At 41.0% G+C, this 60948-nt stretch overlaps 1 protein-coding gene across 1 annotated transcript; it reads right to left on the bottom strand.

Annotated features, from left to right (window-relative positions):
* Nucleotides 1-827: 827 nt before the first annotated feature.
* grm3 (glutamate receptor, metabotropic 3) lies at nucleotides 828-51595 on the bottom strand. The gene is made up of 14 exons (XM_034684698.1): nucleotides 51177-51595; nucleotides 46604-46667; nucleotides 40158-40217; nucleotides 31442-32008; nucleotides 26777-26920; nucleotides 22479-22748; nucleotides 21422-22028; nucleotides 12866-13108; nucleotides 12573-12762; nucleotides 9498-9807; nucleotides 9180-9373; nucleotides 8906-9038; nucleotides 5298-5475; nucleotides 828-4694 (listed from the first exon to the last, which is right to left on the bottom strand). Exons 4-14 carry the CDS (start codon nucleotides 31760-31762, stop codon nucleotides 4618-4620), a joined length of 2667 nt encoding a protein of 888 aa, XP_034540589.1. The 5' UTR covers nucleotides 31763-32008; nucleotides 40158-40217; nucleotides 46604-46667; nucleotides 51177-51595; the 3' UTR covers nucleotides 828-4617.
* Nucleotides 51596-60948: the final 9353 nt, after the last annotated feature.

The raw sequence follows: 60948 nt of genomic DNA, 5'->3' as shown, positions 1-60948 counted from the left end.
ATTTCCAACCTTGTTTTTCTTGTGTGAACACAGGGTTCAAGGACTTCCTGTTTTAGATGTGAGAGGGTTCGCAGCACAATTTCCAGTTAACCTATCTGTACAACTTCTATTCATTAAGGTGTACGTTTGAAATATTCCAATCCATAGCAAGTCAGATAAAAGATGAAGGATTGTGTTGCACTACCTAGTGAGTTGTCCTTTGACCCTTCAGATAACTTGTAACTTCTTTTTTTTTTTTTGCTCAAGGTCTTTTTATTAATGTATTACAAGAAAAGTAAACATACAGTAATTTTTATTGTACAAACTTTTTTCTCCCCTCCCCCCATGTCTCATTATAACTTGTAACTTCCTAATGTGCATTTTTAAATATTGAATATTTTTCTGTTTTTCAATGCTCAACTCTTAGTTGCAATGGTATATTTATAATTTGAAACATCTACTTCAAATCCCCGCATTGTACATCACTTGTCAATAAAACATAAACATGGTTGCTGTTCAACAAAGTGATCGAGGATGAAAGTTCCTGGATGTTGACACTACAAGTGAACTATTCGTGTAATGACCAGAGCCTACCACCAGAGGGCAGTCATTGCCTGCTTATATGATGATAATGAAAACGTAGTACTCAAAAGGTAGAAACTGTTAGCAGTATGATGTTCCAAGAAATAAGAAACAGGACACACTTGGTTCCTGCAATGTCTGGAGTATTAAATAAGCTGAGAGAAAAACCTTGCTCCTTCTTTTTTTCCTTGAAAAATCACTTCAACGGGCACTTTGTCTATAATTATGACAACAGACTGTCATTTTTCCTTTCTTTCCTTTATTTTAGAGTATTTTCTTCCACTCTTTCTTGTCTGAGACGAACAAGTCTACACACTGGATTTCATTGTCCTAAGGCAGGGAGCACTTCAGTAAATGGTTTAATTGGAGTGCCATCACTTAGGGAACAGATTAGGCAGGAGTGTTAGAGGCATCTTTCAACATTTGCCAGCACACACTATGAATAGAGCCTGTGTGTGTGGTTGGTTGAGTGTGTGTGTGTGTGTGTGTGTGTGTGTGTGTGTTTGTGTGTGTGTGTTTGTTTGTGTGTGTGTGTGCTTGTGCGTGTGTGGGTAAAAGCGGTGGCAAGAGGCTGGTAATATGACTGAAGAGACATATCTATCCACACCAGCAATGATCTTTGAGATTTTATAGACTCGCTGACACACACACGCAGACACACTGAAATAGTTTTTAGAGTAAACACAGAGGATCACAGACACTAGCTGCTTGCTCGTTGTTATTTATTATGATGTCATCACAGCCTTGTTATTGCACCTATCAGAAACGCCAAACTATTGCTCTGCTATTGACAAGCTCCAGGGATCACCTTGACCTAGGCTTTATTTCCTCACAGAGCTCCTGTCTTGTTTCAAAACCTACAGAGGCTGAAGACTCATTCTGCAGTCTAGAAAGGGGCTACAGCAGCACAGAGAACATTGTAGAGCACATGGCATTTGGCAGAGGCTGAATAGAGGAACAATGTCAGTAGTTTGCTCTTTGAAAGGGATATTCTTGAATGAAGCCAATTAAGAAAGCCACAGTGAAAGTTAGCATGTACATGGGACGACAAGCTGAGGGTTTCATGTTCTCATACACTCCCTAACCCTTTTTTATCCATCTCCATCAGCCTCCTTAAAGTCTCCCAGTTGGCATGTTCTGCAGTGCGCATCCACATCTTGCTGCCTCAGTTGAAGGGTGCCAAACCAACCTGTTTGTCTGGCTAAGGTGGTCTTGGCTGAGAGCGACTCAGCCGCCAGTTTCACACATACAGTTGAGACCAGGCGAGGGAGAGGTTGGAGAGGTGGACTAAGAGAGAGAGGGTCGGAAGAAGGGGTGTGAGACTTTTGTCTGAGACTAGTCCCTGAACTAAATGAGACCAGAATCAAGGTTAAGTGCTCTATTTGTGTGAGCATTAAAAAGCTGGGAGTAGAGCACTGAGCCTTCCAAATCTCATCAATCAGTGCCAATTTGAATCCTAACCAGCAACCCGTTCTTCTTCTTTCTATCCCTCCTCTTCTTCATCACCACTCCTTCCTCCCTCTTCACCAACCCCCCCCCTCCTCTCCTCTCCATGCAGACAAACAGACATTCCGGCAGCGGATGTGCCAGTGGTTGTCCATAGCAACCTGCCATGCGGGGTGTATCTTGTGGGAGCAGGACCACAGAGTGAATGGCTAAGCCTTCTGCTAACAAAGACTGCGAATCTCAGAAATGCTTTTGAGCTTTTCGTAGCGGCGCTGCGACTTCTGGGCTGTGGGAGTGCTTTACATAATCCAGCAGTAGCATCAGCTCCCCTCTGCTCTGCCACACCGCTCACTCCTGCTCCCTGCACCTAACACACACACACCTCGATGTAGGTCGGCTCGTCTTGGCTCATCCTCTAAAAATTCCTTCAATCTCATATTCAGTGTGATTACCATGGGGTTCTGCTGGAGAGGTGTGAATCGGTTCCCACTGTATGACCCTTAACAAAAAGAAAGTCGATTTAAAAGGCTTGTCTGGGGTAGAAATAAAGGATTCTGCTCACATATTTTGTCCAAAATATTGCTTGACAGTGACACTTTATTTGATACAGCATATAAAACCATTTAAGATCAGTTTATTAATGATTTAATACCCCTCTGTTTGTATTGCATGGCAGGCCTCTCTCTTTAAAATCTGCTGTAATATTCTAAATTAGTTGACAAAATAAGTCTATTTAGATTGTCTTATAAAAACTTTCATTCATATGCTTTTTCTGTCATTTGTCCTCCCACTTTAGTAGAGGTTGTCATTTTTTTTCCAACCACAAACAGAACTTTGATATTTTGCTAAATGTTATGTATGTTATGCATATTAGTTTTACTGCCAACAGCCTGTTTTGAGATGGGATCTGCCAGCCGCTGACATTGTGTACTCTGCCTCCTCTCGTGAGCCTCTCTGGGACTGACAGCCAAAGCCAGCTGCTCCACTTTGCCTCTCCACGTCAACACATTTAACACAGACATGTAAACTGCACACTTCAATAAGCTGACGAATCAATAACTCTATCATTATAGTATATGAGCTTCTCTTCCCCTTCCTTCTTTTATTAGTGCCACCTAGCTGTAAAAAAACATAAAGTTGAATGAGTATGATGGATGTTTGTTTCTTCACAAACTAAAGAAAGAAGGGGGATGGAGAAAGTTCTTTCAGTGTAAGGACTGCTCTGACTGTTGGAACACTTCTGATACACAATCAATGGCAGAAGGCTTGTAGGGATTAACAATGGTAGACACTGTTTTTGCCCTGAAACATGTACTCTATACTGGGCTCACTTTGACATTTACCAGCTGGTATTAACAAAAAAAAAACACCTCTTACAGTCTCTTCCTGCAGCACTACCAAACATACGTTAAGGCACATAGCCATATTCAAAACTTCACCACATGCTGTAACACCGGGGAACAAAAACAGAAGCTACCTCTCCCCTGTAGTTGGAAAAAATCAACATGTGTCCAGACAAGCAGACAGTTTCCCTCCATTAGTGTCCTTGTCGTTCATGATTACTGTTTAGTTTTGTGTACTGACGGTTTTGAGGCAAAGGAAGTTTGTTGTACTTTTTTTCCACTGTGCTATTACGTATCATCAGCTATTTTTCACAACACTCCTCTAAATGAACAACAGTTTGAGAGTGGGAGTGAACATACTGGTGTTTTTCTGAACACATGTCTGGAACTATGGCCATTTAGATAAAGGGATTCAATACTCAGAAATAGAAACATAGCCATTTGTATCAAAAGCAAAAAACATTTTCCTGCGAGAACAGCCACAAAAGGTTCTTTATATGGATCTAGGGTGCAAAGCATAACTTTTTAAAGAGATGAGTTCTTCCCAAGCTGGAAACTGCGCTCTGGCACCGTGTCGCTGCAAGTTGATGAGTTTCATTGATTTCTGTACATGTCCGTTCCAGCCATCTCGTACTGTCCATTTTGATCCCTTTGTCCACATTCACTCTCGGGTTACATGACTGTCAACATTGTGCTCTTTGAACCATCAGTAGTAGAATATACAAATGTACAGATACACAATAGAAATGCATACATAATTGGTTATTACAATGAGATCTACAAAAAAGCTTGAGAATAAAAAGTCTGTGAGATATTGCAGGTGAGGTAAGCAGAGCCACAAATGTGCATCCAGACTGAGGGATACACACCCTCCTACCATGATTAAGCGCATGTCTATTTACATGGCATCATAACAAAGCTATCAAAAACAAAGGCTCCAAAAATTCCTCCTAAAAACTTTTTTTGTTCTTTTGTTTCTCTACTTACAACAATGTCGATTCCATGTATGTACATCCCTAGAAAATAATTTAATTTTAGTTACACACTTTCTACATTTATGAAACAATACAGTTCTAGTCCACAAGAAAGATTGTTTGTTTGTTTGTTTGTTTGTTTGTGCGTGTATTTGTGTGTACATGTGTAAATGTGTGTGCGTGTATACAGTATTTGTATAAGGAAGAGAAGGATGGTTGGCACAGGAGGGGGGGAATGTTCATGGATTGGCTAACAGTCGCAGGGGCAGATTCAGAGGATGGACAAGATGTGGTCACAGGGAAGACGTGGTGGAGTCAACGATTTCTCTCCCGTTACACACAGTTGGGACGTGTTGGGCACTGACCGAAGCTACATACAGAAGAGGGAAGAAATGAGGGAACATTTACTCACAATGTCTAAATAATTAGACACTACAGATTTTTCTGATAAGGAGACAAAAATAGTTTCATAAAGCAAGTTATGAAGAAACCTCTTTGAAGTATTACACATGTGCAATCATAGAAATAGTTAGGAAAAACAATATATGTGGAAAATAAAAGACGGTGATAGCTGCATATATATTTTTATGAATAAAAATGTCACTATATATTAAATGTGTCACTTTTTAGGGGCCCTGCTTCTATTTTGCATCTCACTGCACTCTACCTTTAAGCCTTGTGAGCAGGGTGCAGGATCATTAACTACAAAGTATCTCCTGATTGAACCTGTCAGTCATGCATTATTTTTAAAAAGATAACCCCTTTGGAGTGACAGCAGACCATATCTCACCTTCCAAAGTGTTCTATTGCCGTTCTATATAACCAAAACACCAACAAACACTAAGATATTTCAAGATGTCCTCTCCTTTGTCCTTGCAACACACTCATTTGACAGAGGTGTTAAAAAAAAGACCAAAAGAGTGCTGCTCTAAACCCTGTCTCTTTAAAAATGAGGTAACAGCATGTAACCCACCGTGGGATGCGTACGACGTGGCAGCCCCACTGACACTGAAACGATTGAGGTTAAGCCTGTGGCTTGTCACATTCTTCTGCGGCTGAAACATGATGATATGGACCTTCGGAGCAAACATACAGCCCAGAACCACAAAGCCACTCAGGCTGACAGAGATACACATGGTAGTTGTTTGAACCTGCAGAGAAAAGAGGAGGAGACAGTGAGAAGTCCGACTTTGATGAATAAATCTGATGGTTATGCTGTTCAAAGTTATTGCTGTGTAGAGCTAATTTGATGATGAAAATCTATTGTAATGAATGTATGTCAAAGGCACCTTTTAAAGGAGTAGAAAATGTGCTTGATAGGGAGTAAAACAATAATAAATCAAAGACAAATTCAATAACCAGAGGATAAATACAGAGCATAAAAACACCTCAGGTAATTAACCAATCTGTTAAAGAACACAGAGCCAATGAGGCCAACAAAGTGAGTATGTAACTCTTTATCGGCAGACCCTTTTCTTTTTGTACCCTGCAACAGTCTAGTGGATAACAATTACAGGATGGATCAATGAAAGACTTAATCAACAGGGACCACAGGCCAAACTTACAGCATCTCAGTGGTAAATGTAACTCTATTATCTGAGATTTGTCAGATCAAAATCAATACTATGAACACTATTGGTCCCTTTTCAGGCTGGCATATCACTGCTGTGTCTTACTTTGAGTGGCTGAGAGATGTTTACAGGGTTGATTAACAGCAACTCGCAGAGAAATCACAGTGGTGCGCGGGGAAGCACATCCGTTCTTACCCTTCAACATCTCCTACGCGTGTATGTATGTAAATGTGCGTGCATGTGTGTGTGTGTGTGTGTGAGAGAGAGAGAGAGAGAGAGTGGGTGGTTGTGCAGGTTGGGGATCTAATGCCTCCACCTGTCTAATCTGAAAGTCAGATTACAAGGCCAAAGAAATGCTTGTTTTCGCAAAGAGAGAGAGAGAGAGAGAGAGAGAGAGAGAGAGAGAGAGAGAGAGAGAGAAAGAGAGAGAGAGAGAGAGAGAGAGAGAGAGAGAGAGAGAGAGATAGAAAGAGAGAGAGAGAGAGAGAGAGAGAGAGAGAGAGAGAGAGAGAGAGAGAGAGAGAGAGAGAGAGATAGAAAGAGAGAGGGGATCAAATGAGCAGCCCTGGCATCAGCACTCCTCTCATATGCCCTTTGATACAGTGCACTATGTGTGTGTTTGTGGAAGTGTGTGCTTAAGGTGTGTGTGTGTACAGCATGCTTATGATTTGTATGTACCAGGTGAACACTCACTCCCCTTCGCTGTTAAATCTGGACATGTGTCAGCAGTTTGACTGAGCCTGTCTGCTTGTCATCCTGATACTGCAGCGCTCGTTTTTTTGACAGCAGGATTAGAAATTGTTTAAGTTGCCACTAGACCTGTGTTGTCATGGTTACATTATTGGGTCTCTGTTCTTGTGTAAGGACTAAAAAAAACAACTCCCCGGATGAAAAATTATTACATTTTGGGAATATCATTTTTGCTTTGAGTTATACAAGAAGATCTGTCTGTATGCAAAGTATGAAGCTAAAGCACAAAGCCATCTTCCTCTCTCAAAGTGAAGCCCAAGAAAAACACCTTCTTGTCATTTGTGGACTTCTTTCTTGTATGAATCAAGCAAACAAGATGCAGTGTATTTACATATGTGACGCTCAGAGGTAGGGATGGGAATCCCAAGGTAAGTGACAGTACAATACCCAGTACAGGGCCCATGATAATGCGACAATCACGATTCAGTGATTCTACAATAATTGATAAATTGCAAGACAATCATATAATGAGACCTCATGATATATGATTAACTGAGGAATAAAAAATACCCATGAAAAGTTAAATGAAGGATTAACATCATTAGTCCCACAGTGAGGAGTCATGAAGTAGCAATGTGGTGAGTCAAATTGAAAGGGAAATCTGTTTAGAGCGTTACTATTTTTAATGAAATCATATTTGATGCCACAGATCTGATAGATGTATTACACAACTCAGGGTGACGATATATTGCTGTTCCTATATATTGTCTCACACCTATTCAGAGATATACATGAGAGCTTTTTAATCTTTTGACAAACTAATGAATCTGATTCCCCTAGGTTCCAGTCTTGAGAGTGGTATTAATCTTTCTAGCTTAAGCCCTATTTGCACAGGATAAGTATCACCTAGGGGGCTCTGACAATTTGTAATAATAGTAGATTTGAATCCAATGTGAATCAGTGATATTTGTAATTTTTCAGGTAAAAATTCCGGGGCAACTCACCCACTGTATTTCAGGACACACAAAGGTCCTCTGATTGTATCAATCCAGTCCAAATTGGCATCTCAGTCATTGGGGGTCGTCATTTTTTGTTAAAAAGGCGTCTGTTTGCTTTTTGCTGCCTTTTCTGGTCAAAAATAATGAAGACTGCATTGTATGCTGCCTTGGTTATGACAGCATTGTGGGTGAAAATTCATGCTTTGCAGCATGCCATAGGAAACATCTTCTTTCTTTCAAATGGGTTAATTGCCTTTGTGATGCAAACAGTAAGTGAACATTGAGGCAATGTCGCCTGGTGCACCATGTTACCTTTTTTGCATGGAATTAATAAAACACTGCAGCACTTTATTAACCCTCCTGTTATGTTGCGGGTCAAATTTACCCTTTTAAAAGTCTATTTTAGGAAATATATGCCTTCCAAACCAGTTAAATACAGCATAAAAATCAGGGTAGCATGTGACAGAAGAGGTGTTGTGTTATCAACATCACTTCATAAAAAATCAAATAAACACAAATCTATGTCATGTAAAACTATTGTATTTATATTTAGGGCTTTCCAATGTACATTAAAAAAAAAGATTTTACATTAATTTTAATGAAAAACGAGTGAGTTATCCTCATTGAACCATGATCTGTGAGAATTAAAGAACACCAGTGGACTAAATCTTGATTTAAACGATTAGTAATGGAGTTAAAAAATACATTTTTAGATTGGGATTTTTTTTGGGTTCTGACACTTTTGGATTGCCCCAGGTCAAATTGACCCAGGAACATTATTGCTGTTCCATGGAAATGAACATAACAGGAGGGTTAATTGGTGCAAAGGGCTCAATACAAGCCGATTCATAGCTTGGAAGCTTATACACTTTAAATGACGTGTTTTAATGTATGGTCTCTGTGGTACTTTATCAGGTGTGGATGTCTTCTTTCAATACATTTCCAGCAGGCTGTAAGCCGCACAGTGACACTACCCCAAGAGAGGACGAGGTGGATGTCATTCAGCACTGCTGCATTTTTCAATCAGAAATGTAAGAAAACACAAGTAAACGCAGACTTCAAAAATGATCATAGTTACCCAATTAATAATAATGTAATGGGAATAGTGCTTTACTCTTGGCACGTATGCAAAAAAACTGTTCAAGTCAATATGTTGAACTTTTTGGGTTAAATTGGGTTCCATTCACTTGGATTGGAGTTAGACATGTTGCAGTAGTTGAAGAATCTTGGCAGGAAAATCAATGTAGATCAATGTGTTACTCTTGAAAGGTACAGACAAGTATGTGTGTATTTGTGTGAGTGTGTGCTCAAGAAGATTATACCCTGTAGTCACTGGATGTGACATAGAAGATGGGAAGAAATGCCAGCCAAATGATACAGGTGGTGTACATGGTGAATCCGATAAACTTGGCCTCGTTGAAGTTCTCAGGGCACTTTCTGGTCTTGAAGGCATACCTTAAAAGCAGAATGGTTTCAGATTAGATTGACTGGAATATAGAAATATACCTAGTCTTACTGAATATTGCTGCAATTGAGAAAACTGATGAGTCATTTTTTAAATCAATGGAAGGTAAATTCCAACTATGACACACTTACACAGTACACAGGATGACCAGGAGCACGTCATATCCCAGGGATAAGAGCATGCTGGAGTCTCGCACGTTGCACTTAAGAATGACAGTCTGTCGCCGCTCTGGCAAGGTGAAGCGCCGTGTCCCGGGAACTTCCAGAAGCAGCCACACGGACACCATTACCAACTGGACTGAAATCAAACTTAGACAGATAAACACCTGGAAAAGAAGAGGAGAAGAGGTAGGTAAGGTCATCAACATTCTCTGTGTGTCCATCCATCCATCCATCCATCCATCCATCTGACTGATGCAGATGGATGGACATTATGCTACAATCACTCACCTGAGAGGATGGGCTAATGAAGCGTGGCCTGACTGCTCCCGCTCCATCTTTTACGCCATTAAATATCCTGGCGATTCTGTTAGTTTTGGTAAGGAGGGCGGAGTAGCAGACAGCAAATGATGTGCCCAGACCGAGGCGCCGAAGGGCACAGATGGCAGGAGAGGGCTTAGCCAAGAAAAGGAAAGTCATGGCGTAGGACATGAAGACTCCCGAGAGAAGGATGTAACATAGTTCTCTACCAGACGCTTTCACCAGCGGTGTGTGGTTGTGTCTGATAAACACCCAGAACACCAGGCCAGTGCACATGAACCTGTAATTAGCAGCAGACAAAAAAGTTAATGATGTCAAAGTTTTAATTGGTGCAGAGTACAGAATGTATCAACATATTCCACAATACTAGGAAAATGATCTAACATCAACATAGTCATACATATTTTAGGTAGGAGAGGCACAAGTAAAATGGCCTAGTAGTAAAAATAGTATGTATAGAATTCAGCCTGTAGACTGTAAAAACATGGATGATACAACAGCTCTCTAAAAGTGAAGCCAAAACTTTGAAGAGCTTATATCAACAAAAAGAACATTGGTGAAACTAGTAGCTAGTTCTTATTGTGCTAAAGCAAGTACTAATTTTTTGAAAAAGTAAATTAGTTATTTGATGTTTAGAAGAGATGTGTTATGCGTTGAGTTAATTTCTTGTTTCGTTCTTGTCTCTTTTAGCTATGAATTATCATTATGTCTTCCTTGTGTTGTTTATTAGTGATCCATGACTTGTGTTGTTCCTTGTGTACGTGTTAGAGTGTGTGTGTGTATTGTCACGTGTTTCTTACTCAAGTCTAACGTCTTTCCTGTTTTATCTTTGTGGTTCTTGAGCCCTGCATATCTGGTTTTTACTTCCTGCTCTTGTGTGTTTCCCTTCACTTCGATTACCCTCATGAGTTTCACCTGTGCCTCGTTGTCACACCTGTCTCTGATTACCTTGCACAAGTCTTGGCATTTTCTGTCTTGGTCCATTACATTGGCTGTTTTCATAACGGCCTGCTACATACTACCTACTAATGTAGTATACAGTAGGTACTGCCTACTACATACTGCGTTTGAATTTAGTATGTAGTATGACTGTTTTGTTCAATCTGTGTTGCAGTACGCTGGGTCAGACGTCACTGAATTTCCGGTTTTGGAATGCGGAAGTAAACAACGGCCAAGCTGATAGAGAAACTGCTTCTTTAGCATCACTTATGATTTAAAAAGTTAGGAAGTGGTTTATATGGAATTTAAAACAGAGTTCCCTCCGTCAAAAAAATAAGAGAAAAGAAAAAGCGGAGCGCGTCGAATCTGATGCATACTGTGAAATTTTTCCAAATCAGTAGACACCCGGGGAGTTTTGGCATACTGCAGATTTTGCTCTTGTTCTCATACTACATACTGAATTTTGGCCAAATCAGTACGTACCGCTAGTATAGTAGGCCGTTTCGAAAACAGCCATTGTCTCCTGTGTTCCCTTCTTCCTGCTTTCAGTATATTACCTGTGATTCCCTCGCATTTTTAGTTAGACCTTCCTGGACTTTTGAAGTCTTTGTTTGACCTTTTGCTTTTGTTATTTTGTGAATAAACCTTCTAGTCTGCACCTGGGTCCTCACTCCTTTGTTTTTACCCAATGTGACAGGATGTAACGTTGTGACTGACAGTTATGTTTACAAATGCGTGTTCCTTCAACATTCTTAACCAAGTTATCAGAGTAGAGGAGGAATAGCTAGAGAAACATAACAAACCCAACAAAAGAGTCATTGAACTTTCCATAGCCATAAATGTGCCATTTAAATCAAGACAAGAATCTGCTGTAGACTCTACCAACTTAAGGGATCTTTGCTATTTTATCAGAAAGGTAAATATATGTATATATGTATATATAAGCCCACAGCTCCACCAGCCAGGTGGCTTTTGCACAAGCCTTGGCTCCAAAATGCGTTACTACTAACACAGTATGTCAAAGCTCATCAAGCAGTATTTTGGCCTCACTGTTTAACAATGGGAAGAGACAGAGGTGCGTCGCCATACTAACATACAGTCAACGATTCAGCATCAATTGGCCCTTTTGCTATGCCTTATATTCCCCTTAGATACAGTTCTCTAATCTTACATCGCACACATGCATTATGATGGTGGCAGGTTTACAACTCATACAGCTTGAGTAAATTGAAAAACAATAGGTGCTTTCGACCGCAGGAACTTTCCCCAGTAACTATGGACTTTTTGAGGAACTATGTGTTTGGGTTAAAAAATGACTTTCTAGAGTTTTCAGATGATTCATTTTATCGTCATAGGGGGGTTTAAATACACACACGATGACAATGTCTCAGAATAGACCTGTTCCAGGCAACTAGTCAAATTTTTCACCAGTAGATAGAGAAGAAATAATGTTCTTAGTTTGCTTTGTGGAGCTGTATGAGCTTAATGTTGAACAAGAAAAATAACAACAGTAGAAAAACTTTTGGGTATGAGGACTATTTTAGGTGAGAGTGGCTTTGATTGCTCGAGTGAAGCATTCCCAAATCCAACAGAGAGCATACCAGAGCGTCTTACATTACCCAAACTCTTATGGCTCCCTGAGCCAGCTTACACAGACTGAAGAATGGTTATTTGGTGCCAGACGTGAAAAGTGGTTTGAAAAAGAATGCCTTCAATGCCACAGACTTTTTTAAGCTATAATGTTTTTATTGGCCTTGGAAATAGTCTGTCACTTTAGGTTATAAGAAAGTTTACTGGACAGAATTGCAGCCTACTGTACTACTCTTGCAGTTCTGGTTTCAGAGAATCGGTTTAAAAAACTGCAAGCCTTCTGGTTCTTCAGCTGTTGAGCATTGCTCTTATAAGAGACTCATGCACACTGCTTCAGCATGCTGAAAAATCAAAACTTGACAGGTGGAGCATTACGTTTACTAAGCTATGATCTGACAACCACTGTACGGCTGGAGAGGTTTAGCTACAGTCAATTGCAAACAGACACACACAGATACACCTCTCAGGAGGACCAGTCAGAAACTGATATCATGGTGACAACTCTTAATCACTCACCCTACACACGCAATGGTTATTGGACCAATGGCCCAGGCATCTTCCCACATTATGTAGTCCTCAGGAAGGTCATAACAGGACGTCAGATCGTCAGTGGGCCACTGACCAGGAGCGCAGGGCGAGCAGGTGAACTCATCTGCCAGGTATTCATGAGGCTCACAGGCTGTGCAGATCCAGCAGCAGTACTCGCCTGGGAGACAGGAATATGAGCAGCAGAGTGTGACAGTCTGAAAATTTTCAAAAGGCTTGCTGTGGTGTGTTTCAATAATAAAAAAAGGAACATTGCCTCCCACCTGCCTGCATTTTCTTCATCTCATTGCGTTCACAGGGGTCGCTGCACTGCGAGGTGGGTACCACTTCTCTGGGCCAATGAATCAGATCGTTGCTCAGGCTTAGACTCTCTGCCCATTCTCCTACTGGCACGTAACCGTAACGATCAGCAGAGCGCTGGTAGCTGAAGATATTGTATCGGCCAATGCCGTCCCCCTGGGAATCAAACTTCACCAGTGTCTCAACGCCTGGAGGAGCGAAAGGTGCTGGAGAAGTAGAAAGAACAGTAAAAACATGAGTAGAATGAGGAGATAAAAGCTTTACAAATCACAAACAATCATGCCATTGATGTCTCATTGATGTCTCTTTAAAGCAGCAGTGAGGAAAGAGCCAATAAGCTGTGGTCAGTTAAGCCTCTGGGGAACAGAAAAGATAGTGGAGGGGATTACAATAGTGTTTTCATTACTGAAGACCAGCCAGTCACAAAAGTATTTGCTAAGAGGCTATAAATGCCTGCAATGCCTGGTAATATCTGTGTGTATCAATGGCCTCCAATCCTTCCCTGGGGTCACATAGGGACAAAACACTGCTCTAAATTCTGATCTGACAAACTTTATTACCAAATGCATCATTGACGAACTGTCCATAGAGTCATATAGACATAAAGACAGGCGACTGATTCCCTGGGTAGCGCTATAGCTACCCACACAGAGAAAGAATCAGCCTCTGGGTCTCTTATGTGAGGGAGCTACACTGCTGAAACTGCCAAATTGGTTTGTATACAAGTTGTTATGAAAGGATTACCATCTACCCCGAGGATGTGGGAACAGAAGACATTGTGAAATTGGCAGGAAGCTGAAACCATTAAAAAAACTCAAGGAGAAAGGCATCTATGGGCTGGGAAAAAAAAAAGTAAGTTCTTGATGTGATGCAGGCAGTGTTGGACCTGACAGTGCTGACACTCGGTTGTTTTGACATAGACAAACTGCATGTCACTCCTACAGAGCCACTTCTTTCCTTACAGCGGAGCAATCAACTCTGTGCTGCCGACACACTGTACATGACCAACTGCGATACGCTGCTGCCTTTCCTGTCAAATAATGATGTGGCTTGGTGATAGTGCAGCGTACACTGGGCTTACGGAGCATCACTCTTTAATGTTAACAAGGCACTCCGCAACATTGATAATATTGTACTGCCTCTCTCATATCTCTGTGACATCGGGTAAATGAAGAAATCACGTGATAACACTCAGTCTTCAAACTCTAAATCGGTGAAATGAATCAGAATATATGGAATATGCTGTTGGGTAGAACAGTGTGTGTGGATGCGCGAGCACACACACACACACACATGCCTGTGGACGCTCCATTAGGTTTTACTTTACAGTGTGATGGTTAAGGTATTGCTCTGAGCGCTGTGGGAGGCTGTGCTGACAGAACCAAAGCTCTGACCCTGCTGTTAGTGTGCGTGTGCGATGGTGGATGTATATGTGTGTGTGTGTATGTGCGTGCAACACTGACAAGGGCTAAAGCTGTGCTATTGTTGTTAAAGCTCAGAGTGTTCAGAGAAGAATGGTATGTCAGACGGCAGCAGGGGGGGGTTAGGGTTTATGAAATCCATAAATCACAGAGACAGCACAACCCTCTCCCTCTCTCTTTCTCTCTCTCACTCTAACTCTCTCTCTTTCTCCCTTGCTGTCACAGGAAATTCTAACTGTCAAGTCTTCTTTGGATTTGGGGCTAAATGTTTAGGTGACAGCTAAATGAAAATTATTTCAATAAGAAAGGACTGATAATATCTTCAGACTAAGACGAGTTATGAAGCCATTAGACTGCAAGTTGGCAGATAATAAAGTCTGCTAATAATGCTGTGCTATAAGACAGGCTGGGCCTCCTCCTCTTAGATATCTATACACATTCACAGAAACACTTTGCCACTAGCTAATTATCACAACAGCACCTTATTAGGACCTTAGATGTGTGCTGAAGCCTAATGAGCTGTATTTGGTAATTACTTGTAATACAGGCTAAAGAGATAACAGCATTAGCCTCCAGATCCATCTGAAGGCGCTGTATTGTCCTTGACTCCCCTCTTTGAGATCGCATTCCGAAAGCGATTGCCTCAGAGGATGGGTGATTCCTCCCTCCAACCAACATCAGCGACCTTGCTGACGTGACAGAGCGGCTTATCAGAAAAGTGTATGAGGTTGCAAGTTCGAGCCAGTGAAGGCCACCGAGGCTCCTCTGGTGACTGCAGAGAGCTGAGACAGGCAGCTCAGGTCCTTGACTGATGGATGGCCATCTCTCTCCCTCTGACACTGATTTGAAAAGTCTGGGATGGCCAGAGTCGGACTGGGAGACAAAGCAAGACAAAGAGTCTTCAGCTTTGTGTAAATCTGAACTTATTAATTAAGTATTTTAACCAGCATCAATGATCTCTACTTTAAAATAAATTATATTGCTGTAGCAATGTGTGATAGTCAACTTTTGCGTGTGTTATCAAATTTTATTCTTTTACTCAGTGGTTCCAAAACATTTTATCCCCTTGGAGGGTGAAAAAGTAAGTGCCTTTGTAACAAAAAGAGCCATGTCGATCTTATTGAAGATACCAATAAAATCTAGCATAAGCAATATTTGTGCAAAAGGAGCAACTTACATTGTATCAACCAATTTTTTTCACATTGTCAGATTCCAACAACACCCTTTTGTATTTTCCCAAAGGACACAAAACCAAAATATAATTTACTATCACTTTTCCAGAGTTAGTTTGTGGTGTCTTACACCGGACAATCCTGTTTGTACTTGGTATAAAGCAATTAGTGCTTTGTGGTTCACTGACGCAGCCTGCACAAAAGGATATGCCAGCTGGCGGTATTCACAGTGTTCTATGAAAAACTTGAGTAGTTTATTGACGTGACTTGGGTGTAATATTTCCAAGTGTGTTCTTAATTTGTTGGGTCTCATACTGCCAGTTGCCAATGTTTTCAGACACAAAGCACAATCTAGTGTTTTGGTTTAACTTGTGACCCTGTTAACTGGAGACTTTCAGCGTCTGTCGCATAGACTGTATAAACTATGGACGTAGTATCCGTGACGTCACCCATCTGTTCCTGAGTGCTGTTTTGAAGCCAATCGACATCGGCAGCCATATTGGAAATGTGGAACTCAACCAGGCATAGTGTGACGTAAAGAGGAGTTTGAGCCTCCTAGCCAACAGCTATGTGTTCCCGTCTGGGAGTCAAGTCAGTCATGTCCTTATTTGGGCAAAAACTCGTAATCTTAATATCATCTAAACTGTCGAGTTAGAAAAAAATCCCCCCCCCCCCCTTACAGTGTGTGCCGATAGAGAGATTAGCTACGTAGAGCCAAGTAGAGTTTTTTGAACCAGGCTATAAACATGTTTATTAATGCTTTTTCCCATTCATGTCCATGTGGTTTCCGTTGTTTCTGCAGCCAGCCTCCGCATGGGCTTCATAGTTTAAGACCGGAGGTTGCTGCTTGGTCTGTGGTTAATATAGTTACTTGCAGAAAGAGAATATGCTGTCCTTGTGAATTTCTCTTTGTTTATTTTTGTATTACTATGTGAAAATATGCTTATAAGACATGTCTTTAAAGTCTTACATGTGAAAACGTGTGATGAAAATTGCTTCTACTTCAACATCTAACTGCAATAACCAGGAATGCATCCAGCCGACAGTCGCCAGTTAACAAGGTCACTATTAGAACCGAAACACCGGTCTCCCCTCATCTCCCACCACATTCCCTGTTAATCCAAGAGTAAATTAGGCTTGGTTACCTGTCTGATAAGTTTTGGCAGTTGTTTTTTTTTCGTCCCTATCAGATATCTCTACCTGCTGTCCAGGAAAATTTAAAGATGAAATAGGTTGGCCACTTGGTGAGGGAACCAAGATAATTTTAAGTATGATTGATAAATTGTATCAGTTAGTGGCACTGTAGATATTTAAAGCCAGCAGGGTTTGTCCCCTGGCCTACGGCAGTGGATGTCTAAATAAAAGGCTCTTGACCATCCATCCAAAAGATGTCGAGGTGTTTCAGATGGAATGGCTTAAAAGAATATGTACTTTGGCAGAATCACAGCTGTCAAGTTGTTGGTAGAGCAGCTGAAGGGACGTTTGTCCCTGAGCTACCCTCCTCCTGCATGTCTCTGAGTAATGTAACCTTGATGAACCATGAACTGAATCATTTTGATTATTTGATGAACTGAATATGGTGACTGCTCTTTAACAGTGGTGTGGGCTGTCCTGCAGTGTCGAAACACATACTTCAACACAGGACTGAAACAGCAATGATTGACGATTCTGCGTGACCTCATCCATACTATACTTCCCGCTGGAACAGATGAGACCAGCTGAGACCACAGAAGGATTTTGCTCTCAGCACTTCATGCAGCTTTCACTGACTTTTCATGCTTCTGAGTTTTCACCAGCATCCAAGTATGAAGCATGCCTTCTTTGTCACATTCTTCTTCAATCTTTCATTTTGTGCAGCTGTGGTGGAACTGCAAATCTTCTGCTGTGAACAAATTTACTGCATTGTCAACCAAATCTGCTCCTCTTGTGATTACAGTTATCAAAACAGCTTCGGTTTGGAGAATAAGCACAATGCACCAGACAAAAAGCAGATTTTGGGTGAGAAGTTGAGTGTGACTTTAAATCAGCGGGACAAACTCCTGATTTAAAGCAACAAGATCCAACATTTTTGTGAGACACTGGCATTTCTGCTAACTGGAGTAACACCTTATTATTCTAGCCTAATTAGAAGCATGGTGAAAACAGGCTTTTCATTCAGAAGCTGTGAAATTAATTATGTTCTCGGCCATGTCGGGCTAAAGCGAAGCCCAAGGGGGATTGTGGGTATTAAAGATGGTGAGAGAAGAAAAAAAGGGAAAGGGGCTTGGGAGAAATAAGTAGGAATAAGTAATATGAAAGTGAGAGAGAGAGAGAGAGAGAGAGAGAGAGAGAGAGAGGAGAGAGAGAGAGAGAGAGGGGGGGGGGGGGGGGGGGGGGGGGTATACAGACTCAGAGAGAGAGGAGGAGTCTTTTCTTTCTGAGTGTATGACTGAAAATTCGAAAGCTGGCTGTTGATTAGTTCTTGGCTTGGGAATAAAGAATTGTATTTCTAAGCATCAATTCTTTTGAATCCCTGACTTAATCCCGGTTTAAGCTTGACAAAGTAAACACTGCATGTTGGTTCATGCAAAAATGCACATCTGTTTCAGGTGATATATAAATACTCAACATCACTGGGTGATGACAATGAAATCAACCTTTCTTGACCTATTTTTGTTCCGCGATGACCTTATACATCTGTGCCCCACAAAGACACACACATATAGAGGATGGGGATGCACTCACATGTCACTAATGCACACACAGATCTCATCGGCTATATTTGTTCTCCTGGCAGATTTGCTCCCTAGGGAGAGAGGGGCTGCCTGTGCCACGGACCAACAGGCCACAAGGGAACAGAGGACAGAAAAAGCAGAAGAAGAGGAATTTGAGAACAAGGGAGAGAAATGTATAGGAGGAAATGTGCAGTAGCGGCAGAGAGCTGAGGCTTGACAAAAAGAAAGGTGTTGAGATAGAGAAGACAAAAGGGAGAAACGGCAGGCCAGAAGCAAGGAGGTGCTGGGAGAAAGGATGAGCCAGGAGACGAGATAAGGAGCAAAGAAAGGAGAGAAGTGACAAGGGAGAAGGGGGAGAAGATTGCAAAGAAAAAAGGAGAGGAGATAGCACAAGAGAGAAGAAGGAGACTAATGTGACGCTAGTGGAGATACAGGTGGATGGAGGAAGGCCTTTAGACGGAGGGATCAATAGAGAGAAGGTGAAGGATGGAAGCAAAAGGAAAGGAGTGGAGGAACAGACCGACGCAGAGAGGCAGCGGAGGCAGAAGAGCAACCTTGTGAAGTCTGAGTGGGATGTGCTGTTTTTGAATGTAGAGAGAGAGAGTAGGACACTTTCTGGGTGAGAAAGAGAAGAGAGACGGAAAGAAATAGGGTGATGGACTGACGAAGAGTGAGAGAAAGAGAGGAAGAAAGACAGCAATAAAGAGAGGGAGAGAGAGAGAGAGAGAGAGAGAGAGAGAGAGAGAGAGAGAGAGAGAGAAGAGTATTGGGGAGAGAGAGGAAGAGTGAGAAGGTGATAAAAAAATGAGGAAGAGAAGGAGTGAAGGTTGTTCTCTAGCATCTAAACGTTGCAGTAAGCTCCCTGCTCAATATGGCCCTGAAGGCACACCGCCTCTGCTAACACAGACGTATCACTCAAACACACACACTCATACACACAAAACACACACACACACATTTGCACGCACACTCAAAAGCGCAGAGAAGAGGGAATATCACATCTATCACCACTATTTCAACAGAAGAGTGTGTGCGTGTGTGTGTATATACTGATATGTTTGCTGCAGATCGGGGCGGTGGGTGGGTGGGAGTTGAATGATGGCTTTGAGAAGTGTGTGGGCTGGGGGTGTCTGCAATTTCTTACTGGTGAAAAAACAAGCATTTCAAGCTGCCTCTTTGTAAAGAAGCTGACTGTGTTTGTGTAGTAGTCCTTTGTCTGTTTTGAACGTGTGTGTTTTGTGATCATCAGGAAAGGCTAAAAACGTGCCCCTGTGTGTGTGTTACTGGTTGGTAGAGAGCAGTTCCCATGATCTACCGGATCACTTCAACAATTGGCAATGGTGTCGGCTTCATTACCATAGCAACTAGCGAGATGAGGCTAGATGAAGAGAGCAGCATATGAAAACACTCCTAACTGCACAACATAATGCTTCTGTGCATCGCATAGGCTGTTAGAAACACACAGCAGAGTCTGCCTTATTGCAGCTAAAACACTGTTGCTCTTATATAAGGAAAGTTCAAGGCAGTATGGCAGGTTTAAAGATACTTGTGGGATCAACTTTGCTCTAATGTGAGGTCTGTAAAATGAACATGCATATGTGTGTGTAAGAGAGGGAGATTTTAGAGAGAAAGAGAGCGCACAACAGTGTTGGTTTTGCGTCTGCTACAGTTCAGACTGAGAGCACTGCGGATGGTGATGCTGCAGTATTTATACCCCATATTCAACCTCAACTCACCTCAGCTCCTTTCTAATGTACTGTAGACAGAGGGACTTCTATGTACAGCAGTGTGAGTGCGTCACATAGGGCTAACCAGCAACTCAGAACAAATGCTTCCGCAGCTTTTCCTTTACTGATACAGCTGTTTGCCAATCTGTCACTGTTGAGCTATGCTGTGAGAAAAAAAACAACCTTTCGACTATATCTCTCTGTTCTTACTGCAGTATAAGACAAGTGCCTCATGGACATACATCACTGGTGAAAAGAAGGGAGGCATGGAGGGGACTGGAGTGGAGGGGGGAAAAAGATCAACAGACATAGAGATGCAGGGAAGCCACAGAGGGATTCACACCTCATCTCCAACTTACTCCTCAGCGCTCTTAAACTTTCCATGTGTGAATCTGCATATCTGTTCCATCCTTCTTTGTAAGCATCCTAAAAGGGAGTGGCTATCCTGCATCTGCCTCGACTGTTTCCTCTCTCTTCCTCTCTCTCTCTCTCGCTCTCAATCCTACTTACATTCTCCCTCTCTCTTTCCTTCTTTCTGTCTCCCTCCTCTCAGGCAGAAATGCTCCAAGTCCTTTGATTTGTAGCAAAAATGAAGATGGGGAATTTCAAAGAGAAGCCTCATCTTCTGCTGACGCACGCTGTCCCACTCCAGCATTGCCTCACTGCTCCCTTGTTCCTTCTCTCCTTCCCTCCCTATCTCTTATTCTGCCTTACTCCCGTTTACTTTACCCTAAACTCTCTTTTTTCATTCCGGTCTGCCTGCCACTCTTATCTGTAAGCTTCCTTCCCCCTCCCTTCTTTGGTGATGCCATTCTTTCGTCCTCCATCCATCCCTAGCGTACAAAGCTGCAAAGCTGCCGTGTAAGTGCTGTTTGTCTGGCGGTTTTGATGTCTGCTCTTGGTCACGGTTGGTGGAGGAATAAGCACCTCTAAACCTGTGTCAGTCCCCAAGACACAGCAGTTTATTTATAACGCTTCCTTTGTACGCCATCTGTCAGTCAAGCCAATCCTCTGTCTCTTCTCTACCAACTCTACAGAGACTGACAGACAGACTGGCAGCCTGTTATAGGAGCTATTATAACACACACAATCTCATTAGTGAGAGAGAGAGAAGAATATGGCTGACGGATTAACTGCAGCCCTCTTCCCTCAAAGCAACTTTGTAGTGTCGTATCAATTAGGTATGGGTAATAGGTGTCAATGGCAAGCTGGCTCTGACAATACATAGCAATTAAGTGGATTTGTCTCGGCACTTTTTATGTTCTTTAGCTTGGTTGCTTTGGCTTCGGAAAAGGACAACATTCCTGTGTTCTTCATAAGAGGACTTTTAACTAGGCACATAACTCACCTTCCTGTCTATTCCTTACTATCTTCCCCCACCCTCCCAACTTCCTCTTCAACATTTGCTTCTGTTTCCATTTTCATTCCCCACTAACACCTTTTCTAGGACTCTTCACTCTCTTTATAACGCTCCACTTCTCTCACCTGTGAAGCTGACATTAAGGATGTAATCCCTGTAGAGTCTGCGCCCATCTAATGCCTTCATGCTGTCGCAAAATGTGGTAGGGTTGATGCACACGCTCTGCTGCATATGATGGAGGGCAATGGCAATGGCGTACACTGCATTCACCACGAACATGATCTTGGACTCTGGTTCGAAGTTGCTCTTGTCCATTGACAAGTCTTTGTCGCACGGTGGGAGAGGCATCTCTCCTCCTTCACCACTTGCTCCCCCACCTCCCAAAGAGCACTGGAATCGTTGCTCCCAGAATTCCCGGTACCAAGGATTACGATGGTTTTTGACAGGGTTCAGGCCGAGGAAGTACTGATTGAATTCTGGCACTGGATTGGCTGACAATTCAAGTGTGATGGCTCCTTCAGCAGTGACCTCGTTTCCCTTGACAATGCTTTCCTGTGCACCCCAGCCATCGCTTGCCACCCAGATGAAGGAGGTGTTAAGCCTGGCAGCAGCTGCCAGCAGCTCTCTGGCATCATCGCTTCGCAGGAAGAGGACAGCCACACGGGCATTTGGCTTCTGGAGAAGCTGACGGATAACAGCTTCATAGGATTTCTTAGCATTAGAACGGCCCACCTGAATTGAGAGAGAACATTCATGTATCAACAGATGTATTATAAGTTTCTTCTACTCCTACATTTGTGTCTCAGCCCCTATTTAGGATTATTTATCTCCACCATTCATATGAAAAACACAAGCTAAAAATCTCTTCAGTCCTGTATTCTTAGTCCATCATGCGCCTTCAGAGCAAACAAGATGAAAAATGTGGCTAAGAGAAGATAAGCTTTCATTTTCTGGTACACAACTGATAACACCAGTGTAATATAAACCCTATTTGTGTGTAAGACAACAAGAAGAAGAATTGTGTTCAAACTTATATAACCTCACAAATTCAGCCCCTTGCTCACTGTTACTGTTGCAGCTTTAGGCCATACACCAGTGTGACACAAGTTTGGGTTTTGGGTATCTCGCTTTAAACACTGATGAAGTTTTAAATGCATTATTTTGTGCCCACTCGTGCCTTACCTTCTCTGAAGTAGCAATGCAGATGTTCCTCATGCGGGCCTCTTGTTCAAAGGCCTCTATACCGGTTTCACCGTAGTCACCCTCTGACGCAACAGTGGACACGTATGTCCAATTGAAGAAGCGGAGGATCTCTGCCATGGCTTTGGCTTGGTAGAAGTCAGGGGGCACTGTGCGGGCAAAGTAATCGTAGCGTGTCTTATCACTTAATTTGGCACTGGTTGAAGCATAGCTTATTTGAGGAATCTGGAAGAGCCTGAGAAGATTGGCAACCTGATGGGAACGAGAGAATAAAAGTTAAACATAATTTATGTGATTAATTCCAAACATACAGACTCTTTCAACTTTTATGACAACTTTACTCTAAATCACTATAAAGTATTCTCCCCAAGCAAAAAAGGATTACCAATTACTGCAGTGGAAAGCAAATGTCATGGTGTACTGTGTAGAGGAGAGTTAGAGTGAAGACTAAGCAGCTGCTTGTATAATTCAAATGTTCTGAGAGGTGGCAGCAACAGTGCAGATTACTTTAATTAAATGGGGCACTTGAAGGAGGCGTACAAGTACAGACTGAGAAGGCCAAAGAAAAGGTAAAGTATCTCAAAAACAAAAAAGACTATTTGTGTGTAACATAGAGGGCAAACATATCAGTGTGAGTGAATAAATGGTAACAGGAGCTAAGGTAATTAGAGCTATTTGAACAGCAGACAGTTCTGCAAAGGAATATGCTAACACCCTGAACTGTTTTGAGTGAGCCATTTTTAGTTTCATGACAGATACTCTTGATCTTTTCCAATCTTGTCTACCCTCAAAGGTTTCTATTCCACATAACCACCGGGTCACTATTAGGGATGTTGGTTTAACCGGTTTCACTATTAACCGCGCTTAAAAGTGTCACGGTTAATCTAATCGTGAAGGCTCCGCTACACCAAGTTTTTTCTAATGTCCATCCATCCATCCATTATCTTGACTGCTTATCCCGTTAGGGGTCACGGGGGCTGGAGCCTATCCCAGCTGGCTTCGGGCGGAAGGCAGGGTACACCCTGGACAGGTTGCCAACCTATCACAGGGCTAACACAGAGAGACAGACAGCCATTCATGCACACACTCACACCTACGGGCAATTTAGAGTGATCAATCAACCTAGTAAGCATGTTTTTGGACTGTGGGAGGAAGCCGGAGTACCCGGAGAGAACCCACGCATGCATGGGGAGAACATGCAAACTCCACACAGAAAGGCACTGCCCGCCCGGATTCGAACCAGGAACCTTCTAGCTGTGAGGCAAAAGCACTACCCACTGCACCACCTTGCATCCCAATGTCTCTGTCAAAAAAGGGGCTGGTACATTATGTTTGGCGTAACTTGTAAATGAAGTGCGAGGCATCGTCCTCCACTTATTTCCGTAACGCTCCTGATCCTCACAGAGTCGGATGGTGTTTTCATGAAGAACACTGTTTTCAGTTTTAACCGCAACATTAAAACAACTTGTTGGCGGCGTTTTATTAAAATCTGTCCAGTGCAGCAGAAAAGGCGCTGCCAAAACGGCACAAGAAGACAAAGGGACTAAATAAACACTCTGCAGAGTGCGTCTCTTTTATTCTCTACAGGTGAGGTCGTCCCTATGACACCTGTGTTTGAAAAATAAAACATTACGCATAATTATCGGGATAATCGTGAAATCGTGATTATTTCTTGCACAATAATTGTACCACCAACATCTCTAATCGTTGCATCCCAGTCACTATACATGACTCCCAGCTTCCACCATTTGCTGCATGTCTGTCCCTGCTCTCTACTCCCCTAAAAATGTGATCTTAGGTGCCAGACTCTCCTGTATTTATTTTGTTTTTCTAACCTATTGAAGCACTCAGCATCAAGGGCCATGCATCATTTTATTCCAAAGGAATTTTTGTCACTATCAAACCTTTACTAAACAAGTTACAGCCATTTATTATAGTATTATCTAAGGTGCTTTTTAGTAGAAAAAGCAGGTATATTCTTATGTATCATTTACTGACCCGGTAGATGTGTCCAAAAAAGGTCTGAGAGTAAAGAGCTATTTCTGGACGCCGGCGGCCATCTAGGTTTTTGAGGGTTAATAGATAGTTGCAAATGGTCTGCACATCTTTTTAGACCACTTAGCACTCAAAATGTTTCATACTACAGGTGCAGCTCCATCCAAAAATGTTAATCCATTCTTTCTTCCAAATTGAGATCTCATTTAACTTATTTGTGATAAGCACTTACAATACGTTGGCTGTGAGAGGTTTTGGGGTATTCAATATTTTGCCTAGCCACACTTCGACAGGTGCTCTGTGAAAGCCAGAGATTGAGCCACCAATCTTCCCCTTAATGGATGAACTGCTCTACCTTCTAAGTCACAGCTGCCAGTGTTGCTTCATGCATAATGGGATCTAAAGAAAATGCAGCATACAGTATATGCACATGGAAAAACACAGAATAGCACACGCAGAAAGGTTCAATAACACACTGACTCATGCATTAGTGATGGCTCTACTGATGTCCATATGATATTCCCTTTTAATGATGATTGGTCATGTTCTCTTCATTACATCTTTCGTCACAGATGCCAACTCAAACATAAAGCATGTTTAAGTGGTACGCATTCTTGTGCACATGTAAACAAACACAAGAAAATAGGCACACACAAATAAACACAAAATTACAGTCATTCTGTTCTAGCTTCAGTTTAATCCTTTTAGAGCGCATCACTCTGGGCTTTTCTATATTTCATTCACAGCTCAGTTGATGAGCTGTTTTGACAACATGTCAGAATCTCATTAGACTAATAATGTAGAAGATTAGGATGTGCACTCATATACATGAACTCGTGTGCGGAGAGGCAAGTTGACACACACACAAACACCTGCATGGATACATTCACCCTGACGCACACACACACACACACACACACACACACACACACACACACACACACACACACACACACACACACACACACACACAGGCTGCTTATAGTACTTGCCGCAGGTTTTATGGTTTAAAGATGGCAGTTGACTTAAATGTCAGGGAAGGTCATGCTGCAAAATGTAACTGCATTGCTCCATTACCTGCCAGTGAACAATGACTATGGCTAGCTAAGAGGCCTGTCTGTAGGGACACCGAGAGTTTACTCTGATAGTGAAAGCTGCTACCTTCCTGTGAGAGAGAGGGAAAGGAGATGTACTGTAGGAATGGGTTGAATATGAGGGACAAGTAGAAAAAAATGAAAGGAAAGGAGGAAAAAATTGGTGCAGTGGAGGGCTGCTGTGTGTTTTCTGCTTGGAATGCAAGTCACACACTCGCACGTAGACACACCGTGACACATACACACATGTGTTGGAGGGGAGGGGAGGAAAGATGCATGGTATGTTAATGCCTTCAAAAGACCTGAGTCAAGTTTTGCATGGTCAAAAGTAAAATTAACTCCTATTATTTAGTTTGGAAGCAATAGACTGATGGGCAAAGTAGTGAGGAATATGGTGAGGTTAGTGTTTTAGCATCATTGGCAAGAGATCAGATGGGAGATCACACTCTGGATTTAGTACACAGTGCTGCCCCATGGAAAAGATAGGTAAAACAACAGCATCATCAACAAAGGGCAACAAGGGTGAGCCGCAAAAAACAAGGGATAATTATGTGTGATGAAGGACAAGAGATGTGTTAACAACGGCTGCCCCAGGAAGAAGGAGGAGGAGAAGAAGAAGAAGAAGGGGGCTGAGGTCAGCATACACTGAGCTCTTCCTAAATAGCTGCAAGGAGTGCCTCTGAATGCATATAAAGACAGAAAAAAAAGAGAAGGCTGTGATGAGAAGGAACAGAGCAGAGATTTCAGGGATGTTGAAAAAATTAAAGAAAATAAAATGAGAAAGAGAGAAAAAGAAAGGATGAGAAGAAGACGCGAATACAGGAAGACGCTGCAGAGATTAGGGATTTAAGGACTGATAGGAAGATGCTTTTGTGCAGCCACAGAGGGGTAAAGGAGAAGGAGGTTTTATGCTAAACTATGCAAATTATCCAGCTCTGTGACAAGAGCTACAGGAGCTGGGAAGACACACAAGAACACACAAATGGAACTTGATTCAAAAATAAGTGTACACACACACACACACACACACACACACACACACACACACACACATATATGCAATGACACAAATATGCTAAGTCACTAGAAGGCAGCACGTGCACACTTATGGGTAAAGATGAGTAAAAGATGAGAAAATAAGACACAGTGATAATGAAATGTGTTGTGTAATACAGTTGTGAAATACATTACCTGTATAGAAACACTGCTGAAGGAACCACCTATGACTCCAGCAATTGCAAGCGGGCTGTCTTCTTGCAGAGCGTAAGATCCGTCTGGACAGATGAACTCTGTGTCGTCTACTTTGGTGAGGGAGGCTCTTACAAACTCCAGAGCCTGGGAAACACAAAAACAGAGATATTTCAAATTAAAAGCTATGCAACCTACAGGAGACCATAAGGTTGGTAGTTATCCCCCACCCTGTGAAACACTATGGAAGTACTTTGAAAGACATTTGAGGCATAATCAAAGTTAGATTGATAGTTTTTGTCTTCCTGAAGGGACTATAAAACATACTGCTTTACATGAGGGGCTCTTAATTGCTTCAAGTTCAAGGTCCTATTAGCAAATACATTCCTCTGAGACCAGGGCTCATTTTATCATATTGCTGCTCTGTTGATAAACAGCAAACGAACGTGCGATGCATTCAACATCAAAAATCCTTAGCTCATACAAAAGTCAGTGCATTCCCTAAATAAGATCATCACATGATACATCCCTTAATAGCTCAGTAATGATAAACAATATGTAGTTTTTGGAGCTAACAACCCCTAAGAGCAACCTGTCGTATTTTTAATATTAAGCTCATTTACCTTGTTGCAAATTACTCCAATGCCTATTTCTCCCGGGGGATTTTCTGCTATCATTTGAGCCAAGTTCTGATCTATCCAGATAAGATACAAAAGTACTTTAAGAGATGTTTACTTAATTTGTTTAATATCTCCTAATAAGTTTCACTAGATTTAGAATAAAATAACTGCACATTTTTCAAGGACTTACCTTGGGAGCATTTTTAATACAAAAATGTAGTAAAAGTTTGAGTTGCCCAGCAGCAGAAGAGAAAATAGAGCTAATTAAACTATCAAAAAGAGTTGTGTCAGCATTCACAGGTAAAAGCAGGTACAAGTAAACACTGTCCAAAAACACAGACTCTCAACTCCGAGCCTGTCAGGGAACCACATCTAATGCCAACAGGAATACAAAACCAAGTCTCCAAAGGGTGATGATGCTGCAATATTCTGTCTGCAGTACCAGGTGATCACAGGTGGCGGCTGAATACATCTATGCCAGAGAAGTTCTTTTCAGCTGTGCCAAGGAAGTCCAGATTCCAAATACTATGCAGTGAGGACAGAACCATCCTCAGACATTTTGTGCTCCCAAATACCAACCTATACGTTTAAGTTGGTACCATAAATGGGTACCAGATAAGCAAGATACGCCACTATTTTTTGTGGGGGGGGGCGGGGGGCACCCAGAAGGCCTGGTGTCAGTATCACACAGAGAGAAGAACAGGGAGCGATGTGTTGACTCCCTGGAGTAGATCAGAACAGAACTACTGCTGTTGATCCAGAGCAGTCTCATATCTCTGTCACAATCTGCGAGTGCAGTCTCCATTCTCCCTGGCTTGAGCCTCCTCTGGAGCAGCAGCCTTATTCTTTTGGAAGATCTGATCCACTGTATGTGGCAGGCCCAGAAGGCTGCTACTATCAGGAAACAGGTCCAAAGTCAAGGCCCCTGGGGAAAAGGGTTACATGGCATCCCTTGGATCTGGTATCCTGCTTATCAGTTGTGGGATGCCAGAGAACCAGATCATAACAAGCTAGTTTGGGGCCATCAGAACAAGCCACACTTCCTCTGTCCAACCCCTCTGCAGGAAGAGAGGAAGAAGAGGACAGGGGGGGAACACATCCAGAAGGCCTAGGGGCAACTGATGGGCCAAAACATCTGTACCAAGGGGAGGGTTGTCCTTCCTTAGTGAGAAGAATAGGGATCAGTGTGTTGACTCCTTGGAGGCAAACAGATCTGTCACTGCTGTTTAAAAGCGGGCTCTGATTTCTGCAACCATCTTTGGGTGAAGCCTCCATTCTTCCAGGCTTGGTCATTTTCTAAATTGCAGTCTACTGTCTAATTCTGCAGCCCTAGCACATGCCCTCAAGAGCAGGAAATGTAGAAACACCTACAGACATGGCTTGTCTAGAGGCTTGGAGAGCCAAGACCTCCTTGCCTGTTGATAAAAGCTGCCATGACTGTACATTCTCAGCTGCACATTGCAACACTAAAGGTGTTACAGGCATTTTCGCCAACAGTGTGGGCCACCCTTATTCTTCCAAGACTCTCTGACAATGTAGTACCGTAAATCTTTTATATCATCTCCCATTTTTTATTTTTTCTCTGTACACCTGCCCAACCCAAGAGGGTTCAGTGGAGATCATAGACCAGAGTGATCCTGCACACTTACTTGCCTTAGATAGGTATAGGCAGGTACTGTTGCCCATGTCATCTGTTAGGTGGGGACATTCCTTGTACACATGAAAGCATAATCGGGTGGAGAGAGGTCTCAATGCAACAGAAAACTATCTTTGAAACAGCTTTTTGTAATGTGGTAAATCTTCAATAAAATGTATTAGTTACATTTTATTTTGCTAAAGCTATATTTGGGTTTCAGAAAAAACATCCTTGACTTATGGCCCTTTTCCACCAGCCCGTCTTAGCCCTACTCTCCTTGACTTGACTCGACTCTACTCGGTTTGTGTTGCGTTTCCATGGGTGCGGTACCTCTTGTCAGATACCATTTTTTTCGTACCTGCTCTGCTCTGGTTCCAAGCGAGCTGAGCCGATACTAAAAGGTGACGTAAACAGACTGCCGGCCACTGATTGGTCCGAGAATGTCGTCACCGAAGAGTCATGTGCGCGACACCCAACACAGGAATCAAACCCGTCATTTTTAAAAAACGACATCAGTACTCTTTTGCTCTTCTTTTGCTTTCCCCTCTTGCTCGGCCTGCGACAAAAAAACCACAGACCGAGCAGCAAGTACACCATTGCCTCCATGTCCTTTATGGTTTGTGATTGTTGTGTTTGTGTCGTGTTCAAAATGACGTGAACGCAGTTTCGCGCAGCTGTGTTATGACGACCCCGCCCACCGTGAGTCAGTACTCGAGTCGAGCCGAGTCGAGTTGAGTAGGGCTGGAACTATGTAGTGGAAAAGGGCCATTATACAAATGACAGCCAATGTTTTTGATGAACATATCAAAGTTTTACGCCAGGCATATGTGAACAGTGTTTAAAACAGATAGGGCCTGATCTACTAAGATCCCAAATAACGAGCGCTAATTTGCGTGTGCAAATAATAATTTTGCACGTGCTATTTCTGGGCGTGTTGCGGGTGATCTACTAAGACTGCATGCGCAAATGATAACGGGTACAAAAGTGGTGCAGACCGCCCTATTTTACGAGGATTTTGCATGTGCTATCTGCTGTCACCATGTAGAGTTTGAGGGAACAGAGTGGCCTTAAGCAATAAATGAAGTTTGAAGACATGGAGTTGGAGGTTTTAGTGGAGGAGGGAAATAAACACATCGGTGAACTCCAGCAGAGACATCTCAGCGTTAGAAACGCGATTTGGGAGGCCATCTGTGAAAAGGTGAATGATGTGTGAAAAAACAGAAGATCTGCCAATGAAATAAACGCATCTACTCTTCTCCAAAACGCAATCAGTGTTTTGATGGAGTTTAGAGAGCGATTTGATGAGACTTAGTCTGCCACTCTTGCTCTAGAAAAGTTAGGCGTCACTTGGATGAAGACAGTCGCCTCACTGTCCCAGTGAGCAACTTTCGGGTGAACGTTTTCAATGCCTGATATCATCATCCAGCAACTGTCCCAAAGATTCACCAGCTTAAATGGAACTGGGAACATGTTTGAGTCAATTCGCCCCAACACACTGCTGCAAGCACGAGATGAGGAGTTACGCAGAGCTGCCTGGCGCAGCTCAGTGAGCGCTCATTCACATTAAAACTAACTAAAAACCTCTTGATGAGCACAATGGGACAGAATAGACTGAGTAGACATGTCATGTTATTTATTGAGAGTGACAGATCAAAGAAAATGGACATACAGTGCATCGTGGACAAGTCCGTGGAGCTTAAGGCTCGTCCAAACAGTGGTGAGTAGGCTGAGTACTTCATATTGATTTTTTGTTTGCATGTGAACATGTGGGCCGCTGTGCCAATTTTAATAAACTTTATATCTGTTGATACAGTGACCTACTGTATCATTAGTTGAAAAAGTTACAGTGGGTGTCAGAATGATGCGGTCGCTATCCGTGGTGCTGAACTGCTTTTGAATTTGTGTTGTTTTATTATTATTATTTTGTTCTCTTGGTTTGATTGACTAAAACATTTAGTAATGTTTGTAAGCCCAGCTTTTGCGGGCATGTTGTAAAGCGATGGTATGATGAGCGTTACAGTGACCGCAGCCAAGTGTGCGTAACGCTGTGCCAGTTTGCACCTGCCTTTCAAACGTGCTAAATATAGACGCAAATACAGCGCGCGCTATCTGCTTCAGGTTGATAGATCACATTGCGTGTGCTAAATGTTTACATTTGCATCTCCTCCTCCCAGTATTTTGCGCGTTCTGATGATCTACATGTATTCTGCATATTCATGAAGGCAAACACGCTAAATGATTTGCAAGTGCTATTTTGCTCATTTGACAGACGCAATCCTCGGTGCTCCCGGTTAGTACGTCAGCTTTGCGCGCGCTATCAAGTTTGCACGTGTTTTTATACACGCAAACCTTTAGTAGATCAGGCCCATAAAGCGCAATATTAACTTATGTGCATAGATAATGCTCACCCACCTGCTCCAGTGCATAGGTATCTCTGGAGCAGGTGTCCAGTATGTGGACCCCCAGAGTGATCCCAGGCAGCAGGTAGCTGTCCATATTGATTCTGTCTATGGCAAACAGCATTGCCTCAAGCCTCTGGATCCCTCTGTCCTCATTCACACGACCACACTCCTCCATGCCGGCACCCTTCTCATGCACCGGGAACAGGCCTCCCAGTACCAGGTCCCCCTCAATGCGGATCTCCCGGCGGGACTGCAGTTGGTCTCCGATAGAAAGCAGGACGCCTCGACACATCATCATGACTAGGAGTAGAACGGGAATGTGGACCATCATGTTGGGCTCAGGGAGGGCTGGGATTGTCAAAATGTGAGTAGAGGCTTGAGAGAGAGCAGGACAGGTGGAGGTGGAGGGCTGAGGGCGACTATTAGGGGTGAGGGGTTATGGGTGTGGTCTTCAGTGCAAGGTGGGGTTGAGTCAAGCAGTGGTCGTGGATGCTTGGGTCTGTCTGTTGTCCATGAAACGGTCAGGGAGAGCTGGATTGGATCACTCATGGAGGGGCACAACATCTGGACTTCAGTCCTGCTTGGAGAGAAGAGAGGAGAGTTACAACTATCAGCCAGCATGACACAGGACGAGTCACAAAGCTGTCAGGAGCTGCACGATGGAATACTTTTACAAGAGTTACTACAAAGTATAAAGGCAGCAAAGTAGACCGATAGGGGAGTTTGGGGACACTGTTAACAAGGGCTCAAAGTTGTTTCCGCTTCACAGCCAATGCCTGGCCATGACTAAAAGGGATATGGAATTGTTTGGAGATTGCATTGTACCCAACTGTTCTCCAACCACGTCTCCCAGTAAAATTTCTTCCCCAACATTTGTGTTTATGTGTGTGTGTCTTTGCCCCTGGTTATATCGGGATAAGCCAGCTTAGATGGCTGGTTGATACATGAGCCCACCCTTCTTTCTCCACAGATCAGAAAAGCTTCTCTAATCTGATCTTTGTTCCAACAATTCTCTGCTCGTCCATGAGTTTATACCCCTAAGTGTGTGTGTGGGTTCTCTCTGTGTGTGTTTGTGTGTGTTTGAGTTATCAGATTTATTGCTCCCCCTCCATCCTGCATAATTGCAGTGTGAGGTCTGAATGTGTTTTACTACAAAGGACGCTTACCGACTACAATGAGAACAACAATAGCCAATGCTGTTAATCATTTGTTACATCTCAATTGAAGCCTTAACCATTTATATAGATCATCATAGGTATATCACCACATTTTTAAAGGGCCATTCCACAGATTTCACTTGTCAAAGTTAATTTACTTTAAGATAAAATGAAATACTTATCTTGTAAAATCAGTCTTAGTGGCTTGGAGGGCTTTTTATTACCTGAAGATGTCAGAAGTGTAATCATCAGGGAATGTACAAGGTTGTAAAACAAAAGATGCTTCTCCAGTGCTAGTGACCCCCTTCTACATGTTATCAGTGCACATTTTGGTTCCAGATATAACGACAGTAGATTGCTGACCTTTACATTGACAAGCGCAGTGGGTGAGCTCTTTTGCTATTTTGGTCTTGTCACTATGTGATCAGTCTTAACATACAAATGAGGAGGGTGGAGCTTGTGAACTTTGTTACAAATATGCCACATTTCAGGGGACTGGGAACCATGCTGCTGTAAGAGCTCTTTTTGCTTCTTTTTAACTGGTAGAAGACACAAATCATTTGTATTTGCAGGAACACACCATGAGATGTATAAGTACATACCACAGGATATTATTAAGATCATTTTGTATGCTAAAGGGAGCTAACCAACACCTCACATCATCTTAAGTGATCACGGGGAAGCAGAGGTAAAACAAATGGGTAATAACTAAAATTGGTAATAATGTTTTATGTGGTTTAGATAATGATTTTCGTCCATTTCCCCTTTATTATTGGACAGCTGGGAAAGACATCTACTATTCAGAGAGACAGACAGAGAGTGGGATGAAATGCAGCAAAGGGCCAAGGGGGGCAGTCCAACCAAGAGTGCAGTTCTCAGCTCTGTAGCTCCACCAGCTTAGCTAATTCAGCTCCCTATTTGTGGTAAGACCTCAATTTATGTAAAACACATAACAAGGCTGAATGGTAAAACCGTTTGGATGACTTGATAAACATACAGCACATTGTCTGTGTGAACTGGATGTGAGGATTCAACTGTGATTTTTAACGCCTGTCAACAGTAGCATGTTAGCTAAGCTTTAAGGACTAGATTTTTAACTGTTGCTTTTTTACCCGGGTATCCTACTAATTACCCTGCTGTGTTAAAAACTTGATTCTGATTGGTCCAAACTAATTTGACAAGTCAAATCACACACCTCATTTAAAATCAATTAGCGGAAAATAGTTCCGGCACAATTTTACTTCTGCTTGTTGACACTGTTGCAAAAAAAATTAAATTAGCATGCTAAATTTAAAGGCAAAAAAACCCATAGATTCTTAAAATAATGGATCCTGTCCTACAATCCAGGCATGGCAGCAGAAGTGGTGAATACATCTCTTAGTTATCGATCAAAACAAATAAACATAAACCATGAGTGGTGGTGAAAGCAACAATGTTCAAAGTTTTGACTTTTGCCTTAAATAAATAACTTCTGAGAAGACGGCTATAGCCCAATGAGGACAAAAGCCAACATTCACAGTTTCTGGCAGAACAGCCGTTCAACTTGTCAAAATTAACAGTTTGTGAAAATGTTCAATTTAATGTGAATTACACCAAATAAGTAGGTTGATGTTTGACTGTGAATTGAAATGTTTTGTTCAAAATGAATAAAGGCTAGGCTAGAAATACTCGTACAGGAATCCTGGTAACCTTGTTGAATGTGACCTTCAATGGAAAAGTTCAGTTAAATGATAATCCTATTATATACAGTAAGCAGGCTAATGTTTAATTCAACAAAATTCTAATGTTTAGTTTGATTTTTGTTCTTGATGCAAAAAGTTGTGTAAGAATCCGATACCATGGTAGTTCTACCCACTGTGGAATCTGAGACAATTTTTTTTAAATCTGTGTATATTGTCTTTAAATCAATATTTTGGGTCAGTTTGTTTATGTATTTAGTTAGAAGTCTTTGGGGTTTGTTTCACCCAGTCAAGGTTCTAATTTACATAACTACCTGTTCACTATGCATCAGACCTTGCTCAGCAGCAATGTAAGCTGCTCTCTTTTTCCCTTCTATAGGCTATTGTGGTACTGCTTGGAAGGTACCACATTTGCCGATTTAAGCTGTTTCAATCTTGTCAGGGGAGCACCAGTGGCCAAAATGAGTATATGACTGTTAACCATACATACCAGATGAATCTGACCTAATATTTCTATCAAACAGATTACTCAAATTACAGATTAGTGGTTGAAGCTGAAAAGTTGGGAAAAACATTCATTTATTTCAGCATTAATCTCATCATCAATTTAACTGTTTGACACAATGGAATCACTGGTTCCCAAACAATGTTCACTGCAGACTTGAGCAAAACACAGACTTTTCTTCAAGTGACACTGCTATGATTCAGTTGATGAACCGTGATAGCTTTGACCCTTTATGAAATTTTAGAACTATGCTTATATAACAATGTGCTGTGTTAGGTTTATTAACTTGCAAGGTTTAGTATGTGAGTATTTAGCTTTTATTCTTCTATGATTATATAGCTGGATACATAAAGAGATGTAATGCATGCCTTACCACTTCCAAGTGTTGATGATTTGCAAGCAGTCTGATTGCAGAGTGGTACAAGACTTATACACCTAACAGTAACATGCATTGCTCCTCATACAGATTAGATAAGACATATTACATGTTAATAGCAAGAGACCAGAGAAGGAAAGTCAGCATATATCAGCTCCTGCTGCACTGACTCTGGCCTTTCTATTCTTGCAGATCCAAGAAATTTAAGCTAACTCATTATTACGTGTCCAAAAGTTCAATTATTAAGCCGACATGAAGATAATAAATAACCCGCTCCTTCCACAGACTCTCTGTTTTTATACCATTTTAATCTATTTTGCTAATGCAATGTCAGAATAAGCCTAGAGTAGAAAATAACTTTCTAATTTTAAACGATGTCTCTCTTTTCTCTCTCTTGAAGCTCCTCCTGTTCTCAGGAGAAATAAGACAGAAGCTGGATGTTGACATTTTGACAATGGAAATCAATCTAGACCAAGGAGCTGGCTTGTAGTGAAATATCTGTTCATTGTTGGGATCTCCAGCCTCGACCCTTGTTTGTGGGTGTGTATGTGCGTGTGCAAAAGACAGAGATAGAGTGTGTATATGCCTCCCCTCTTTGGTGGGCAAGTAGGAGGATGAAAGCTTCTCTTAGATGCAGGCTGCTCAGATTTTCCTGCAGGCAGCTGCCATACCTTTACCTCTCTGCTCTGTAATATGACACACACATACAGACAAACACACAAATCCAGACAAACACCCACCCACACTCAGGCATACACACTCACATGCATGCACAAACACACACCTCTTCTTCTCTGAGGGGTTGACCTAAAAGCAGACTATTTCTATGCTCTTTTCTCTCTCATCAGACAGAGATCTGAACTAGTGTTAAGCTCGAATGTGGGAGGGAAACTGAAAAAGGATACGGGAAAAAAACAGCAGAATCATTAATCATAATTAACCACTTAAAAAACAAAACCATTTTAAAATCGTATTTGTGTCCACCTTAATCAAAATGTTTGTGTCTCTTGAGACAGCATGAGTTGTAAAATAGCTTTGTGTCTCGTCGTGGTTGTCATTTTTATGTAGAATATGAACAACACAGGTAATGTGCATACACGTTTTTGTCATTTCCTCTCTGTTTAAACATTAAATGTTGGTTGTTATTTTATTATATTAATGTTTTTTTAATGTGTTAATAGTACAACAGACAATCAATTGTGTGCAGAATTAATTTAATTAAGAACATGTCATATTGTATTGTATCTATAATCATATCATATCTTATCTTAAAGCTGGGGTTGGTAGTCAGATTTAGATACACTTTTTGTTATACTGGTTAAATTGATCTTTATGTCCTGACGGCAATCAATACATAATGTGTTCTTAAAAAAGAGCAAAAAAAAAAGCTGCTATCTACAGCCGGAGTAAACCGGGGAAACCACCAACCAATCCCCGTTTTTGGGTCCCAAAATTTTAAACCAATCAAATCCCGTCCTGCCGTTCTGTCCGGCTCCTGCGTGTACATTTCCCCGGCGTGCACTTCCTGTCCCCTGCCTCTGCTTCCCCTAACTCTATTTACTGCCCCTCTCGTTCGACCTCGGGCCTGTCTCCTCTGACCCGATGAGGTGCTTTGCTCAGGACTGTAGTCCGGATCAGAGTCTAAAAAGCTCTCACCACGGGGGCTCTGACAAGCAAAAGAATTAATGACATCTAGTAAGTAGATTTGTGAACATGTTGATCTTTAATAACCGGTCACTGTCGGCTGTGATCACGCCAACCAACAAAGCAACAATCAAAGTTTGAATGAATGAAAAACTTCTCCTCTTGTCTCTCCTCTCTCCAGCTCACATACTCTACACCTCTCCTGATGCCTTCACTAACTGTCAACACTGTAGGAATTAAGAACATCTACACTGAACATGCTTAACAAACAGTAGAGCTGTTACAGTTTTATATGTATATGATAACTTTTCTCCTGATATCGTGTCACCAGTACAACTGGATAATGCTAGCATGACAGTTGTGAGTACTAACAATAGCCATGTTTGTTTGTTTTTAACTTTCACTATGATAATGTTTTGGTGAGGACCGGTTTTGAATCAGTCACGATCATATTGTCATGAATCAGCTGCGCTCATGCATGTGAGCGGGAAGCGTTTTGGAGGAGCTCCTAGGGGAAGGGGGGAGGGGTTAGACGGGGTCCTGAAGACATGCTGCATTCAAATTCATGCTAGTTTTCCGAGACTACCAACCCCAGCTTTAACTTCTCTTATTGTACTGTATTGTGTCCAATTTTACGGTATCATACTGTATCATATCGTGTCGTTTTGTATCATATATCGCATCGTATCATATCCAATTGTATAGCATTGTATTGTATCGATCGTATCATATCCAATTGTATAGCATTGTATTGTATCGATCGTATTGTATTGAATTGTATCGTAACATATCGTATCATACTGTATTGTGTCATACTGTGTTGTCTTGTGAAAAGGGGACTGAAGTAATAATACATCTATCCAACAACAGTTATATGTATTTTTTTTTTGTCTATTATCATAATGCATTTGCTTTAAGAAGTTGTTTATATAAAAAATTCAACTGGAGCACGCACTGACATATCGTTGATGAACTCAAGTTAGTATCTGCTATTGCAATAAATTGTTGTTGTCTGTGAAATAATTATATCTACTCTTCAGTCTGTCTCTCATGTGTGTTGTATTTGTGTCCATGAGTATGTGTGTTGTGTTTGTGTCCATGAGTATGTGTGTTGTGTTTGTGTCCATGGGTATGTGTGTTGATGCGTGTGCTTTTGAAAAGAGTAAAGCCTTTTTTTGAATGTTTTCCAGTATTCCTCTGAAACAGCTCGAGTTACTGGAAGTGAAGTCTTTAAACTAACTTACATCATTATCAGAGGCCACTCTAAAACAAAAACAAAGAGGAACTTTGTAATGAGCACAGTTTGGAGGACAACACTGCAACAAGGCTGCAGATGTGGCACTGCGTTTGTTTTGATTGTGTGTGCATTTGTGTACTACTGCGTACACATGGATGTGTGTTGGGGAATAAAAGTATATATTTATGAAGCTGAGACGCTAACAACAGTTTTACACAATTCCTTCCTTTAAAAGTATGCTTCAATGTAATTGGCAGCTCTTAGAACCAATTTCCCGGAAATGTGCAAAATAATATCTCCTGGCATCTTTGCCCTGCTTTCATGGTGTCCACTGAAATTGAATGTTTGCTTCATTATAACCTCTTGGACGGTGCCCAAACACAGTTTCCTGTCTGAAAAGCAACTGTGCAAGCAGAGCACACACTGTGAAACAAAAAATGGTTCACTTTTTGTCCCTTTTTTTCTTTAATAACAAAGATATTGCCAAATATCCCAATGCACACACAAGAAATTGCGTTTGACTTACCCACACCCTGTACCTGTTTTTAAGATCATGGTATATTTGAATGATTGAGACACCTTATTAGAGAGAAAGTAAATTACTCTCAATTATCTATAGCAAGCTAAAACCTGCATCTGGATGATTTGTTAGCTTTTTTTTATTTAAAAAAAATATATAGTTTTTGGCCTTTTTGCCTTTATTTTATAGTACAGCTGAAGAGAGACAGGAAATGTGGGGAGTAGAGAGCAGGGGAAAACATGCAGGAAATGGTCAACCAGCTGGGAATTGAGCTGGCGACTCCTGTGATGCTGACTGTAGCCTCTGTACGTGGGGCGCTTAGACCGCTAGGCCACCAGCACCCCAATTTGTTAGCTTTTTTCAGGAAAGCACTGGTACATATAATTTCTGCTGTTGGTGTATACAAAGCAGCATGTTGACAAAAATGTGTCTTATATTAACTGCGGGTTTAAAGTGAAAGATTTTCCATGAATCTGGGTTCAGATTATAAAAGAAAAGTAAAAAATGTAGGATAGTTGTTCACAGCTTTTTATGTTGTGCTAAGCTTTGTGCCAACGGTCAACTCACGAAACCCAGCCTCTCTGCCTGTTTGTGTGGGAAGTGTTTGCTTGATCCTAAATATTCTTAAGCAGTTTCATTTAGAAATGAAAACAATTTCAGTCAGTTTAGTAAAATGTTTCAAAAATACATGGTATATAAAACAAGAATGTAAAAAGAAGGCAACTTTTGACAATTCTGGCAGACTAGACCCTGAAGAACAGATAATGCAGTGTGACATGACCTTCATGACAAGAAGCCATTTATGTGTTATTTAAATGATGCAAACACAGCATGGTCTTCCAAAGGAAAGGTCAACGATTTTTGGGACATAAACTCATTTGCTATCCAACTGGATGTAAGATGAGCAGATTGGTATGACTTCCATATCTGTCCCTTTCAGAAAGCTGTTGCTGGCAGTTGGTTAGTTTGGCTAAGCAAAACATGGGTAACAGTTAGCTTGCCATTTTTAAAGGTGACAAAAGCCACATACTTGGACCCTTTATATTAATTGTTGACATTTAGAAACACAGAGATTAATCCTGTTTGCTTAAAATTTACAAAATTAGAAGAGTTGACCAACAATACAGGGTTTCACACTCGGTTGTTTTCTTGGCTATTTCTCCTCTGGGTGCTGACATTTTCTTGAGTTTTGTCGACCCATGAGGTTGCCAGACTGCCAGCATGGACACGAAGTCATTATGTTTGGCTACTGAGTGTAACAGAAATATTAGGAGGAATAGAAATAGTCATAGGCTACAGAAATAGTAAGAAACTGGAAAAACTTGAAAGACACATAACATTTGGCAAGAACCTAGCTGTTTCCCTCCATATCCACTCTTTTAGCTGACCAGTTTCTGGCTGCAGACTTACATTCATTTGATGGATAAGTAAGTGCTTTTTGAATTTGTGAACATATCACACTAATATCAATAATACATTTCCCCAAATTGTAATCAATTTGAAAACGTGTGCACTTTTTTTTCACCCAGCTCATATAACGGAGGATAAATGTGCATAGGAATGTACCAGTTAGATTTACATATAACATAAAAGCATGACAGGTCTTACCTGAATAAAGAATGGTAGGAGCAGATGGCAGCTGGCACATGTCAACATCACTATAGACACCTATCAAAGAGAAATGGGGGACACGCATGAGGTAAGTAGACAAGAGTGGGAAAACAACCTTACTAGGAGGAGAAGGAGGAGGAGGTGGAGGAGATAATCAGATAAAGGTGGAGGCTGACTACTGATCCGTCTTCCTTAGAGCTGTGATGCAGAGCAACATCTGACAGACAACCCCATTTCACCTCTGACCCTGCTCAAATCTGAAGCCAGTAAGTTGGCTGCATACGCACCACCACACTCCTCTTTTTGCTTCTTGTGTTTCATCCCCTGCTTCGTCCACTGCATCACCCTTGGATCCTCCCCTCCTCTTCTCATTTATTTCCACCTCCCTTACAGCATCCACAGCAGCCCTCGCTTTCCCCCTAACAGGCAGGGCTGCTGTGGATGACACGTATCCAGCTGAGAGCAGCCATGCAGGGTCGATGGACCGCAGAACACTGAGAGGAGAGATAGCCCCACAACCCAGTTTCCTGTCCGTCTGTTTTCTTTTTTTTTTCCCTGTGTGTGTTTATGTGATGGTTTAACCATCTTTAGTCCGCCTAACAGAGCCCACAGCTGCACCAATGACTCAAATCTCATTGTATGGGAAGACACTGTATGTGTAGGAGTTTTCTTTTTTTTTCATGAGAATAGGAGATCAGAGTTGGGGTATCAGCTACTTTACTTCCACAGAACAATAGATATCTTATTAGACCTACACACTATCAGAAGTTTATCAGCTAATTCAGTAATTGCTTTTTGTGTTCCCCGCCTCTCTTTATACTCCTGTTTACAGTGTTTTTCATTACACCTGAGACATTTCTTTGGAAGAAATGTGTTTGATGTCTGAATTTTGGCTAGTCCTTTCCAATATGAGTAAGAAGAGCACTACTTTTATATTGACTCTCACTTAACTATCACTTGTGTGTGAAGGCATGAGGTCCCATACTTCTGACAGTGTGGCCATTAATTATTTATAAAGTGTGTTGACGGCAGGAAAGACTGATGATCCATAAATAGGACAGAGAAATATCAGAAAACACATGAGTCAAAAAAGCTAACGAGACATGATGAACATCCATCCATACGAATACATTTTTTTATGATTTTTTTCATTCACTGAATGTAGAAAAACAATTAGGATAAAACATATTCATAGACAAAAGATGCCTCATTAAACAGCTATTATCACAAATGACAAATCAAACTGAAAATTAGGCCCTGTAATCTCAGATGGCTATCGGTGTTGTGTTCACACTCAGAGATAGAAACCACCTTTTCCTGCATTGATCAGTAAGTCCATTTTGTGACCTGCATTAGGTTCAAAGGTTAAAGCGGTATCATGTTAGACACATCTCAAATTGATTTCCAGGACCTTACAGATTTAATGGCACAACCACTAATATTTGCTTCATAAAAAAATGCAGGTATTTGCTTTTGTGGTGAGCAGTTCACATGCTGTAATAGACAGAAAAGTACATTTATGCCCAAAATTGGATTAACCCATACAAGAAGTGGTTCACTTCAGGTACTAAACCATGCTCTCATGTGCAGTGGGTACTTCAGAGGGATTCTCCACAAAAGAGCTTTTAACCTTTGAGCACCACACAAAGTCTGCAGTCTAAGTGCTCAGTGGACTATTTAACACAGCTCATTTTACTACACTGAGACCTCATGAAAGGGTTTGAAACATAAGGACTTTTAATTAACTACTGTAACTGATGGATGAATGAATCAATAATTTTGATTTAATCTTAATTTCATTATTCATTAAACTAAAATACTGGGCAAAATGCAAAAAGAACTTCCCTGAAATATGAGGATTTTATGTTTTCATCATTGTGAATTGATTATTGACTTTTATCTGCAGAAAAAGCAGTTTCAGAACATAACCTTCGGCTCTGGGTAATTGTGTTATAAAATAACGGTTAGTCGCAGCCCCTAGATGTATCTGCTATATCTTCCTATTGAGTTACAGTCAGTTTCCTCTGTCTTCATAGTTTCCCCGAGTTTTTGTGGTCCATATTTCATCCAACATGGCATGATTAAAAATGGCTGTTCAGCCTTAAACAGAGAAGGGATGTAAAATGCGTGAAAGCATTCGTCAGATCGGCATTTCATCACTGTGGAGGGCGGCGGGGCCTGTCAGAGGGAGAATTACCCCTCTGTTGATGGTATCCATCAAGTTAACCGTCATGTAATGACCCTGGGACTCATCATGGAGCATCAGTCAACCTCCTCATGGTGCGGATGCTGCTGCAGCCTACTAAATTCATGTTCACACCCCGTCAGTCTGTCGTCATTGTGGTCGATACATGAGGTATACAGGGCGCTACGACAAACAGGTAGGCACTCAGATACATAAAGTATTTGGTTTGTACAGGGTGACTAAAACAAACAATGTTGATGTTTTTTCTTCATTCAGGAGATGGTGATGTGTAAAAAACAGTTATTGCACTTCTTTCTCTCTGAGTTATGAGAATTTAAAAGATGCACTTAACTTTTTGGTTGGCTCTCCCACAAAAGTTTTGAGCTTAAGGACTCGTTGTCAAACATGGAGCTTGGTAGTTTATAAGTCAGAATGACAAAAGATATATCAATATATTTGTATTGAATTTTATTTGACTGATCTGATACCACATGCTTCATTCATAGGAATGTAGGGCAGCTGTAGGATTAAATTTAGTCCCAAAGGAAAAAAAATTTGTGGAGTAAATATAGGAAAACATAAAGCCTACACTTTAACTAATTTGTTTCTTAAGTATTTTAAAGATAATAATGACTTTTCAAGTGACGTATGTAATACTTTGACAGCAGGGCTTCATACCTTTAATGTAAAAACAATTAAAAATGGTAAAAAAAAAAAAAAAAAGTATATAACCTTTATTCTACCAGGAATAGTCCCATTGAGATACAAAGTCTCTTTTACAAGGGAGTCCTGGCCAAGACAGCAGCATAAAAAGTTTCACAAATAGAACGGGACAAAACATATAGGGACAATAACTATTACATTGATTTATAAATTAGCATAATTAAGCTCTAAAACATGTGCAAAGGATCAGATGATCCTTTATCCTAGTTTTAAAATCCTCCAATCAAATTAAACAATCCAGTTTCAGGTGACCCTGAAGCTCAAACCAAGAAGAGGGAGCAAAGACATTCAAAGCACTTTTACCAAAGACAGAGCGAGTCCGAGGAATGATAAAAAGAAATTGTCCATGTGACCGAAGATGACAGCCACTGACAACTTTAGGAATCAATAAGGAGCATACATAAGAAGTAATTACTTACTACTGATAAATACCTCATACAACCTTGTAATATCCTTATAAGCTTAAGTGGAATTGAAAATGTCAACTCTTCTGACAGACATACTTTGACAAAAATGTCTTGTATGTATTTGCCTTTGGAGAAACTTTTCAAAAAGTCAGCATGATTGACCTTTAAAACCATGCATGTAATATGCAATTATCTGTGAGCTGATGATGTGATCATTTATATTTGTTTGCTTTAAATAATCCCAGGATGAACATAGCATTACAGTCACAGGTTTACATTAAAAAAGGAAAATCCTCACCATAGTGTATTTTTTTTACGCAGAGTCCTGAACGCACTATAGGTAATTGATTATTTCACACTGACATTCACAGCTGATGTGTAGTTCATGAGTGTGTGGCAGATGCCCACACAGCAGTGAGTGAGGAAAAGCTGTGTGGTCGGTGTGAGAGGGTTCAGCTTTTGCATTAGGAGTAAGAGTAGTTGCTATACCTGATGTAATAGTGGAGAAACATTGACACTGCCTTTGTGCGGTTAACATAAGCACGTAAATTATGTGAAGTCACTGTGTGAAAGAAAACCATGCATTGTCATTATTTGGTTTATACTAACCAAGTCATTTTTTTTAAATGTGAAGCACCTGTTTTGTTTTTCCCTTTTCATCAAGCACATTTCAGTACAACAACTCACGTTCACTTAAGATAAAGTTTATTGCAGCATGCAGTATTGTGTTTGGCGTATGGGCTCCGAACCTCATTACTCAGCATACATTATTTAAATGCATACATTTAGGAGCAATGAGATAGGACTAACCCCCCTCGGAGCCCACAGGTGGATGCCGGGGAGGAGGTGGGTACAAAATTTGCACACAGCACTGAGCAGGACAGCAGGAGCACTTGCAAAGCAGAGGCAGAGACAGAGACGGGAGACATGCAGCTTAAATAGACCGCCAAATGAGGATGTTGAGATCAGCTGATAGGGAGGATGATGACATGTCAGTATGACTGAGCACAGCTCGAGTTGTCTGCCTGAACTAGCTTGCAGGCGGCGCTCCATATGTGGAAAACGCGGATCATTTGTTTTTATTTTTGAATGTGAAATGGAAGGCTTCATTTATTCTGGAAACATTGAGTCATGCAATCCCTTGAGCCATGTCAATGTTTAGGACTCAAAAATGAGCATATTCATTAAACTACTGGTGCAAAATAACTCAGCATGTGACATTGTTAGCCTTTAACATTGCAAAGATGACAATTTACACCTTCTCAGTGTTTGATATATAACGATGTAGCAGTGAATCAAACTTGTGTAAACTTGGGGCAGTAATTGTACTCTGTAACTTCACTATTTGCACCAATAAAGAGGACATACAGCACTCATGTACTTTCTGTCCTACAGTAGTTTGGAACGTTTCTAATTTTGGACTGCACTTCCCAAACATCCTGGATAGCAAAATGTTGAGACAACAAAATTTTGCATTATAAGATGTTTCACCTGATTACCAAGTCAGTTAGAACAGTGGTCATCTACATAATAGTGTATTAATTATTAATATTGACAGTTAATGTCGCAGTTAAATGAACTGTGCACTGTAACTCTCATGGTAACACTTTTATTGACAGTGGCCACTTCATGACAAGTTAGCCACCTTTCATTCCCCATTCACACACACATACACACACACATCCACTGCTTCCTCCTTGAGCTCATCATTTATTAAAGAGTCTGATCTTTCTCTGAGACACACCATCACAGCTGTACATCCCACTGCCCTTTCTATGCTTCTTCCCCTGAGTGTATGCATGTGTGTGTGTGTGGTGTGTATGTGGAAATGTCTTTGCATTTACAGAGGGATGGATGTCAGGGGACAGACATAGCAGTGCTGACACTTTGTCCGCCTGTGTATGTGTGTTGCTCGTTATGTGCTGACCCTGTTGTTGCTGATGAGAGGTGAGTTGTGGGAAGCAGCAGTGATTTCTTCCAAGTTTCCTCACTAAAGCATAACAGCGTAAGAACCATCGAGCGAGTGGTAATTAGCAAATGAAACTGACATACCAAGAACTTCAGAAATTATTCAAGACACAATTTAAGCCCTATTATTTGACATTAAGTTGGGTGTAAATCATTAGTTATGTTGTAGGATTGATGAAAACATTGCTTCACACTTTCAGCAGCATCATGATTTCATTGGCTTACTTACCACTGCAGCCCTTGTTAAGGGGATATGTTTTGCAGGATGGCAACAGCAGACAACAGAAACCTGTTACATTAGCCCATTAAGTAGAAATGTAAGGATCTGCAGATTCTAGCTTTATGTATTCATAATTCATATCATCTAACAGTGCCTTAGTAAAAACACTGCAACCCTGGACTATTAACTTGCAGTAATGATAATGGAATGTCTCAGTTCAATCATAACACCACACAGAATACCACTGGAGTTGAAAATTAGCTTTTATGAAATTGACTGGAGCTTTCTTCTAAAAATACACATGAATGTGGAAAACTTTTTAACAACTCTTTCCTACTCTTTCCCGAATTCCACAACAACAGCAAGCTCCCATTATAAAGGAACACAACCCCATGTAGGATTTCCCATATTTCTACAGATGCCATGAACTATAAAAAACCCTACTAAGACACCATGCTGTGACCATAACCAAGGGGAAAAAATGAGCCTGTATGAGCCATTTTACCTATGTTGTTTTTGTTTTTTGTTTTGTTACTTGCGCAATCACCACAAGGGGCACTTCAGGTAAACGGGCAAGTAAATGCTACAAAAGGGGCACAGGTGAAGTGATCTTGGGAACGGGAAGAGCACACAGTTTTTACCACTCGTCTCAGACCACACTGTTATCCTCATCACGCATATCACCTTCAAAGTAAGTTGTCTTTACCTGTTTATCTTTTGGAACAATAAATGGCAAGAAATAACGCAACAATAACCTCGGATTGGACATTGGATTATTTTAGAAGCGTGTCAAAAACACCTCACTCCCGCACCCAGACAGTGACTAAAATCAGGTTAGGATAGTCATTGCAGAGCCCTTGAAACTTTCCTGGTGTTTATGACTTAAGAAAAGATAATGAAAAACTATAAAGAAACAAGACACAGATTCTTTGTGACCTACCTGTGTTACTAGTGTATTAGACTCCTCTTGGATCCACTGAGGCTGGATCCCATGTTTCCATCTCCTAAAACCAGAAACAAAAAGACTAGTTGCAAAGAGGAAAAACGCATCTTTCATTCACATATATAATAACATTCACTTCAACAACTCCAGTGATGGATTTGAATAGAATCTTCTCTAATGTGTCATAATTATTTCTTTGAATTTTATGAAGAGTTAAATTTAATAACTCTGACATCAGTTCAGTACTATGGACAGCAACTTTAAGGAGTACCTGTTGAATGTATTCATAGAGACACTCTGAGATAGGCTATTGCCTTTAGAGATTGATTATGTATGTGAACCAGGGCAGAGTAAAAACACTAATAATTCATTATCAGTGTCCAAAGTAGAAAAATAATGCTCTCTCCATCTTTTCTCCTTTTGTTTAAGTAAAAATATGTTTTACCAAGCATCTGTATATATTTGCACTTTCTTCAGAACATTTAATGCTGAACAGATTTTTAATACATTATTTCACAAACAATCAATTATTAAGTTAAATAAATGAATACACTTTGGTTCATTAATTATGAAATTGTTGTTTACCAGGTTTTAGAATATGTATGTATCCACCTGCATATTTACACATTAAATTTAACACCATTGGTATGATTTGAAAGCTGCTGCTTCTCCCATAAGCTGTATAACACATGAATGTAGTCTGAGTTATGTCACACATTGGTTTATGAAGCACTGTTTTGAAGCCTTTTGATGGCGGTCGCCATATTGAAAATGCTGACTCAACCTAATATTCAGACGACCTAACAACAGGGAAAGAGTTGAAGTTTAGGCGGGCCTTTAACCTCCTTGCAAACAGCTACAATGTCAGCCATTCATCTAGTTATGCAAAACTTGTCACCTTATTATCGTCAGAAATCCTGAGTTAGAAGAAAATGTGTCCCTGTGTTTGTAGAGATATAAGCTATTCAGAACAAAATCCCTTTTTTGTACCATGATGTTTTCAATATAAAGATGGGCTTTTTATGTGTCTTCCAGGGCTTCCGGAGCCAACCTCAAGTGGACACCCAAGGAACTACAGTTTTTAGCACTTCCACGTTTTCATCATATTTAAAGACCAGAGGTTGCTGCTTAGTTTCTCAATGTATAGTCGTTAGTCATTTCTTAAAAAAGGTTTCTGTAAAGCCTTACATAAAATACATTGAGTAAAACTAATGTTGCATAACTACCTAATTTACAACAAAACAGGAAACAATCATAACAAAGATATCCTCCAAAACAAAACTTTAGGCAACACGGTTTAGTGCAGATCAAGACTTTGTTTACTTCAGAATAATGTTGCCCTCAGGGTGAGGTAAGATAGCTTTAGAAGCAATCTGACAATAGTTTGCTGTGTCATTGACTTGTCTTTACAAAGCATAACTGAACTATTACATCTTTTTAATCTTAATGATACTTGCACTTAAGCCCTTCATGCCATATTATTCTATTCAAGAGTTTCAGTACTGCAGCAACTAAACACAATACTCTAGTTCAGGTCAACATACACTCTTAAAGGCACAGCATCTGAAAAGTGCAAAAAATCGGAAGAGCTTGTGTGGCTTTCTTACACCACCGCTAAGTACTCCACCCACATTTTCTGACATAACAATCACTCCTTTAAAAGTAAAACAGCTTAGAAAAAAATGTGGAAGCAGTCCATTTCTATAGTAGCAAAACCTCAAAAAACAATCTTGCAGCATAGGCCACTCTTGCAGTGTCTTTTTATGTGCTGAGTATGTTCCAGACACCTCTGTTGACCCCTATAAAAAGTTAAACACACACATCTATCTCACTCCATATGTCCATTGTGGACATGTGTGTTTAAATATGTTGAGGTATTTTCAAAACATCTAGATGAGAAGGAAAAAAAGTGGATAGAGATGCAGTTGTGATTTTGTTTACATTTTTAAAACAGTGAACATTTCACTGTTGGAATTCACCGCAACTGGCGTGAGTTCTAGCTGTGCTCAGTCTTATAGGTACTGAGTATTGATTACTGAAAAGATTACAGAGCAGAATAGTTTCTAAAGTCATTATGTTCATAGCGCTGCCCTGCTTAGAGACATGCTACAAAGACAGTTATTTAACATGGTTATTCAAGGAATATTTTGCCTCCCTTAACCTTCCATGCCAGTGGTTTGAATTTGTGATGTGGCTGTATGATGTTGTGATGTTGAAATAGATCACTTGGTTCTTTCTGGTCGAGCCTTTACATGTAAAGTTCTTTGATCTATCAACACGTAGTCTGACAGATAAAATCCCTCACAGGAAACTATCAAGAAAAACACCAGCTCATGATAGCCTGCAGTAAGGACTGCTTTTTCTCCAAAAATCTCTGTCACAGCTCAGCCTAACACCTACACATTACCAACAAAACTAGAGGACCTCGCTGGTGCAGGAGCTTCCTTTATCCATGCACTGAGCTGAGATGAGCCTTTATGCTGCATGCAGTCCTGTGAGTGTTTCTGTGTGGAGGCTACAAGGCCATTTGTACACACATACACACATCAGACACTGAAAAAAACATAGACGCAGACTCAGGTTAGCACATTGACAGCACAAAAATGCAGAAACTCTAGGCTAAATCAATTTACAAACGGACAATTGTCCCCTGAGTATCACATGAATGCACATTTTCCTTTAACACACACAAATAAAAATACATGTGTGTTAGCAAATCTTCAAGGTGTAAGGCCCCCAAATCTCCCCTTTTGCTTTGCACAAACACACATAAAAGGCACTGAGCGCACGCACACACACTAAGTGACGTTCAAAGTGTATATACCCGTCTACACAAGTGTTAATCAACATATGTATGATACTACAAAGTACTGTCATATAACCCTAAAAATACACAAGTGTTCTTCATTGTAACATTAATACAAGTTAATGTAACGGATTAAAACATTGTCAGATAAACTCAACAGTAATATTTAATGTTCATCAGTAATAAGTTATTTTTTCATGCAGGTGCACATGTACTGTAAACATAAAAACATGACACAATGACCTCAAACTAAAAATCAAATCAAATCATAATAAAAGTTGAAACTGCAGTTAATCAGTGTTTTATTTCTTAGTAGCACACAAAAACTGCATTAGTATACATTCTAAATTATTAAGATTACTATTGTTATTATGGGACCAAGCCACTCAGTAGTCTCAGCATTAACAGGCAATGCTCAGTCCTCAGATAAAATATGTGTTCCCTCACTTCTCTCTAAAAGAGCACTGAGTCAATTTTAAATTCAAATTATTCTTACACCAAAATGGCAATTTTTTTCAGTTGATTATAAATTTGCAACGGGCCTGTTGTCATCACAGAAAGACAGTTTTGTAATTTCTGCAAAATCTTTTCAAATATTCTTTTTATGAGAGATGTGAATGTAAATATTTGACTGTGGTGAAATAAAACCTGATGTTGTGTCTTCTACTGCACAAATCTATGCACAGAGTTTACCTTTTTTTGTCACAGAGACTAGGAACGGTTATTGGGTTATTTACAAAAAACCAAGTTATTCATCAGCTGGTCAGAACAACTCATTATGAGTCCTGTCCTGTTAGGAAATATGGTGTCCTCACATCTTCTTGTGTGTAGTTTTCTAATCACACTTATATGATAATCTAAATTGACATAACACTTATACATAAAGAAAACGTATTGATAATGGGTTTTTTTTGATAATTTGAGAAAATACATTAACACTATGTTCACAGAAAAAGTCCTCTCTAAGCGCACTGTTAAGTGATAAAAAGCCACACCTGCCCAAAGTTCTTCAATAAAATGATGCTATTTGGAGTTGAAGAGTGAAACATGTGGCTCATTTGCTGTAAAATGTTCAGCCATTAAGTAATTCCACGTTCTACCATTCCTTAAAGCTCGACAGTCAGAGAGTAGATATGAAAGTGCAGCTGCATCCCTAACAGCCTGTGTCTAAAGTCTGTGTATGTTACATCTGCTGTTCACAAAGACATTCTGCTCATGCTGTACATTTCCCCCAGTTCCACGCGCCTCTCCCTGGCGCAAGGTGTGGAGTGTACAGAAAGTCATCTCACTGATAAACAGTGAGCGATTATCAGATCCACCTGTATGCCTGTTTGCAGAGACGCACTATCCGCCCATCTTTTTCTGGGAGCTTTAAACCGCAGGACTTGTCTTGGTGCGGTCTGTCTGAACCTAAATAACTTCTGCACGCAGCGTAAAATACGCAACTGCAGATACTCTTTGTTTCACCTTCTGTATCTTCAACATGGACCTGCTGCAGAGATAAGCAACCATCTTTATCACAACCCGCGATCAGTAGGTGGATCTGGCTATAAGAAACACATAGGAATCAGATGTATGCAGAACAACTCGGTGTTAAAATCCTGCGCAAAGTTCAAAGCAAATTGTTCCCCACTGTAGGATGCCTCACGCGCGCTCGAACGGTCCCAGACTGACAATTTTTCCTCTGCACTCTGTCGCCTAACCCGAAATCTTACCCCGCAACACAATTCCCTAAGAGAAATGACTATGTTGTGTGTGACCTACCTTGACGACTTGGCTCATTCAGATGTTGCGCACGAATCTTCAGCTGCTGGAAGTTTGACTTAGTCTACTCCGGATCCCTCGGAGGAGTCGCACTGAGAGGAGAGGATGGGCGCCACAGCTCTGCGCGCCAGCTCCGTGGATGTGCATGTGGGTGTGTACGTGTGTGAACGCGCGCGTGCATGTGTGAGAGGAGAGAGTGACTGAGAAGGAGAGAAAGAGAGAGAGAGAGAGAGAGAGGGGAAGAGAGGTGGAGGGAAACAACAGACGTGGAGAGCTGTAGCCCCTTGCCAAAGGATGCTTCAGTCTCCTAGCAACAACAATCGATCTGGCAAGGAGACATTTTTATTGGATAAAAAGAAAACTTAGCCATTCACCCCCTTTAGCACATGTTCACCACTCAGAGCAACAACTCCAGCTTTAAAGAGTGAGGAGAGAAAGAGAGAGGCAGGAGAAAGAGAAGGAGACAGGAGGAGGGAGATGATCGCAGATGAAGGTTTTACATGGTGAAGTTGCACAGTGACGTAGAGAATACATGCATCCAACTGTCCTTGTAAAATGATTGAAAAAAGAAACATGGTGAGAAAAAACAGAATTCCTGCAGCTCCATCAATGTTTTAACGCAGTATTTCACTCTGTGATGTTAGTGGCGGAGAAAAACTGAGCAGCACTAAAAATGCTGTAAATGCCTCAACTTGTTCAGACATATTAAAAAAATAATTGTGCACGGTTCAGTAAAGCACATCCAAACCTTAATATACTTAAAGCTGTGACTACTAGCGTATACCTCCCAAGCCTTAATCATACATCACACTAACGTGATGTATGACAAATGGGAAACCACACACACACACACACACACACACACACACACACACACACACACACACACACACACACACAGACACACACTCTAATAGCTACAAGTTAGATGTCACTCTATCCCCTATTTTTCCACGATGAGGACAGAAACAGTGGTACTTGGTGGTGTGTGCATGTGACGTGCATGGGCACACACATTTATGCATGTGTACTTGTTTGTATGATTATGCACATGAAGTCATTAGAATGCAAGTATGCAAGTGTGCAGCCCCTTTTGAACAGAAAATCCTCTTCACGCATGATTGAGTCACATAGCGTCCTCTCTCTCTCTCTCTCTCTCTCTCTCTCTCTCTCTACTCAACACAAACATGCACGCACACAAACATGTACACACATGCACATACACACACTCACACAAACTCGCACACACACACACTCAGTCTAGAAGCCTGATTTCTGCATTGTAAAGTTAGTCAAGTGCATAGAGACACACTGTCTGAGGGCTTGCTCAAAGCAGTTTTCTGATTGCAGCTACAGGCTATAGCATGTCATTTTGTCTGTTTTATATGCAGATGCATGACGATAGGAGGCTGGAATTTTCGTCTAGCTCATATGTTTTCCATGTTTCCACTATGTGACACCATATGGCAAAAGAAAACTGCCTCTGAGTATAAGCCTCGGATGGGCAGAGATTGATTAGCTGACAGGAGAAGTAAGGATAAGAGCATCCACTTCACACCTCTGAGACACACATGCATGCATGGGCATGAGGTGGGAAGTGGATCTACACTCACACTGGTGCCCCAGTGTCAGTCACAGCTTTTCCCGGACCCCATCCCTCATCCCTCATCCCTGCTGCTCCGGCCTCGGAGATGCTGGCTACTCTAATAAAGGCCTCATTGTCTGCATGGCATGCATATATGCAGAAAGCCCAGAAAGCCAGCTTTGTCCCATAAGGGTCCCTCAGCGAGAGCTTTGTGCCTGGCCTTTCCCCATAGAGCCGGTCACAGCAATGCAAAACAGACTGGAAAAAAGAAAGAAAGAAAACAGCGTGAATGGATAAAAGAGAGTAAAGAAAGAAAGAAGGAAAAAGATGAATGGATACACGAGAAAGAGAAAGACAGAATCAAAAGAATAGAAGGAAAAAATGAATTAGAAGAAAGCAATAAATACCAATGTGATAGATGGTAAATAAGGACAGCTTCAAACTCACCATATGAAACCCACTACAGGCAAAAGGCCCCGAGTATTTGTGCGTGTGCAAAATTGGTGTGCTGGAATTTCACAATTTCCCTGATCACTGTGAACTGCTCTAGCTCATGCCGAAGGAAGTGGGTCCACTGGGATTATGCTTCCTACTTCTTTGATTCCCCACAGATTGTTTGTGTCCCATCTCTAATAGAATTAGCCATGCTTCATTTCCCATGGTCTTCTGTTCTGTCTTGGCCTCGTGATGGATGGAGCTTCACACAGTGGAGTGAGTGTGCTTAGAAGTGTGCCCTGTGTTGGTCCGACAACAGGGCCAGTTACTACCGCAAGCTTGCATTTGCTTTGGTCAATATGGTCACTTGTGATGTGGCCAAGTGGATGAGAGAACTTCTACTGGTGTGAAGTTTTGACACATTGAGGATGCTTCAGTTTAGGAAATATGTATTTGTAATGTGAGGAAGAAACAAGCCTGACATGAACCTGAAATAAACTGGTGAGTGTCGAGTTGTTTTTAATCCTTTTTGTGTTTATATTTTAAAGTGAAAAGGTTCCCAAGTATTTCTAATGGCGGAAACTTTAGGTCTCAGGGGACCAGCTTTATCTTGCTCTGAACTTTATAATTAGAATGTATATAAACTAGGTCTGTGAAACCGTGATTCATTTAAAATTGTAATTAATCGCATGATTGTCTATAGTTAGATAAATCTTTATTTGTCCTTAATAAGGAGATTTGTTGTCACCATCTGTACCATCTGTACAAGAATACATGTATAAAACACAAATAAACAATAAATATCCACCCAGCCTTACAACAATGGTGCACATCATCCCCAATATATACACACCGGACACATATGAACACAGAGGACACATATATGCACACCGGACACGTATAAACACACCGGACACATTACATTGGCATTTTATTTAGCAGTGCTATGGCCGACGGGACAAAGCTAGTTAACTTGCGATTAATCACGGATTAAACAAACATATTAAACTCTAATCTCTAAATGTACCTTCTTTTGAGCAGCTCAAGACAAAATTATGGTCACCATGCATCACAACAACAGACACACTGTACAACAAGTACACTGGCCTGTTAAGTTTTCCATCACTCAAAGTGAATTCCCATGACCCTTCCCACTTAAAAAAATTAATCCCACACACTTATAGTGTCTAACCTCACATAAGGGGGGAAAATAAAGGCCATGCTGTATGGCTTGCAACAGAAATGCTTGGACAATTTTGGCAAAGAGGAAATAGGCTCTTTGCATCATCTGTATGCTTGGCTTCAAGTGGTATTGGAGACTCAATGTACCCTGGAGGTAACTCACTTCACATCAACAATAAAAGCAAACATCTTTGGTCTTGTTGAGAGAACCATCTGGCAGAGCTTTGAAGCCGAACTTGCCATTAAAAAGAAACGTTTCTTTATCCATGTCTGCTCAAGGAGGTTTGTTTCTGCTTGCCATCCACAACATCACTACTGCACTGCTTCCTGATTTCCCACTGGGTGGGCTGAGCGTCATAATTACAGAATGTGCCTGCGTTAATCTCGGGTCAAATAAAACAGTGGTGTTAAAAGGAATTTGCGATAATGCGGAATTGTGTTAACTTTGACAGTCGTGGAAAAAACCTATTAAAGACACAATATACGAAATATCTGGTTTAGGAAGCCATGCACAAAAACCAAGGCCTGCTTCTGGTAATAAAATAAAATAAACATAATAGAATATTCATTTGACTCCAGGGAAACCAAAGCATTTATTAACCTAATATTGTTCTTGGCTTTGCAACGCAAGACAAATCTACAAATGCCACTTTATCTGGACCCTCTCATTATGTTTGGATATCTAAAGGTCTTTATCAATTAAATCACACCAAAATGCCTCTAGATAATACAACCAATCGCAAGAAACTTAAAACCTAATGATGGACTCATAGGCTAGGTAACTCATTGGTACAATTAATTTCATTTAGTCTATCTTGTCCAGATTGTATCAATACCTTTGGTATGACATTATGTGGAAACGGACACTTACCATTTCAAATTCAAGTCAGATACCATCCGATTGAGCTGGTCATTTGGGTAATTTAGAAAAATACTTCTGTGATGCTCTAAGAAACCAGATATGTGATTGGCCTGACCTGAATCTGGCCATATGAAAATCTGCTTGAACGAGAGAGGGATCAGATTTATCTGCCAGAGAAAGCAAAACATTAATAATAATAATAATAATAATTATACATTTTATTTATAAAGCGCTTTTATAAAAAGCTCAAAGATGCTGCACAAAGGATAAAACATCATATAAAACAACAGAATAAAAAAAACATGAATAAAATACATTTAAAAGCAATCATATGTTAAATTAGCTTGCAGATTTGTCTCTGTCCACGGACGGCGATTTTCTCTCTACAATCCTCAATTTTCGAATCTAAATTGGAAGTTTCACCTTCTTATTGGTGTTTTCAATCTTCTTAAAAACAATCACATGGTTAATTCAGAGAGGCCATAAACTGACTACGCAGTCTGTTGGTTGGCAATTAAAGTATTGTCTATATAAGGAAATAAAGTATTGTGAATGTCTGAAAGTATCTCATTTTTCTTCAATGTTTCTCAGCTGACTAAGTACCAACGTGTGTTCATATCATATGGTGGCTAATGTTTTGAGCTGTTTATGGCACCTAACAGGAGGTTGGACTCTCATTATCCTGGTTACAGAGGCATGGCCAACAAGCTGCAGGCCACACACGTCACAGGACGAGCACTGACCTGTCTCATGTTCTTCTGCCCACAAGTCCACACACACATACTCATGTACAAACAAACAACAGAAACACACACACACAAAAACTTATATTTAGTAACTGAGCAGGGAGCCACTTCAGGCTCATGTCTCATGTCTGAGGTCATTTATACCCAAGTTTTGTTTGCTTTTATACAAGATCACATGGAGAAATTGTTTGCTGTACAACTTCAAGTATTACTTAGTTGTAAACATAGACTGTATAAAATATGGACGTAGTATCCATGACGTCACCCATCTGTTCCTGAGCGCTGTTTTGAAGCCAATCAACGGCGGCAGCCTTATTGGAAATGCGGAACTCAACCAGGCAGTGTGACGTAAAAGGGCGGAGTTTGAGCCTATTAGCAAACAGCTATGTGTTCCCGTCCGGGAGTCAAGTCAGTCATGTCCTTATTTGGCAAAAACTCGTAATCTTAATATCTTCTGAACCGTGGCGTTAGAAAAAAATTCACCCACTGTACAGTGTGTGCCGATAGAGAAATTAGCTATGTAGAGCCAAGCCATTTTTTGAACCAGGCTGCAAACATGTTTATTAACGCTGCAAAGATCGTCTTTTTTGAATTAGTGTCTATGTGGTGTCTGGTGTTTCTGCAGCCAGCCTCAAGCGGATTCTCGATGAATTGCAGTTTGTAGCACTTCCGCATGGGCTTCATAGTTTGAGACCAGAGGTTGCCGCTTGGGTGTAACACATTAGTAATGTTTCCAGCAGAGCATTTCCAGGAGTTAAGCTATCTTCAGTTCATGGTAGTTTAATTTGAATAAAAAAGAAAACAGGTCAGCTTCATTTGAATGAAAATACTCAAAAAACGATCAGCTTGTGCACTCAAAAAAAAAATCGTAGTGAGAGTCTCATCAAACAAGGCTTTTTCATTCAAATAAGAAGCTTATTTGCATTTCCCCAATTTTCGTCTTTCTTAGGTTGAGTGTCTTCTAAGCTGTCTTTCTACAAGTATCAAATTCACTGCAAACAAAAGAAAACTGTGCCACTTAGATTAGCAGAAACAACAATATTTGGATGTGATTTGAAAAGTATTGGTGCTGTTTGATGAAGATCCATTCAAAAAACAAACAGTGCACCTAAATTGTGTGCTCTGTGATCAAATTTTACTCGACGCATTCAAATGCAGAAACACGCTGTATGTGTTTCCATGTATATGTACATGCACAATTGTGCACACACTCTCAGACTGTGTACAGTATCTGATCTGGCCTCTCCTCTGAGCTTTCTCACCACGACCACAATTCATTAGTAATTGACCGCAGCAGCCTCGCTCATTAAACATTAACGGGGTACTGGTGAATAATTGATTAATGATATGAGGCGATCTGCAGCAGCATTCTGACAATAAGAGTGCATGGATGAGGGGGGAAAGAGAGGCCTCAATCAATGCAGCGCCAAACAAGGGCCCTGACACATGACGCAGATACTCACATATACACACACAGAAACACACACAGGACTAGCCAGCCACTCTCTTAAATTTGATCAACTCAATGATGAATTCAATGGCAGCATTTTTTAAGCAAACAGCGCTGAATTATCGACTATGTTCTACCTTTGTGCTCCTAAACATTTCTATCAATCTTACTTTCAGAGCCAGTGTCAGTACTTTCAGTTGTTAGATGCTGTATCTCATTTTGGACTAAACCACAACCCAATTTCTCAGAGTAAACACTGCAGTTTGTCAGTCTCAAAAGATACTCCTGAAGAGTTATTACTGTGGCCTGAATATTGCATTCTCCTTCGCTGCATGTTTTCTGTTTGTGTGCTTTTGCGGGTCAATGTGGATAAGTTGCAAGGTTGAGTGACAAAAAAAGGAGATAATGAAAGGTGAACACACAAATACCAGAATACAGACTAACAGTTTCCTTATTGGATACCACTACCACCACGGCAATTTAATTTCAAGCAGGAGAGACACAGTTTGAAGATTAAATGTTATTTATTACAACTTAATGAATCATGAAACTTGACAGAAATCTTTGACGTAAGGACTCTATGGGGAAAATTTTGTGAGCGTAGGATGTGTGAATTTGGCAGCAGAAGAAATCCCCCTAAAGCCCAGACACTGGTGGTGGTGGTTGATGAATCCTAGGAACTGAAGACTTGCAGAAACCAGGTGGAGATGGGGAGGTGGAGGGGTGCGCGCCATCAATGCAAAAAGGAACTAGCTGGAGAGAGAGACACATCTCTGACTTGCTCACAGTGTATAACCCAACCAGGATCCTTAGGTCAGCAGTTAGAGGTCTTTTAAATGTATCCAGGGTGAAATCTAGGTCCGGTGAAGGTGCTTTTAGCTACTGTGGTCCATCTTTTTGGAACAAACTGCCTGCTGACCTCAGGTCCATCACAACTGTCTCCACTTTTAAAAAAAGACTGAAAACATATTTATTTTCACAAGCGTATGAATGATATGACGACTGATGTGACTGGATGCATGTGCAGCAACAACTGCTGTTTGTTTGATTGCTGTGTCTGATGTATGTTGGGTGTATCTATTGTTTTTCTGTTTTTATTTATTCTATTTGGAAAAATGTCTTCATGTTTTTAATTCCCCATGTAAAGCACATTGAACTTACGTGTAATGAAATGTGCTTTATAAATAAAATTGCTATTGCTATTGCTATTGTGATTTAAAAAGACAGCAGAAAGTGATAGGCTGACGGTAAGGGTGTGCCACTGAGCTATTGGATGACAGCCGCTGCTGATTAACCAATGACAGCTCCAGAGCAATCAGCTGGAAGCGGGTGAGCTATGCAATGAGGGAGAGGAGAGTTAAACAACTGCTGTGATTGCTTTATAGTCTTCCTGTCTGAACTTTCGCTAGATCTCCACCTGGTCACCGCAAAGTCTTCAATTCCTAGAATTCATCAACCACCACCACCACCAGTGTCTGGACTCTAGGGGGATTTCTTCTGCTGCCAAATTCACACATCCTACACTACATTTGTCTTCCTGATTTCTGATTTGACACAACTATGGTATAGGTGCTGACATTTTTAAGGGTTGATTTGTGGTTGAAAAATAGCATAGTGCTTCAGGTGGATGGATGGGTCGACCAATCAAAATACTTCCCCCCCAATAGACCAGAGTTGGTTAGAGACCATGAGCCAAATTGAAGTTGCGCTACCTGAAGTAAGTTACTGTATACTCAATGGGATTTTACTTTCTCCTTTGTCTCCTTGAGATACCAATTTAAAGTGAAAGCAAACTCTTTTTTTAGGGCACTGTGAGGACTGTTTAATGGTTTTGAAATAGTGTCACTCTTATACTGATGCCTCTTCATGACCTACATTTAAAGTCAAATTATCAGTGAAAAGAAAGGCATTTTCTTTATACTGACTTTTAGTGCCTGTGCCTGCAAAGTGGCTATGTTTAGAACTCAACAAGTTTGACAGTGAAAAATGAGTTAGAAAGTAGTAGTTTTTTTCTTTCTTTAGATACTTTTAGTTTTCATAATAGCAGGATTAGCAAAAAGACATAAGTTTTCTGTTGAAGTGTTATTTTAGATAGAGGATCTCTACAACTATGGATTTGATAGGTAACTGAGCAAAATGTCTCAGAATGAAAATCAATCAATCTTTATTTGTATAGTGCCAAATCACAACAAACGTTATCTCAAGACACTTTTACAAACATAGGAGGTCTAGACCACTCGCTGTCAAATTATGCAGAGACCCAACTTCAAGACAGGGTAAGACTCAGTCTTACCCCACCTTAATCCATAATGAGCATTGCACATCACAGTATTTAGCTAGTTACAGTGGCGAGGAAAAACTTCCTTTAACAGGCAGAAACCTCAGGCAGAACCAGACTCATGTTAGGCAGCCATCTGCCTCGACCGAGTTGGGTCTTGAAAGAGGGATAGAGGGGAGTAAGAGAGAGAGATGATAGTGATGAGACGAGTAGTAGAAGCTGTTGCCGCTGGAGTCCAGCACGTCCGTATCACCTGGAGTCCAAAACGTCCGCAGCAGGAGGATGCCTACAGCAGCTCAGAGGGACCTACGAGATAATGGAGCTTAGGGACTCAAGAAAGGTCTATGGTTAGTAACTTTCAATGGGACAGGCAGAGGTAAAGTAAGCGATGGGGGGTTGGGGGGAAGGGGGTGAGATAGGATCCCACTGTGTCAGTGTGCCAGTTCCCCCGGCAGTCTAACCCTATAGAAGCATAACTAAGAGCTGGTCCAAAAAACAGCTTTTAGTTGATTAAGAGTTATCTTTTAAATCGTTGCTGCATTGTACCTCAATACTCTTGGAATGATGAACTTGGCATTCACACACTTTTTTTTTCAGGTGCAGGACCCAAAACAGGCCCACAGTGTGCTTGGGAACAAATGGACCGATTTTAATTCCATTCAGTCATTGATTGTTTTGAACCCTTAAAGCCCTCAAGCATCTGTAGTGAGGGGAATGCCTCATTACACATGGTTAGACAGAGTTTCATTAGAGTTATCTGTCTCTAAGCTGATTGGATGTCAAAAAAGGAAAGGCAAGGAATAATTAAGCTTTAACTTAATTGACAGTTTTTAAATATATAGCACTACAGTAGTTTGGGTAATTTTCTAACATTACAACAATCATGCAGACAGGTACAATTTTAATTAGACTGAAATTCACTGCTTGATGTGACGTAGCGGTCAGCCACTGAAAAAAGCAGTTTGTTTTTATACAAGAGGAACCTTCTGAAACCAAGCGAACAGAATACAATGCATATACTGAAACACACACACATGCACGCATGCACGCACGCACGCACGCACACACACACACACACACACACGCACACTAGCTCAGTAGTTATGCTGACACTCATGGAGTGAAAATTAGGATAATGACAGTCATCTAGCAGGGAAAATAAGAGCGGGATGTCTCCTAACTGGCATCAGGCTGAGAGAGCAGAGCTCATCAGAGAAAATAGAGAGAGATATGT

The sequence above is a fragment of the Notolabrus celidotus genome, chromosome 6 (assembly GCF_009762535.1).
Source record: "Notolabrus celidotus isolate fNotCel1 chromosome 6, fNotCel1.pri, whole genome shotgun sequence".
Taxonomy (NCBI): Eukaryota; Metazoa; Chordata; class Actinopteri; order Labriformes; family Labridae; genus Notolabrus; species Notolabrus celidotus.
Note: the sequence above shows the minus strand (reverse complement) of the source record. Positions and strands in the feature narration are given on the sequence as shown.

Bases quoted from the DNA above. Each gene is read 5' to 3' on its own strand.
- grm3 (XM_034684698.1), bottom strand. From the start codon at position 31,762: ATGATGGTCCACATTCCCGTTCTACTCCTAGTCATGATGATGTGTCGA. The intron at 13,109-21,421 runs GTGAGAGAAGTG...CTACTTCTCCAG, and splicing joins CCTTAATGTCAGCTTCACAG to CACCTTTCGCTCCTCCAGGC. The intron at 9,039-9,179 runs GTAAGTGTGTCA...TCTGCTTTTAAG, and splicing joins CTGGTCATCCTGTGTACTGT to GTATGCCTTCAAGACCAGAA.